General features: G+C 33.2%; 4 protein-coding genes across 4 annotated transcripts; 1 reads left to right on the top strand and 3 right to left on the bottom strand.

Moving 5' to 3' along the window:
• Nucleotides 1–17,817: 17,817 nt before the first annotated feature.
• LOC145642031 (uncharacterized) lies at nt 17,818–20,155 on the top strand. The gene is made up of 2 exons (XM_081693101.1): nt 17,818–18,308; nt 19,399–20,155. Exons 1-2 carry the CDS (start codon nt 17,998–18,000, stop codon nt 19,883–19,885), a joined length of 798 nt encoding a protein of 265 aa, XP_081549227.1. The 5' UTR covers nt 17,818–17,997; the 3' UTR covers nt 19,886–20,155.
• Nucleotides 20,156–21,589: 1,434 nt separating this feature from the next.
• On the bottom strand, nt 21,590–53,155 carry LOC145642032 (myosin-15-like). Its single transcript, XM_081693102.1, has 38 exons — nt 52,694–53,155; nt 51,051–51,194; nt 50,039–50,184; nt 49,720–49,876; nt 49,247–49,305; nt 46,577–46,733; nt 44,606–44,755; nt 44,392–44,528; nt 43,096–43,242; nt 42,912–43,013; nt 41,809–41,866; nt 41,613–41,714; nt 41,187–41,224; nt 40,965–41,091; nt 40,679–40,852; nt 39,939–40,070; nt 38,393–38,502; nt 36,710–36,770; nt 34,591–34,768; nt 33,857–34,062; nt 32,097–32,216; nt 30,174–30,272; nt 29,432–29,653; nt 28,339–28,478; nt 27,221–27,332; nt 26,856–26,906; nt 26,685–26,771; nt 26,391–26,561; nt 26,132–26,284; nt 25,544–25,720; nt 25,316–25,447; nt 24,687–24,757; nt 24,511–24,610; nt 24,358–24,414; nt 24,203–24,259; nt 23,976–24,056; nt 23,688–23,770; nt 21,590–22,490 (listed from the first exon to the last, which is right to left on the bottom strand). The coding sequence occupies exons 1-38, from the start codon at nt 52,814–52,816 to the stop codon at nt 22,337–22,339; spliced, it is 4,575 nt and encodes a 1,524-aa protein (XP_081549228.1). The 5' UTR covers nt 52,817–53,155; the 3' UTR covers nt 21,590–22,336.
• Nucleotides 53,156–56,826: 3,671 nt separating this feature from the next.
• On the bottom strand, nt 56,827–57,414 carry LOC145555354 (uncharacterized). The gene has a single exon (XM_081617100.1). It carries the CDS (start codon nt 57,412–57,414, stop codon nt 56,827–56,829), a length of 588 nt encoding a protein of 195 aa, XP_081473226.1.
• A 3,516-nt stretch (nt 57,415–60,930) lies between these two features.
• Nucleotides 60,931–69,658, bottom strand: LOC145642033 (LRR receptor-like serine/threonine-protein kinase ERECTA). The gene is made up of 27 exons (XM_081693103.1): nt 68,852–69,658; nt 68,129–68,267; nt 67,809–67,880; nt 67,650–67,721; nt 67,447–67,518; nt 67,291–67,362; nt 67,120–67,191; nt 66,911–66,982; nt 66,739–66,810; nt 66,581–66,649; nt 66,422–66,493; nt 66,238–66,309; nt 66,085–66,156; nt 65,895–65,966; nt 65,741–65,812; nt 65,582–65,653; nt 65,404–65,475; nt 65,247–65,318; nt 65,091–65,162; nt 64,932–65,003; nt 64,780–64,848; nt 64,562–64,633; nt 64,343–64,416; nt 63,644–63,772; nt 63,083–63,436; nt 62,264–62,634; nt 60,931–61,565 (listed from the first exon to the last, which is right to left on the bottom strand). The coding sequence occupies exons 1-27, from the start codon at nt 68,961–68,963 to the stop codon at nt 61,197–61,199; spliced, it is 2,982 nt and encodes a 993-aa protein (XP_081549229.1). The 5' UTR covers nt 68,964–69,658; the 3' UTR covers nt 60,931–61,196.
• Nucleotides 69,659–72,089: the final 2,431 nt, after the last annotated feature.

The following is a 72,089-nucleotide window of genomic DNA, read 5'->3' on the forward strand; positions in this document are numbered from 1 at the left end:
TAAGAATCCAAATACATAAATATAACAATTCGGCATATTCTCGATTCGTTGTCTCATACAACTTTTTGAGTGGATCCGTTGTCGCTTCGCAATTTTGTGGGAAAGTAAATTCTTGTGCTGAATCCGTAACCCGAATCCGAGCCACAATCAATAGTAGCCCCGCACAACCGGAGACCAAATTAAGCACAAATAAAAACTTGTCTTTTGAAGGAGTACGAAAAACCTTAGTCTTTCGAAGAACCTTGTCTTTCGAATGAGAGAAACTCTTTCTTTCGAGGGAGACATTATTGTAACCTAAAACAAAAGGCTTAAAAGTAAATAAAAATTGGGGCTTTCCACTAGTGGAATTCGATGGAAGCCCTTTTAAAATTGACAATGGAGACTAGATTTAGGAGAGAGAAGAGAGAAAAGGAGGCTAGGTTTTTTTTTTTGAGGAATTATAATATTATTATCTAATTTAACTTGATGCTTATATATTTTGTGTCACCTTTGTATAAAAATGACATTATGATTAGATTTCTAAATAGAGTAAATTTTAGGCATAGTATTCCTTTTTTGTTTAGTTCAATAAAAAGTTTATTTTCCAGAAAGTATGTTATTTTGTTGAATTTTATATTTAATTATAAAATACAATCGTAATTTTAAGGATAATTTGTCAATTACTACCGCAAGTTAATACCACTTTGTAAATTACTACCGCGAAATTTTTTAAGATGTTGCAATTACTACCAAACCCCCATTAAACCCAACTATGACGTCATTATATCCCTTTAACCCATGTTTGACCATGGTTAAGGGTTTTAACCGGCCCAAAAAAAAGAAAAATGGATTAGGGATATAATGACGTCATGATTAAGGGCTTTAACCCATATTTGACCATGGTTAAGAGCTTTAACCATGGGTTAAAGTGATATAATGACGTCATAGTTGGGTTTAATGGGGGTTTGGTAGTAATCGCAACATCTTAAAAATTTTTGCGGTAGTAAGTCACAACTTTTTTAACTTGCGGTAGTAATTTACAAAGTGGTATTAACTTGCGGTAGTAATTGACAAATTTTCCTAATTTTAATATTGAAACTATGTTATCCAACCTAAAATCGTATAGTTAGAAACAATAATTTGAAAGAGGATTCGAACAAAACTAATGAGGTGTGCCTGATCTAAGACAGTAGTTGGTTGGGAAAAACGACTCCTAAATAAATAAATTGAAGAAATGCCTTAGGCTGTAATGTCAACTACGTTCAAGTAACTATCAAACTTTTTATTATTGAGTGGAGTAGTTTTATTGGATGAATTCTGTTCAAGTAATTCCATAAAATATGTTAATGACCCATCATATAGTCATTTGTTTATATTTAAAAAGGTGACGATACGTGTGTTTGAAGTTAAGGGTTTGTTCACATTTACATAATTTCAGTTCAGTTCAGTTCAGCTTCAACCAGTTCAGTTTAGTTCAGCTCCTAATTTCCCTTTCTCATAAAATATTCAGTTCAGTTTAGTTCAGCTCCAATCAGTTCAGTTCAGTTCAGCTCAGTTTAGTAAATGTGAACAAACTCTAAGTTACAACTTCTAATATAAAAAAATATTAATATGTTCATGTCATCATGTGTAGAGCATGTGAGTAACGTAGTTAAATTTTTAAAAGTGAAATGTGAATACTGTAGCGCGAGAGAAAAATATTAAAAATTTAGGTGAATTTTCTAATCCCTTTATACGTTATGAAGTGTAAATTAAAAAAAATAAGATTAGTAAGATATATAAGTTTTGTGATTGTTGCCTATTTTATCTTAACTCATACTTGTATATGCTTATTCAGTTATTCTATTCATTTAGGTAATGGCTTATTTAACCTGTATAAGCAATGGCTTATAAGCAATGGCTTATAAGCAATGGCTTATTTACATTCAAAATAAACCAATATGAGTTAAGAAGTCCAATTGTTGTATGTAATTCAATTCAGATAATTGAAAATCAGATATATTAATAATGCCCCCTAAATTTAATAAACAATGATCCTTACTTTAATGGATGTAAAATCCGACATATGATGCTCTTGTATGTAATTCAACCTCTATAACGAAGTGGACAATAACTCTACTGAATTTAGAATTCATTATCACATTATTGTCTATTTATGGTCATGAACTCTTATAATTAATTATTAAATACTCCCTCTATCACTATTAAATCATTACATTTGAAAAAAAAAAAAAAAAATTGTGAGAAAAAAAATGATAAAACCTTAATTATTATAAAGTGATAATCTTTCCCTTGCATTCTTCATTTTACCAGAAGTTAAGTATATATCCTATAATAACCAGCTTTTTCTAAATAACACCCAAAAATCCATCCATCTCTCTAATAATTGTAAAAATGAAAACCATTTAAACTTAACAATTTATCAATTCCATTATATTTATCCAATCAAGTAGAGAATAAAAGCAATTATAGTTTATAAATGCAAGAGGAATAAGAAACATGAGAGATAGTGTGTAATCCCTTTGTTTTATCCCAAAATATTTTATCGAAGTTTTCAATGTACTCTATTAAAATATGAAATCTTTGTCAAAAAAAAAAAAAAAGAAAAAAACAAGTATGAACATTCAAAGCTTTTATGGTAAAAAACAATGTATACATTGATTGTATTCACTAACGTCTCATTTAAATTTAATGCTTAGTAATTTTTTTCTTGCCACCCCTATATACTAGCTCGATCACCTATCTATTTCAATGTTACACTTTGGACATATACACACAATAAAGTTATCAATATTTATTTCACTCTATATTGTACAACATCTAATTTCCATAATTCTTCGGATTTTTTTTTTTTTTTTATAAGCATAACATATTATTATACCTTGATACAGATACCCTTAGAGCAACTCCAATAGTTGTAACTAGGGACTAGGGACTATTTCATAGTCCCTACCTACTAGTTTGACCATTGGAGCAAAAAATATGTAATTAGTTTTGTCAAGCTAATTTGCTTGAAAAAAACTTGCTAAAAAGAAAATGTTAAAAGTCAATTAGTAATTAAGATCAAAATAATAAATTGATAATTTAAATAGTAAGCTAATAGCTAGTCATTGCCCATTGGGGATCAAATTAGGTACAAACATAATTAGCTTGAAGGTTTATGTGACATGACAAGCTAATTTGACAATTAGCTTGCCATTGGAGTTGCTCTTACGTAATATAAAGTAATCGGACAAAATAATTAAAACAATTTAATTAGCACCGATAACCAACATGACTCGCTTATCAATGTTTAAATTATACGGAATATAAGCTAATTTGTTCATTTACCTTTTTAAATCAACTTATTTTTCTTTGAACACAAGTCTTATACGAAGTATGTGGCTGGCCACATGATATGGTCATCCATCATAAGGGTTACTTTGTTAGTGTTATAGGGGTTATTACTCGTTCAGTTTTACAAGAGTTACTTCGTCAGTGTTATAGACTTATAGGGTTACTTTGTTAATTTACAAATGAACACATGGTGTGGCTAGCCGCACCGTACTGTTTTTTAAAACATTAATCACCTTATTTTACTCAATAAATAGTTGGAATTGGACAAATTCCATTAGCCAGTCAGCATAAGAATATATGCTAACACGGTTACAACACGAATAAGAACAACACCGCTTCCAAGTTTAATTTCAATCCTAATTTGTGCCTATCTTTGTGAATTGAGAATCTTCTAGACTCACCTTCAAACCTTCCAGATTATTTCTTCCCATTAACAAATACAACCTATTATACATATAGGAAAACTTTAATAAAACACTAGTCAAATTAACTCGTTACATAAATCAAACAAAACTTGACGATCAAATTCAAATATCATTATGTGTTTGGTGTTTATTGTAGACGAAGACGAGAAGGTGATCGGGCGGTACGCAGCAGGCGGCGCGTGCCCCTACTGCGGTGGTCAAGTCCAGGCTTTAGATGTTGAAAAAGCATGGCGTTTATGGTACGTCCCTTTGTACACCCGTACCAAACGCAAGTTTCTTTGCTCTTTTTGTAATCGTCCTTTGATCATTCAATATCCATAATTATTGTTTATGTTTGTATTAAATTATTGTAATTGTTCGAAATATTTATGTTACAAAGTACTCTGTATATGAATAATGATTATGTAATTATGTAAGGTTTTTTTTGTGTTTGTAAATTGATGAAGTGTTTTTAAATGTAGCCGATATTCATTTTATGGACGTTTTGGTAAGAAAAAGGTCTTATTAGACCGGAACCTCTAACAAGTCCCATTGACCTTTGGATTGTACTTTTTCTATTTTATTAATATTGTATTATGAAGTATTTTATGAGAAAGAATTTTTGCACTATTCCCGGATTCGAACTGAAGACCTTCAGTGTGTTAGACTGACGTGATAACCAACTAGACCACAACGGCACGACAACTTCAACGGCAAGTTTAGTGTTTTTCTTAAGCACTTTTTATTAATTCCTTTCTTAAAATTAGATCTTTTTAGTAATGAACTAATGATAAAAATCCCGAGGATTAAGCGTTTAATGAACAAGTTGATTGTTTGAACAGTCAATACTTTCCAAATGTAGAAGTTTCATTATATTACTAATGCGGAGTAGGTTATTGGGAAGATTAGACTTTATTATAGTTGAGTGTTAATTTGGTGTAAACTAACTTTGTGGTTGCCTCTAAAGTACGTTAATATCCAATGGTAAGTTGCATCAACATGTACTTCACTACTTAATTGGTAAGCTAATTTCAATATATTCTGTTGTTGTATACTTACACATATGCCAAATGTGAGAGTGAGGGATAGCTCAAGTGGTTAGAGCTCCCCTCCCGGTTCCAAGAGATCTTGGGATCGATTCTCATCACCCGCCCTTGTGGCTCTCTAAGCACCAAAAAAACACATATGTCAAATGTTAAGGTGAAAAGTATTGCGAAATATATGATGTAGGCGAGTTTTAAAATATGGTGATAATGCAAAATTGCAAACAATGAGACTACCATGTTTGAATAGCATTCAAAAACTAACTATAATTTGTTTTTGTTTCAAATCTTCAATACGTAATTTCCACATTTAAGTTATCATTATTAAATCCGATTTGGGGGTTTTCAAATGATGTGCGCTTTGATATGTACGTAACAAGGAGACATCTTGCATCAGCTTAAGTTCGCCTTAAACTTTTCTCTAATCTAACACTTGTTTAATTTGTTTTATAAATTAAACAAGACGATTATTTAATGTGAGTAATTCGGGACAAAATGAATAATATGCATGCATTTTTCAAGATCTTGTGTATAATCTTGGGCTCATACACATGCAATTAAAGAAATTTGGATAAAACAAAGCTTGTTTACACGAATATAGCTTACAATCTTACATTAGTTTGGTACCAATTGCAGATTTGCGGTATTGTGGTTTTGAAGCTCTCTAATTCTATGATATCTCATGATTCTCATTGTGATGGCATCTTTTCTGAATAATAATAAATAAGTAAATGTCACGAATTAAGCCTGCCACTTGCTTATTTGACCCATTGCCAAAACTCATGGCCCTTTATCATTCTAGTGTTGGCCCAAATACTTTTTGTGTAATAGCCAGCCCACAATTTGCTCGAAAAAAAAATGATGGTAATATTAAGAAACAAATTTATGCCTGAGGTGCATCTTATTTTTAGGGAACTCGTGCGCTAAGATTATACTTGTACTTCTAATGTACGGTTGGTATTCTTGCCTTCTTGGTAAATTCCCTTTTTTTTACTAAACTCGAAGATGTAAAAAATAATAAGAAAAATGCATGTTTTAAGGATTGAGCCAAAGATCAAAGGCAAGATAAGAGTATTACTGGTGAAGCAAAGCAAGTTTAATGTCCTTGAAATTGTAATTAAACTATTGAATTAATAAATAAAATAAACTGAATTTGGTGGGACCTAGGGCTTGTGCCACTCAGACCCCATTATAGATCTGTCTCTGCTTATAACTACTTGTAAAAGTGGTTGAATCACTTGTACGATGGTAATGCGGTTTTTATAAGAGTTAGTATTACAAATTTACAATATCATATCTCATTTGCGAATGATGGGTGTGATATTGCGATAATAATAGAAAAAACTTTACAGTTTATAATTTTATTTGAATTATATAAAGAAGAAAAATGACATTAGAAAATTAGGATCCATTGAAAACAATAAATAGTTGTCATATGATGTGACATTCATCCAATGGTGCCATATTAGCCTAATTCATCAATTTTATTCACCATAATATTCAATATATTTTCTACAAAATTGGTCAAACTTATTAAAATCATGATAATTTTGAAAACCAACAATTGAAAAGTGGAAGCACTTTTTTTTTTTTTTTTTATTTTTATTTCTTGTTTTTGGTTTTTTTATTTTCAAAGAATCAGAAAACTGAAAACCAAAAATGGTGTCAAACAAGACTTAGGCTAATTTCCTTCTCTTAAAATATTCAGTTCAGCTCAGCTCAGTTCAGTCCAGTTCAGCTCAGCTCAGTTCAGTTTAGTTCAGTTCAGTTCAGCTGAGTTCAATAAATGAGAACAGGCCCTAAGGCTTTTAGTTTTGTTGCATAGATTAGGAATCACTATAGAAAAAAGGTTCATTATAAAAACCTTATCCTACTTTATCAAATCAATTGGTATTCATATAATATAGTTGACGCAATATTTAGCAATAATCAACCTAATACAATCAGGATATCTTATCTAAGAGTGTATTTGTATACAACATGTTTAATTATCCCTCTCGATTATCATAGCTTCGATTCCAAACCACATAAAAACTACACCAATCCCTAAACACCAAAAAAGAAAAACAGCAATGTCTAATAACTTTCAAAAGAAGGGATAAGAAAATGAATGAAAGCCAAAAAGAAGAGGTAGGAAAGAGACCTAATAGTTTAGAAGCAAATAACGAATATGCGATAGTTAGTTGAATAGTTCCTTAGTCTTTGGGACAGGTGGCTGCTTCTTTTGTTCATGTCTTTCCAAAATGTTTACATCGACAATTACCATTTTATCAATTATCATCAATAATACAAAGGGACCACCTCAATCATGATTAATCCCATTTACTTTATCCTTTCAACCTTTTTCCTTTTTAAAAATAAATAAATAAATATTTTTATACTACATCTGTTTCATATTGTTTGCAACGATTTGACATAAAGTAGAGAGCAAAAATATCTAATCGTTGCAAATAATATGAAACGGAGGTAGTATTTTATTTATTGGTGTCTGTTTTAGTTTAGGATAACCAATAATAGGATTGTAAATTTTGTAAGAGAGAAAATATATATGAAGGGAAAAAAAAAAAAAGGGAAATGTATATTGGCATCCCATGCAAGAAGACAAGAAGAGCATTAAAAAAAAATATTACTATCTTAATGGGTGTACCAAAATCATTTTTTATTGTGCTGAAATTAATTTTTAAAAAGAATGATACTATGCGAGACCATTATTATGTTCACAAGTGTAATAAGTAAATACTTTGCGCATTCGTGTTATAGTGCAAACATTTCAAAAAAAAAACTATATATAAAGTGTAAATTGATGAACCGGATCAAGTGTCCATCTTAAAAGTCTTAAGGAGATTCACCAACTTCCATCTCAAAAACGATTTGACATAAAGTAGCTCCATAGCCTTATTAAGTGAATACAATTGTCTCTATTCTTCAATGTGGAAATTGGGATACATATGTTAATACTCACTCTTATTTTTATACGCATTTAATATGGGATAACATTTCCACACATGTATGGACATTTGCTCATGAATTCAACATAAATTCAACATAAATTTGTATGTTATGACTTACAAGTAACCATTTTTAATTCGTGGCAACGTGCCTAATCAAAGTGGGACATTTGAAAAATATATATATATATATACTACATACTAGTAGTATATATTCCTTTATAATGAAAAGTTTTTCATCTCGACTACAAAGACTAAAGCCACAATGAATTATTCTTTTTTGATAAAAATTAATGCATACCAATATAAAGGGATAGGTTTTTTTTTAGTTTTATAGTCTTATTTTATTTTAGAGAAAAATAGTTGAATATGTTATGAAATATTTGTGGATATCCATTATCCTCCTTTGTATCATTCCGGAATAATCTAGATCTAGGGTTTATATTCTTATCCAATCAAACCCTAATATATTGTATTATATATACACCTTATCATATGGAATACTATACACAGATTTATTCTCTTTCAATCTCTCATCTTTCCCTTTATTTTACAACACGTTATCAGCACCAAAGCTCTAATCAATATGTAAATTTTATTGATTGTTGATTTCTTAGGTTAATGATTAATTCATTGTATACTGAATGTGCTAAATTATACTCATTATTATCTTGTTGTGTCGCATCTTGGGGAGATTAATCTTGATAATGGGTTTTGATCTTTTAATAATGAAATCACACGTTTCAAGAATGTCATATCATACACAATCCTCATTAATTAATTTGGGACTAGTACAAGGAGTCTCACGGTATTAATAATTTGGTTACAAAGAACTACTCGTATTATTTTTCGATTACATTGGTTTGTTAATCTTGAATCATCTTTCTCATATATCCATAATATAATAGATTAGATTAGCCTTAATCAAGGGTTATACTTTATTTTCTTTTCATTGACGTTTTCATGAGTTACAGGCTAGCAGATGACGTTGATAACATGAAGTTGACGATAAGACTGATTTTTATAGTGGGAAATATTTTGATATCAGGAAAGTTCATTCTCAATTATTATCCTGTTATTGTTAATTTTAAACCTTTACATAATATGTTTATATTGTTTCCCAAATTTCGTATTTTTATTATTTCTGGAGTTTAATGAGCAATTTGGGAATAGTTGAATTTGATGCAGAATAACTAATTAGTAGTTTTGTTTTGACTATGAGTTTTGTTTAGTTTGAATCTAAAAGGGTATTTAGAATTATTATTGGGGTTAATTTTATGAAAGTATGGTTTTCATGAAATTGTATTACATATATTTGCTGGATTTTGGTATTACTTTTCCTATCCGTAAATGAGTTTGGTTATTTCTCTATGCTTGATAGCAAATATGAATGGTTTGATTTAGCAATTATTTACCCATATAATTTGTTTGTGAAATCCTATGTTTAATGCCTTGAATGTTTGTAAATTGTACGAAGTAAGCCTAAGATACATTGAATTATGTTTTTATATTTCAAGTATGATATGAAACATGTGGTTTTCCACTAATGTGAACGTGTTCATTTTGGTTGCTTATGTGCTTGTTTCTATTTTCTAATTAAGCTTTATCAGGCAATATATTGATATAATTGACCCAACAGTATAGTTGATTCAATCGATTCGGGTATGTTTTTATTAAAGCGTGAAGTAGTAGGTTTTCATATTTTTACCTTCTCATTCAATTATAGTATTATGTACCTACTTGAAGTTTGATTATTGGAATAAATGTAAATTGAATACGATGTGCGGACCTGAAGTTCCTTATATTTATAAAGAGTATTCACACTAGCTTGAACATATCCCTTAAGGATAATACAAAGAAATGTGCATGATCTACAAAGCTAAATAAAGCATATTACTTAGATATCCACTACATACTAACGTGATTCTATAAACACAATGTCATGTTTACTTATGTTTCCAAAGACTAATTTTAATTTGGCTAGTATAGTTGAGTGGATCGAATAAGGTATGTTTTGATTAAAGCTCGAACTGATTATGTCATGTCTTATTTTTACCTTCTCTTTCTGAAAAATGTAGATGGATTGGTATATATTCTCGTACATATGGACTTGAAGTTCCTTAATTAATTAAATATATAGCAAAAAGTGTGTTATGAGTTCAAGTAACTAAACATGACATTGTGAGAAACTATACGTAATCAACGTTTTATTATGCCCATAAATATAAGAGGTTTTGTTTTTTTTAAGATGAATGTAATTGGGCATGAGGAACATGATAAGTGTTCTATAAATATAATTTTATATAAGCATGTTTTTTGCTAAAAGGAACACGTTACTTGATACATGACATTGCCATTGCCAAAAGAATTGGCAAAAGAATTTATGGCTTAAAAGTTGCAAGGATTTTAAAGGTTGTTGGATTGATTCATTTCATACCCCCATATGTAAGGATTAGGGGGAGATTGTATGTAACCCATGCATATAAATAATAAAATATATTGATAGTCAGTTTGATACATACAATAACTTAAATATCAACGATTTATTTAATAGAAGTGACCACATGTTCATTAAATATTTTGAAATGATACCATCCTGAAGATGGATAATTTAAAATTGATGTCCTAAGAGTACAACATCAATTGTTGATGGACCTATAGCATGCCTGAAGCGTGATAAATTAATAGGTTCTAAAGATAATTAAGTATCTTTGAAAAGGAAAGGAGTTACTATTGACAATGACAAATTTGAGGAAGTGGTAAATATCATTACATTTCTAGAAGAAATCACTTTTAGTAAAGTTCATATGTTTTATGATTATATAAAAGACTCCAGAAGAGTATGAAATATCCAACAAGATTAACATGTATCAAGTTTATAAATATTAATTGATTGTCTTGCCAATTGTATAAAGAAACACATGTTGGTGTTCTAAAATCACATCACATTCATGGCCATGCATATAGTAAGTTTAATAAAGTGATCACTAGTGTTGAAAACTGACCAGAGTTCAAATTTAGAGAAGTGATTGGATGTGATAATTAAATTAGGCCATCCGGGTTTAATAATTACCCGTTATGGAAACCTGAAGTTTCATTTGATAATGTGCTGACGCTTTCTCAATGTTAAATATATAAAATGAATTGAATGGCAAGATGTAATATTGAGATTGAGTTATATTTGGACTGTGAGTTATAATAATTTGTATTGATGAAAATTTTAAGATTTAATATGTTTTGCTTTTTTTATTTTTATTTTTTTTATATAAAAGAGTAATGGCTGATAAAGGAGTAATGGCTGACCAGAAGTTCACCAAAATAACTTATATATTATTGTCAACTATCAAGTGATCAGAAGCTCACCAAATACACTATTTAAGTCTTTATCAATCCAGAAGATCATCACCCACTAGAATTACGAGCAAGTGATTTATGCTTGTATAACAATTCTTTTGATTGGGGCTATTATATGTCAGCACATATTAAATTGGAGAAGAAAGAAAAACGTACAACTGCACAACATATGTCTCCCCATTGACATTGATCTCCAAAAGAGAAAATATTATTGAAAATTTAATAATAAATACACATGAAATATAAAGTTAATGAATAAATGATTCTTCATCGAAATTGTTCTCCAGAAGAGATAGATTTTGATTGTGATCCTCCCAATGAAATGAATTTTAATGCAAATTTATATACTAAGTTGGTACAGAATTAGACGCCCCTATAAAAGAGATATATTACCAACTTAGGGGGAGAAGAAATAGCAAAGTTGGGAAAATCGAAATAAATAAATAAATAAAGAATATATATTATCCCTATAATGGTAGTTTGAAAAGTTATATATATGCCAACTTTTGTATATATATTATCAAGATATGTTGCACATTTATGATTTGATTTGTATTCAGTTATGACTCATGTTGCATAGCGTTGAAGATACATTTTGGTCATATTAATTATGTGTATACATTGTGATAAAATCTTGCCAATTGTACTTGAATCACTACACTTGAAGTGTAGGTTGTATATGATCGGTTCCAAAATAAAGATATGTTTAATAGATATGATATTTGGCAAGATAGTGCAGTTGACACTAATAGTGTAATAGTATATAAATACCATAGTGTATGAAATACCCTAAAAGTGGTATAGATGTATGAATTATTATAATAGATGGCCTATGATGTAAGAAAAATTATGATGGTACCAATGAGAAATGTATTCAGATATCATAGTAAAATAGCATGCGGAATGTAAGTTAAAGGAATTTTATGATACCGGTACATAATGGAACCGATGAATAATATGCATATGCATAATGGAATGGACTAATAAGTAAGGAATCTGAAATATATGTACATTTTGATGTCAACATAATGATAATGATCATAAGTTTATCATGGACTCGAAGTCCAAAGAAATATGGATTTTCAAAATCCACACTTTATAGTGTCTTGCATTATTTCGAGTCTTATGTATGTTCATATGCATGTGTGAGTCATAAGTTATTGGATTATTCATTGCATATGTTCGAAGTTGTGAGTGCATAACTCATTGTATAATTTGTTTATTATGTTATCATATTTTTATATCTCATATTGTATGCTTTAATTTCTATATAATAATTGTGGTGTATGTCAATGTTCATTCAAAGTATAGTAAGACATATTTACAACTGTGATGGAAAATTAAAAGAAACTACTTATGTTCCAATGGGCTTACACTTGTGATGAAATTATTGATGACGTCGATTGAATAACATATTATGAATCATATAAGAAGAGTTCCGGAAGAACTTATGTACGACGCATTTAAATATTCAGCCCTACAAAGTTTATATCTTGAATATTGCTATTCAATTATTATCAAACTCTTAATAAGTCAATGTGACTACTGACATCTCAACCTGAAGATTGAACATATGAAAGTTAGTGAGAATTACTATTTGCAAGAGAACTATCATGTCAATTATGAATATTCTAAAGAATATCAACGGAATGCTTGTGCGTGAAACTATTTTATTATGGTCTAGAAGAACCATGATAAAGGTATATAATTACATGTGTTATATTATAATTCATATGAAATTGAAGAATACATTAATGATATCAAGTTTTGTCATCATATTATTATTAATGAAGTTTGATCTATCAAATAATGATCATCAATTTCTATCATTAACGACTTCCAGAAGAAGTCATAATTGTATTAGTTTAATTTTTTTTTTTAAAATCAACTACAAAGCAGACCGAGATTCGAAAAATAGTATTAGAGATAAATACATGTATGGTGAAATGAAGGCACTTCACATGTTCACGTGAAGACTTAAAGAATTGAAGATGCAACTTCAGTTTTAGAGAATCGAAGATCAACTAATGATATTTTACTTACTACATATGAGAAGGTATCCAAACATATTGGATTCATCGTTGCGGCACTAGAAGATCTCAAGTTATGTATTCATCAGGGGAGAAAATATGCGCTGCACTCTTTTTCCCTTGACCATGGTTTTGTCCCAAATTGGGTTTTCCTGGTAAGGTTTTTAATGAGGCAGCATCTCGAGTGTATTACGAAGAATGATGTACTCTTTTTCCTTCACTATGTTTTTATCCCACAGGGTTTTTCATAGTAAGGTTTTAATGAGGCACAGTCTTCAATAATGGACATCCAAGGGGGAGTGTTATGAAATATTTGTGGATATCCAATCCATTATCCTTCTTTGTATCATTCCGGAACAATCTAGATCTAGGGTTTATATTCTTATCCAATCAAACCCTAATATATTGTATGTATATATACACCTTATCATATGGAATATTATACACAGATTTATTCTCTTTCAATCTCTCATCTTTCCCTTTATTTTACAACAGAATATAATTCTTAAATCTTAATCACGTTGTACCTTTATAAAACAATTATTTTATTTATACATTATTGAATTTATATAGGAAGTATTATTGGATGCATGACTGCATAGTGCATACCGATGGGCGGAAGCCATTGGTTTCAGTGATTTGTAAAAAGTTGATTGATCCTAAAAAAAAATAAAAAAAATCACATACAATATAATCTTTTACAAAACCGAAAAAAAGGGACAACAAATTATGGATCCCCTTTAGCACTTGCATTTAACAAACCTTAAAAGAACATTAGTAATAGAAAGGCCACAAAATTAAAAAATGAAATTAGCTTGAATTATATGTACAATAATCTGTTAAAATTTAAATGACTCTCTCCACTCTCTTAACGTGTAGCCTCTAATGTTGTACTCCGTAATTTGGAGGGGTTTCAATTGAATTTTATTGGTGAAAAGTCCCAATTATTATTATTATTATATACGTATTTTCTCTCCTTTTTTTTTAAATTTTAATTCTAATTACGGAGGATAAAATAAAATCATTACTCCTCAACTTGAATTTCATTAGATGCAAATTAAATCCAAAATTTAAGAGATCGAGTTGGAATTGAAAGGCTAAGGAAGATAGATGAACTAAGAATTGAAGGAAGACAACAAGAATCACATAATTAAGACACAATCCACAAAAATAAATAAATAAAATGGCATGTGGTAGGGTGACATAAGAAATTCATTGTACAAAATACTTTGTATTACTCTCTTCATCCTATAAATTTCTATAATACTCGTATAATGCTAATTTTTTTTTTTTTTTTTTTTTTTTTGAGGAAAATAATGGTAATTTCTTTGACTATAAATCTAATTAAAACATATATCTAACAAATCTCATATATTATTATTATTATTATTATTATTATTATTATTATTATTATTATTATTATTATTATTATTATTATTATTATTATTATTATTATTATTTTGTAATGTATTAAAGAGAATTCATTATTAAGAATTTTACAAATTTTTGTATGTAGCTGGCCACATGGTGCGGCAAGGGTTACTTGTAGGGTGTTACTGGTTTTGTCAGGGGTTACTTGTAGGGTGTTACTGGTTTTGTCAGGGGTTACTTGTATTCTGGAGTTACTTGTATGGGTGTTACTGGTTTTGGCCGGGGTTACTTGTAGGGTGTTACTGGTTTTGTCAGGGGTTACTTGTAGGTGTTACTTGTATTCTGGGGTTACTTGTATGGGTGTTACTGGTTTTGTCAGGGGTTACTTGTATTCTGGGGTTACTTGTATGGGTGTTACTGGTTTTGGTCAGGATTACTTGTAGGGTGTTACTGGTTTTGTTAGGAGCTACTTATATGTGTTATTTGTATTCTAGGGTTACTTGTATAGGTGTTACTGATTTTGATCAGGGGTTATTTGTAAGGTATTATTGGTTTGGTATGGGATTTTGGTCTGGAGTTACTTATAGGAGTTACTCAGAATACAAGTAACCCCATGATACAAGTAACACATATAAGTAACCTCATAATACAAGTAACCCATACAAGTAACCCCAGAATACAAGTAACACCCTACAAGTAACCCCAGAATACAAGTAACACCCTACAAGTAACTCCAGAATACAAGTAAAACCCTAAAATACAAGCAACCCCAGAATACAAGTAACCCTAAAATACAAGTAACCCGTGCCGCACCATGTGGCTTGCCGCACTGAAAAACCTCTGTATTTTTACTTACTTCAAATCTGATTAGAAATAATAAGTTTAAATTATAACAGAAAAAATGAGTTCAGGTCAATCACAAAGTCTTATATGTGGTTGGCCACACCGTGTGGTCAGCCACTATATAGGTTAATTCGCTAGTGTAATGGGGGTTACTTGATCAGTGTTAAGGGGTTACTTCGTCATTGTTATACAATTACTCGGTCAGTGTTATAGGGGTTACTCGATCGGTATTACAATGTTACTAGCTTAATTTATGTTATAGGGGTTACTATAGTGGCCACACAATGTGGCCGGCCGCATACGAGACGAGCTGGTAAAAATAAGGTGAACTACTTATTATATTTAGGCCCCATTCACTTCACCTTGTTTTTGCTGAACTAAGGGCCTGTTCACATTTACTGAACTGAGCTGAACTAAACTGAACTGATTGGAACTGAACTGAACTGACTGAAATGAATATTTTATGTGAGAAGAAAATTAAGAGCTGAACTGATTGGAGCTGAACTGAACTGAATTGAGCTGAAATGAATATTTTATGAGAGAGGAAAATTAAGAGCTGAACTGATTGGAGCTGAACTGAACTGATTAGAGCTGAACTGAACTGAAATTAAGTAAATATGAACAGGCCCTAAAATTATTTTTACTTAACTGAAATTATTTTTTCTAAACTTAAATTATTTTACTGAAATGAAATTAATTTTATTAAACTTAAATTATTTTTACTGACTGAAAAATTATTTAAACCGATTATTTGTTATAATGTCTTCTCAAAGGTAATGATTTTTACTGAACTGAAATTATGTTTATTGAACTGAAATTATTTTTGCTGAATTGAAATTATTCTACTGATTTTTTTTTTTTTTTAAGGTGAAGTAAACAGGACTTAAAGTGATTTTTTCTTAATTTATTTTTATTGAACTTAATTAGCCAAAGTTAGGCCCTATTCACTTCACCTTATTTTTGTTGACTGAAATTATTTTTTTTTAAGGTTCCATTTGGCAAAAGTAGCGGTACCGGGTAGCTTTTAGAGGTCGAGTAGCGGATAGCTGCTAAGGTAGCGAGTAACTGTCAATTAGTAGTGGTTAGAGGTTAGTTGTCAAAGTAACGGTTCATAGCATGAGTGTTTGATAAAAAGTAGTGGTTGCAATACTAAAATATATCAAAATTCATATAATATTATTTAAAAAGTAATAAAAATTTGTCAAACGCTACCTGCTATTTCTAAATGCTACTATTCTTAACGTTTGAAAAAAACTACCTAAACGCTACCTCTATCGCTATTTGCTACTGGAATCGCTACCTTGTCAAACACTCTCAAATTTTCTCATGTAGTGTTTTGAGTAGTCATAACGCTAACCGCTACCTCAAACGCTACCACCAAATAGGACCTAAATTGAAATTTAATTTGCTACACGTAAATAATTTTTACTAAATTGATTTTTTTTTCTAAACTGAAATTATTTTATTGATTCTCTATTATATACTTCTTCAAAGTTACTGATTTTTACTAAATTGAAATTTTTACTGAATTGAAATTATTTTTGCTAAACTAAAATTATTAATAATGAATCTTGTTTTTAAAAGTGAAATAAACAAGCCCTTGTCCGTGTTAATTTTTTTTTATATACTTTGGATTAAACAAGATAAATAAGGGCCTGTTCTCATACGTTTATTTTCAGCTCAGCTCAGTTCAGTTCAATTCAACTCCTAATTTCCTTCTCTTATAAAATATTCAGTTCAGCTCAGCTGATTTCAGTCTATTAGAACAGACCCTAAGTTAAAATATGATGAAAAAAGACCCTAGTAAAAAATTATCAATAACTTTGGTTATATGTGAACCATCATATTTTTCCATAAATTTTTGATATTTTTGGAATCAAATCAATAATCTATATTAACTTTCAAATCCAAAATAATTTCCATATTTCACAAGAAAATATATTTTTTATTAGGATGTAATTTTTAAATTTATCCTAGGATTATCAGTTAATTATGTACTCCATAGTCAATACTCCTACAATATGAACAAGTCAATCCAAAAATGTAACTTCCCATTATATACGGATATAATAATCGTGTCGATAATATAATTTCAATAAGATATGTTAAGAAATAATCCTAAATTCCTAATTGCTTAAGACAATTTCCAAAAATAAATTTAAAAACGACTCGATGTGTCTAATGACTCATCAATCAATCATCCTAAACCTAACATTTAATCCACCAAATCAACAATTCTCTAAAAAAAAAAAAACAAATCCACCAAATTAAACCTCAAAAAATAAAAATAAAAAACAATAAAAATCATCATTAATTTATTCCCGTCTAACATGGGGCAAGCAAGTGGATAAGTCTAATGGATAAGAACACCACATCGTGTCCTTTTTCTTTTTTTAATTTATTGCAATTAATATTTATTTCTACCATTTTTATTTTCTTTTACATAAATCTTTTGGATTTTTATCTCACACCCTATATTTATCCTCAAATTATCCCACTTTTCTCCTCTCTTTCTCTTTCTCTCTCTTAAAAATAAAATTATGTTAGTAAACTTTTCTTCTTTACTCTTCTTCTTCTTCTTCTTCTTCAACATTTCCTCCAAAATATAATAAAAATCCCAACTTTATTATATTTTCCAAAATTATTTTTATTATTATTTCATTATTATCTATAAATTATCCAAAAAATCATGTCAATTGCTTTGGGTAATAATCGGGTTGAACAGATTTCAAGTGGGTATTTACGGCGGAATAATAAAATGTCTCCGCCGTATAATCTGCCGTCGATTTTAGATTCCGGCGATCGGACGGCGATAAGGGTGGTTGTGAAAGAGGAGGAGAGAGAAAATGGATATTCAGATCCATGCAGTTCTTCATCTTCTTCGATTGGAATGAATAGTGATGATGAAGAAATTGATGAAGAAAATGAAGTTGAAAGTAAATTAAATAATACTTCGTTTGATTCTGCTGTTGATGCTTTAGAACAAGCTTTACCCATCAGGTTTTTTTCTTAAATTTTGATTTTTTTGGTTGATTTTGATTTTATTGATTTGGGGTTTTGTTAAAAATTTGATCTTGCTTGTTTATTACAGTACTTTTTTCATTTTTTAATTAATTTATTGTATTGAATGAAGTTTATCCTGTAAAATTGAAGTGATTTTTTTTTTTCCCTGGGTATTTTGGAATTAAAGATAATTTTTTGTGATTTGCTTTGATTTGATTTTGTTAGATTTGTTTGGCTTGATTGATTGTCTCATTGAGTTTTATTGTATGATTAGAGTTGATTAAGCTGTCCTTTTATATTTTCCAATTAGTTCTTAATTTGGTTGCTGGTCTGAATCTGAAATGGGGCTGAATTGTTTAAATTGTCGTGTTAATTTTTTTTTCCTTTTCTTTCAATTGGGTAGGTTTAATTAGAAAATTTGAGTGTTAATTTTGTGAAATTTGAGTTAAATTTTGATAGAATTGAAGGGTTACTTGAAGTTAGAATTTTGCTGGTTTAGAACAAGATGAACTGATAGTTAATTTTGTGGTTGAAATTTTACCTATTTGATAACAATAGTCAAAATAAAGGTGACAACTTTACTACATAATCAATTAATTGATGTTTAGTAAGGTACTAAGGTGTTCAATCTATACCCCAGAATTTGGACTGGGAATTCACAATCAAATTGAGATCTTTGAAGTGATAATGTCCTTGATTTTGATTCTTCTTTGTGAATTTGAAAATGAAAATTACTAGGAATCCTTTTAAATGATTCTGATTCGACGCGGCGAAAAGATTTAGTAAAATTTCATATTGGGTATTGTTTAATCCATTGATTCTGACCATTTATGGTCTAAATGGTCACTACTAATTTGAAGAGCATCCATCAAAATGCTTCAAGGAATGATGCCTTCTTAAGAAAAGGTCTTCAAAGAATATTATTTTTGAGGAAAAGAACTTTCAATGCCTCATTTTAGCCTCTATTATTGCTCAAATTTGATGTGTTTTGTTCTTTTTTGTTTTAAATAACGTTGCCTGTTGTTGAATGGTATATATTCTTTGAATATTCTCTAACATGTTTGAAATTATTTTTCCAATTTTGCAGGAGAGGAATATCCAATTTCTACAATGGTAAATCAAAGTCATTTGCGAGTTTAGGTGATGCAGCTTGTTCGTCTATCAAAGAGATTACGAAACCAGAGAATGCTTACTCAAGGAAACGTAAAAACCTTCTTGCATATAATCTTCTCTGTGACAATGGCAGGACATCGTTGTTGAAAGGAGGTTCCGGGATTGGAGGTGGCATAGCGAAAAGACCAACCAACTCTAGTCGGAGCACACTAGCACTAGCTGTTGCTATGAAAAATTGTGAATCTTATGCCACTGAAGAGGGTTCGGTTACTGAAACGAATGGGAGGAGCGAGGTGAGGAACACTTCCCCCTCCTCACCGTTATCTCCTCTGCCTCCTGCGCCTTGGCGGTCGTTTTCCCTTGCTGATTTGCAGCATTGTGCTGTTAGTGCTAGTGTTGTGAACTCTAACTTATCTTCCCCTTTAATTGGTAAAAGAAATAAACATGATGAAGTATCTTGACAGATAAATGTAGGCTTTTGTTAATGACAATTAACAATCATATATAGTAGGCAGTGTTCAACCTGCATGTTGACTTTTATGCACAATAGTATTAGTATTCGAGGCAAAAATCATCTGTTGAAAGTGCTTATTTAGCTTGATAAAAGGGTTAAATATTTGACAAATTATCTAATTCTAGGATTACTACTTGTAGAACTAGTTCAAGTTCTATCAACCTGATTAACCGTTCAAAATTTGAAATCATATTATATAGTGCTTGAGTTTCTTGTATTTTCATGCTTGATAATAATGCATATTTCAACTATCAATACTTTGAAGTTTCGATAAGCTCTTTAATTATAAATCACCATATTATATAATATATAATGAAAAAAGTGTGAAGATTGTGAATAGTCTAAAACTCAAATTGTTACAACTTTTAAGGCATGAAGCAAGTACTACAAGACATCTTTATGGGCATATCTTACCAAAATAATGTCGGGGGCAACTAATTGTTTTTTTTTTTTTTTTTTTTTTTTTTTTTTTTTTTTTTTTTAATAAGGGCAAATAATTGTTTCAATCGGATGATAAGGGAATTGGTCTAATTCTATTTACAATGGATTAGTTCAGGAAAATAAAATTTTGATGAACAATTTCCAAGTTCAAATTACTATAAAAGTCTAATAAGTTTTGATTAAATAAGTTTAGATAAGTGAAAATAGAGTGAATAAAACACACTTTAAGTAGAGATTTCAAATTCAGACCTACAATAGTTGTTGGGAGAACTTTTACTTTATTTAGGCTTGGCTTGACTTAGATCTTATTCAATCAAAGTTCATATATTCTAAATTACCAATAAAATAAGCAATTAAATCACGAACGGGAAACGTTAGATTTTAGTTACTTTGCTACTTGTTCCTTTCTTAATCCCAACTCATATCAAACCGCGAAGAACGTTTAACCATATCATCCTTCTCTCTTACAATAATTTCTTATCCTTATCTCACCATTATCTCCTTAATCCATATTTTTCATACCAAGCTTCACATCATGACAATCTTTTTGCATGTTACTAGAACAAAACATATGCCATGTTACATGCATACATCCAGGTGTATATGGACTTTTTACCTTACAATCAAAGACTTAGGTGAAGATCACAAAGTTCATCAAGTTAACTATTCTTGCTATGCATAGGTAAACTAAATTGATGGACTCATACTAGAATAGTTCTATAACAAGTTGCCTCAAGGATTGAAATGTGAACCTAACACAACATCAGACAAGTAAAGTGCTTTTTAGACTGCTTTCCTATTTAGTGGCTTATCTAGTATCAAATCTCTTCTTATCTTGTATATTTATCCTACAAATTAACTATTTTAGTAATTTATAAAGGTTACTTGATAAAAGAAGAAACTAAATGTATTCTTTTTCACTTTTTTTGGTAGCCAAATCGAAATAAGAAATAGGTTGTTCATGTTTAAACTGACAATCTCGTGTTCCACTCATCTTTTAGTTAAACTAAACTCAACCTATTCACGTTAAATCGAATCAAACGTAATCGTATTCAATTGTACTGGTAATAAGGCTAAATTAGATGAAAAGCATAAGCTAAATGTTAGATAAAACGCTAACAGAAAATTCCCCTCAGCTGGAGAAACCAGATTTTTTTTTTTTTATCAAATGCATTAATGCATTACTGCATATAGTTGGGACTTATTTCAAACAAGCTAATGAATGAAGAACCAATAACGGATATATTTCTAGTACAAACAACTTCAAATAATGCTAACAAAGCATCATCAACCTCAGTCGTCGCTTCTAGGATTTTTATTACAGTAGATTATGTGCACAAATAGGTTTTACTGAACAAGTTACAAGTTCAGAGACCAAAAAATGGTATAAATGAAAGAATGCGAGTAAGATCCTATTTTCATACAAGCTAGTGAGGTTTAATGATGTCTTATTTTTCATCAGGAGCTGAAATGAAGCTTCATTAGCACCAAGCATATCCGAATTTCCCTGATATTGAATGTGCCAATATTTACATTAGAATCATACACCTATTCTTCTACAAAGTAATGCCACTGAAATACCTACGTATATGTACAGACAAATGACAAGTAAATTACAGATCTGATGTATGAACACTAGATATTACATCATTTATAAGGCCGGCCATGATAAAAACTACGGTCAACCTTGATTTTCACTATGTGGAACCGAAATAAACCTCACAATATTGACAATTCCCAACACAAATTTACTTCGCCCAAACCTGCAAAACCTTTCCCCCTTTACCAAATAGGACTTTGCTATGGGAGACCACGGAAGAAAGGATTTGCCAATGATGTACCATTATCTTGTTATGATTTATCCCTGTTGTCTTCCATGTACAAAGTTGTACAAGAATAGGTGTCGTGAGCTCTGCATACAGAGCTAGATCATACCTCTGAAAGTAACGCTGTTGACTCAAGCAGCAGCAAGAGGTGTCAAACAAGTTTCTGCAGTATCATCGAGTAAGAACTTAGCAGCAGGAACATTTGCTAGGCAGGCTGGGATTTTGACATCCATTGGATCTGTAGCAGGGATGGCTTTTGATATATCTTCGGTAGAAAAGGGTATGCTGCAGAAGAAATCAGAAATAAACACAAGGTCAATGGGCAGCAATACATAATTTCACATCAGATCAGCAAGGAAGTTCACAAGAAGTTAATCATAATGCCAGAAAGAATTCGGTTAATTCAATATGGTATGCGACTTATGGTTTACTGTAAGGTTGATTTACTGTTAATTTCAATACTATGATGCCAGAAAGTTTACAGTTTACTGGGGGTTTACCAGATTACCAGAAAGTTTAAACATTTGGATTAACATAGGTATAATAGGGCCGACCTAAGATTATGAAATTCATCAAGAGTTTGATGATCAGAAAGAGAGTGCTTTAGTAAACTCTGAATTTGCAGTCGACGCTTCCAGAGTTAGTCAAGGACTTGGTACAGGAATCGCCTATAGGTGGTAGCCTACAGAACAACTCAAGGCACTTTGGCCTTCACCCTTGAAGGCCAAAAGCCAAAATGACGTCTAACAATATAGTGACTCGATTCAAAATGAGAAGATTATTTAAGATTGGGGAGTAGTGCCTCAGTTATCCCAAGCTCTACTCACTTTCCGTTTTCACAATTTTAATTGAGTTTTGCTATATCCCATTATCCCCTTAATGATAAAATATTTATTTGGATCATCTTCTACAGGGCCATACATGTGGGACCCTACAATGTAAAAAAGTTCCTCCTCTCACAAGAGTGGTGCATTAATCCATCTTAAAGGTTCTCATCCCAAAGGTTAAAGTAGCCACATAAGTGGTGCATTGTTCCTGTTACTACAATTTGTCCCAATTAAATTGGCATACTATTCACATACGTTTATCTCACTATTATTTTCATACTTTTATGAACTGAATCCCCTTACAATTTATCATTTCTCTTTTCCCTGTATGAAAGTCAGGATATTAATTGATTTGGAATGGTAGTATAAGAGAATTGTATTTTCGGTGAGAGACATTGGCATTGTGATGTGTTACTGTTCAACATATGTAGCTAGCCAATTGAAGAAGCTTAGAGTGGATAAAGTTTTTGGTGATCATATTGAAGTCACGGAAGGAAGGACCAGGCTTCAATGAATGACATAAAAAGATATGACAGTTTAATTTGTTAGATCAAGGAGGGGGGGGGGGGTCAACTGGGACATAATATACCCAGCACTCCAGCAGCTCAACTATAACAACGTTCAGAGTGAATTAAACTGCAAAAGGCACATATACCTTAAATCATCATCCAGCAAGAATGAGTTTGTGGCTAGATTCTGGTTATCTTTATTCAACATCTCCCTCATTTGAGCCACCACCTGAAAGCCAAAGCCAATTTAATAAGCCCACAATACTTTAGTTTTACATATTCGGCACAAAACTATTGCCAAGCTCATGTGCATTTTCAAAAGAAAATCTTTAGACAACAAGTCAGATGAATAACATTTACAATATTAATCCATTTGTTGTAGCCAAAACATGGGCAGTATCATTCAAAAAGAAAAAACCAGGAATGCAGCTAACCTCATTGGAAACACTTTGGGTGCCATATTTATCATCCCAGTACATAGTGCTTATTCTATAGATTTGTCTTACAGTTAAGGCCTGAAAAAGGGTAAACAAATATTTTTCCACCAAAATCCAATGTCAATGAATAGTAAAGCAAGACCCGGTTAAAACGAGAAAATATCAAAATAAAACTGTAAGAGGAAAAGATCTGAATATCAGTCTAGAAGGGTAAAGGATCATACTGGGCATAAATCCTGCTTAATCTCTTCCAAAGACTTCTTCCTCTTTTGATGTATTACCTATAAATTATTATTGAGTAATCCACAAGTCAATACATTAGAAATCTTAATAGACCCAGATGTAAAACAAAAACATACTACTACTACACAAAACATACCAGGAAACCAACAGCTTGTCTGATATAGTTCAGCTCATGCCAGGCAGTCCCAGCAAACTTTAATACCATCAGTAAAGAAGTTTCAGTATGACATAGTCACTCTATTAAGTAAGGATCAAAAACTGAAAGGAAGAGCCAAAAGGGGGCCTTTACCTCATCTGTCACACTTGCAATCCATTTCTCTAGTTCAGCCAAGCCAGATTTTACATATTCACCATTCGAAAAAGTGCAGCATTCACGTCGCAGCAGTAGACTGCAAAACATTTCTTTAGCATAAAAGGCAGAACTACGTCTGTAACAGCCAAAGACAAACCTATAAAAGTACATACCTATTGAAGAGATTAATGTTGATAAAAGAGAAAACCTGGGTAATGAGCTTGCGGATAAAAAAGGAGGGTACCTAAAACAAGTTCCAATATCAGCATAAAAATTTAGTAGACAATTGCATCCACACATACACGCACGCACACACAGACACACGCATGCACACAGACACACGCACGCACGCGCACACACACACACACATGCATGCGCGCGCACTCTTCCTCCATTTCATTTTAGTTGACACACTTCTTTTAGACATGGTAGCCAACGCACAACTTCATGTATTATCTTAATTATGTATAAGCAAAAAATATAATAGTTTTATAATTGGAAAATAGACATTAAAATGAAACTATGAATCTAACAAGACCCCACGCGACTTTTGTTTTTAAAAGAATAAACCGCCAATAGAAGTCAAAGTAACTAATGTGAAAAGTGCCAAAAGTAAAAAATGTGTCAACTAAAAAGATATAGAGGGACATGCATCATCTCTCTTCAATTGTCAATTATGCATTGGGAATGTCATTGATGTCAGTCATATTCCATTTTAAACAGCATAAAGTTGACATTCGTTATCAAAGAAAACTACGCCGGAATATTAGCAATAAGGATAAGGACAACAATCGCCACATACATGATTTTTATGTAAATGACTCATGAGGGAATCCAAGAATTGGATGATGCTATCCCATTGATTATTCGTCAGCTGCTGTGGTACACCACCAGGTGATCTGGATGTCTTTCCACCTCGTGCAGTTTTTGGAGCCTACAAAAAATACTTCAGTAAATTACCAATTAACAATCAACAAAGAAGACTTATATGCTGTCTTAGGACCACAACTACAGAGGGGAATATACACACATGTATGCAAACTCCTAACAAAGGAGATATTTCTTTCTTCAAATTATCACGAATCAAGCCAAATATCTTCTCAACAGACGCAGTCAACTGTTGCTTAAACAGGATCGCTGGATATCTTGCTTCAATGTGCGATGCACCATCATCAAACCCAATAAACTTCAGGGGAGTCTTCATACCCTATCATATAAAAATTAAGCATAAGTACAAGAAACTTGAATGTAGATAACTATTACTTTGTATTATTCATAATTCTAATTATCCTCTTCGTAGTCAAATAATGTGCCAATTCAAATTCTATATAGGCTAAATCATAGTTTCCCTCCTAATATGATCATAAGGTTTTCATGAACAGGCCCAAATAATGGAAGGGATCAGCAACTCCCATTCTAAATAAACATCCCACAAACTTGAAAACAATAATTCTTTCCAGATAGATGACTCAAATGTGAAAAGTACAGAAAGTAAATTCCCTTTGTAGCATCTTTTTTCCCACATACCTATCTGGGAACAACATTGAATAGGAAAAGTTGAGTCACAAATGATTCATACAAAAGTCATTTAAAAACTAGTTACCAACAATGCACTTACTTGTGCAAACCTTCCACTTATACCAGCAGATCCAGCAGCTCGATTGGAAGCTGAATTCAAGAAACTATTTGACCTTAAACACCTCTGAAGGATGCATAATAGTGCGGATACATTAGATAGCCAGTAGGGTAATGTGTCATTCTCATCCCCAACCTGAAAGCATTATGTGAAAGAGGAATCAATCAACAACATGCAGAGAAAACCAATTTCAGTATCATCTAGAATTAGGTAAAGATGAGACAAATCCCAGAAATCTTACCTTCAAGGCATTATTGATGCCCTCAATAATATGGTCAAATATGGTTGTCCTCTCTGATTCAAAGGCATGCCAGTGAAGAAGACATTTATAGATGACACATGCAGCCACAGGTTTATTATCTTGGAATCCCATATTTTCTTTGATGCATTTAGAGAGGAATTCATAATTTTCCTGCAAAATAAGACAGCAGTTTAAAGCACTAACATGATTAGAAAAATATGTTCTGCTTTACCACATTGGTAATGAAATGTTCACTCGTGGAAAACAAAAACTTTAATCATGACTAACATCAACCTGGTGCTTTTCAACAGTTTGTTTTGACCAACGTGATTCTGATAGTCCTTGAGTAATTGAAATATGTTTTGTTGGTGTGGGTGTCTCCTGTACAAATCAACCCTTAAGCATAAACACATGTACCTATATCAGAAAGCTTCAAATTGAAAAGGCAGCTACAGTAGAACTTACATAGATGGGTTTCTTTTCCTGATATGGAAGACTCAATGCACTTGAGTACATCTGGGGAAACAACAAAGTGGTGAAAACATCGCAATACAAAGCATGTAAAATCTACAAGACAGTATATGAAAGCAGCATGAAGGGGAAAAACAGCTGAAAAATGGTAAGGTCGCAACAATACAATTTTACATAAATTCAATAATTTAGTGCAAACTTTCAAAATATTATTGAGTATACTGTGCAAACGATAGTAGTAGATCTGAAACAAAAGTTCCATAATTCGGTTTCCTTACACAACACAACTAGACTTATGATTTACCCAAATACAATGTTAAACATTTTAAAATGCATAAGGGCTGAGAGCCTATACTTACATCAGAAAATGATTTCACAAAACCTGGTCGATTTCTCTTCGGGGACATATTCAGTGCTTTTTGCCGCAACACAAGATTTTCATTCTCCAAATTTGACACCTTGTCCTCCATACTACAGCAGAGAAATTCATTGCATTTGTCAGCACTAATTAAATCAATATAGAGTACATGATACCAAACCGAAAGAAGCCTGAATTAAGTGGGTGAGAGAGTAATAAATCAATACAGCAGTCGACAAGGTACCACCACTACCCACCAAAGGAGAATTGGGAACCTTGAATAAAAGACTAGAGGAAAATCAACTTCATATAAGAATGTATTTGTCATTTAGAGGCGGCTAGGCATCATTACCAAAATTCCAAAGATACTAAACAAACTTAATCATATGGTCTTTCTTCAATCTCGTCAACTAAAAATAATTGATGCGCAAAATAAATAAGCATCCAGATCTTTAACACTTTGTTTAAATAGAAGAAAATGGAAGGAAAAGAAGGGAAGAGAAAGGGAGGAGGCCAAACTCTCTTGTTTGGGTAAAGGATTGAAGGAAGGAAGGGAAAGGAGAGGGAGCATTTTCCCTCTCCTTTTAATAAACATAATCCCTCCAAAATTGGAGAGATTTGGAGGGAAACTGGGATTCACCTCCCCCCTCCCTTTCTTTCCCCTTCCCTTCCTCCTATTTCCCTCCCCTTCCTTTCCTTTAAAATTTGTTATCCAAACAAAGTGTAAATAATCAATAGCAAATAACATAAATATATAAAATGCTAACAAGATGATTTAGTGTGCCAGATAATTTTCATATTGTAACCGATACTATTTCTTTAACAAAACATACAAACTACCTCTGATTTATAATTTTCGTAACATGTTCCGTTTTTCCCAGTTTCATAATGTCATTTAAAAGAAGGCGGGGGGAGGGGGGGGGGTGCATTTGATGTTGAGACCAACAAACACATTGTCTGATTTAATAGCTTTCTGCCTACAGTTTTAATGTATGGTGTAATTAAATATAGCAAGAAGGATTAAAACAAAACTGAATTTGTAAACGATATGCTATGCAACCAAGATATGTAAACGCATCTCAATAGTATACTTTCAAATAGCAAAGTCACGATATGGACCTTCGCAAGTTTTGTTGCAGTTGTTCACACTTTTGTTCAACATCACGCAACTTTTGCATGGTATGACTATTCTCTTTCTGAGCACTAGCCAGCTGAGTCTCCAATAATAAATTTTTCTTTTCCAAATTTTCTAAAGAGCTCTGCAAAATGTTTAAATCATAATATTTAACCACAGGTACTTTAAAGTTAAGATGATATTATTAAAAATCAAAGGTAATGAAAAGCAAACATGTAACGTTTAGAATTACGGAGGCATGCCAGTGTAAAAAAAGGTAAAACACATTATTCACAACTATTAAGTTTTTCTAACATAAGTTCCAAAAGAAATAAACATGGAATATTTTAAGAAAGTAATGAAATTCTTTTTTCTTTTTTTTTTTTTTTTAAAAAAAAAAAAAAAAAAAAAAAAAAAAACCATGTGCAATGTCTCTGGTCTATTCACTTCTTCCCTCATCCAAGAACCTACTGTTTTACTCACCTCTTGCTCACAAAAATAAAATGGGACCTCTTATCACATTATACATACTAGAGAAAATTATACTCGGTTTTTTTTAGCTCCTATACTATCAGGAACGTCAAATAAAAAATTTTAGATATTACCAGAAAGTTTGAAACAATAGTTTGGGTATAGTAAGGAAATACTTGATCAATTCTCAATTCGTGATATATACGAGTATTACGCTTGGAATGTTTTACAATACATGCATCATTTCTATAAAGTGAACTTGATTTACTACAGTACTACCCATTATTAGAGAGGTCTTAAGGTGAGCCTGGTGGTATTTATATATAAAAAAAATAAAAAATAAAAAATAAAAACAAAAAACAATTTTAAGCGCAGCTATTGTATACAGCTACTTTAAATAGATGACCCAGATGTTGGAGAGGCATTTATGGGCCACGTCCTCCACAACTGTGTACTACTATACCCCCACATAATGTGTTGAAAGTGCTTTGCTCTTTTCAAGGATGCAAAAAGTGCTAGATAAATAATAGGCAATTCAATGAACATTTGCATCCAAGATAGCTTTATTTACATTTCACTATCATAGTCCTGTATTATTCATCAGATATATGCAACAAAGATACTGACCCGCAAAATTGCATTTTCCTTCTTGAAATCTTCCATGTCCTGAAGTTGCTTTTGCAGCTCATATTTTTCTTTCATTGAAAATTCCAAGTCACTTTGACGCTGCGCGTTTTTACTACCCTGTTTAACGGTCTGTGACTTAGCTTCCTCTAACTCGAGATTTAAAGCTTCTATAACCCTCTGCTGTTTTGTTATTTCAGCCACCTTTGCCTCTTCAACTGAAACCTGTATTTTGGGCAATTTGATTTGGTTACAGATGGCCATTTTGAACAAACATTCCTCTGACACACACGGCTACAAACAAGCAATATATACAAACTACAAATATTCCTCCAACATTGACACTATTTACTATCAACGGACACCATTGATTAAAAAGGATATAATAATCATTTTGGTATGTAATAGCCACCTAAGAACTCTGCAAATTCAACACCAATGCTATGAAATTATTTTCCTAGATTGCTACAGATACCTTTAAATTAAAAAGCAAAATGACTTAACATAAATAAACAAATAAAAACAGGCATGTGATCCTGAGAAGCAAAAATAGGCACTGAAAAGAGAAAAACAGAAAAGGCCAACAAAACTAGGCCCAAATCAAGCCACACAATGAAACCCTCACCATTTCCCCATTGGCCCATAAATGAAATTTATTTCCAAGAATCATACTCAACTGTATGAGAATTTGAAGGTGCCAGTGTTTGATAAAAAGAGAAGCAGCATATAGTTGAGAATACAATACCCGTAGTCTCTTCTCCAAATGCAACCTCAGGGTAAGATCTTCAAGTTGCTTTTCAAGTTTAGTCTTTGCCTTGCGCAAGGCACCAGCTTCATTGGCCTCCTGAAAAATTAACAGTTAGATTTTACTTGTTTTATACAGGTAAAACGGATATCTAAATGCCAATCAAAGAAATTATTTCTCGCCTGCAATAGAAATTGACCAATAGTAACATCATTTACACCCTCTATCCCACAATATCTAACCTTTTGACTTTTTGTACTAATTAAATACGAAATTTGACAATTTTTATTTCTTAAATTATTTTTATATAAACTGTTACTATAAAGATATCGTCAAATTAATCAAAGTCTCCTTTGCCCCTTCCCCCACCAACCCAACTGTCCAAATTATTTTCTTAAGATAAGAAAACGTAGTTAGACAGGGAAGAAAAGAAAAAAGAAAAGTAAGACACAAGAAAATGAAACCAGAAGTACACCAGACTAAAGCAATACAACATATAAGATCTCCAATGTCCAATCAAGCATTAAACCTACATCCAAAAGAGCCACTCAGCCACCCCAACAGGGCCGACACTGTAAGCCTATCAATGAAGACACTTAACCCCAGCAGATTTTACTGTTTCACAGAATAAAACATACCCTACAACTTCCAATCCTCCAATACTGCATCCAACAATTAAAAAAAAAAAATAATAATAAAAAAAAAAAAAAAAAAAAGACGACGCTGTACCACAGCACAACAATGTGGTTTCCCATATCTCCATTAGCTAAAATAGAAAAGAATTACAGTATCAAGTTTTTTGCTAATAGCAAGTTAGCAACCATGTGAGGCTTTGACCCAATTCAAAACCCACTTTGAAACAATAGTCTTTCTTATTAAGGTGGCCATAAAAGAATGATGCGAGTTAGGAATATCATAGGTATCTCTAACAAAACAACTGAAAAAGAAGCTCGACGAATACTAAGTTGACAAAGCAACAACACAAAATACTAAACTATGTCAAACAAGTTTATACTCTGTCCCTACTCCCACACTAGAGGGTTTCCTTTGTATTAAAAAGAATCAAGGCAATTGTCTCACTCCCCACCAAGCAATAGTAAGAGTACAATGAACTCCTTTAAAAAAAAAAAGTATAATAAACAGTAGACAAGCTATTACAGCGAGGGAGAAATACTTTGAGGTTACTACTTCAACAAAGAATCCACTAAAAGAGCAATGTGCTCTCAGTTACAATACTTGTAAAAATTTCTACAGGGAGAAGGAGTCAGGCTACCGCATCTCATTCATTTATTTATGACTGTACCAACTACTGATCACCCTCAAAGCCATTTCCTTCTTGAGAGGACCATCACAACCATACCAATATCCATTCTTCCTCAGAATCATCTTCCCTTTTCACCAAAGTCAATTCTACTCAGAAAATTCTCCCCTAATTTATGTAGGTAGAGATCATACAATCCACCATAGAATGTTTAATAATACACATTTACATAACCTGAAACCTAAACGCTTATAGAATAGAGATTCCCATGGAGCTTTAAAGACCCTAAGGGCTTCAACCATCAACAGAAAACCAGCCCCCTCATATCACTCAACTTCAAACTTTAGTATGAAAATGAAAAAAAAAAAAAAAATGTTCCCCAATTATGCTGAGAATCCTTCACCCACTAATTCACCATCATCAGCAAACCTAGTTCATACATGATCAAGGTAAAAAGGAAAATGTAACCACGTGAGATCAAAACCAAATAAATAAAATAAAGGCACTGTCCAATACACCTTTCTGGCTGTTAATGATTATGAGGTTATTTTTATGTAAAATTCTAGTAACGTTGATTGGGTTGCAGTGCAGAAGACACTGAAGAGAAAATGAACGATAAAATGCTAAATGTCAAACAACACTTGAAAAACAGTTAGACATACTTGCTTGAGCCTTCTAAGCATATGCCTTGCCATTTTACGCCTCCAAAGACTCTGTACTACAACAATTGATTTCTGATGTTGACAGAAAGCTGATCGGACCTTGAACATTCTCCATCGCGCCTAAAGAAAAGATATATAGACACACACAAGAATGCTGTTTCAGTAACACAATCGAATTTACAGACAAAACAAAAATTAAATCCATAACAAATTTGAAAAATGAAGCTTTTACACTGCTCATTCAACTTTAAGCATCACCTCTTTGTCCAAGGTAAAAGAAACATATAGAAAAATATATCCCCCAACTCCAGAACATATTAAGCATTGACCACATGTTCCATATAAGTTAGAAGAATACTACTCCCTCTGTTCCACAACATTCACAATACCAGCTATTTAAAACCATATCTACCGCTAAGCCCGCTATACATTCACAATGCAAATAAATTACCAATTTGTCACTAAGAAGCACGAATAAAATATAACAAGTCAATTATGTAGCTACCAGATTTGTAATTAATTTACATATAGTAAACAATAAGACTATGAAAGGGAAGGAATAATATTCAAGAGTTACTATGACTACTATAATTCCAATGTATGACAAACCCATTACAGGAAATTCGCACAAAAATCTGCCAGCAATGCCTTTTAGATAGCAAAGCATGTTGTCGATTAAAACATCGATAATCAGAATAATTTCACCCACAAGGTGAGGCCATGACAGAAAGAAAAATCCACCACTCGATAGATCATCAAGGGGCCATTCATATGGAGTGAAGGAAAAGGTAAGAATTGAACATGATATCAAATATGGATCATCTAAGGGGCCATTCGTTTGGAGTTGGGAAGTAAAAATGACAATTACTTCCATTCTCTATGTTTACATGTTTAGTTTGTAGTTGGTAGATTAACAAAACCTTATGATCCTGGAATCACCCAAGCTTTCCCAACTCATCTATCACAGTGCTCCTCCACAATAGCCTTTCTTCTTTCATCGTCGTCGCCATTAATCACAAGGACATCAGCATCCATCTCATTCAGGTGCTGTCTTTAAAAGGGCTAAATCTAGGCTTATGGTGCTCAGTAATCCGACCACCCAAAAACAACATCTAGGTCAACCAACACTAAAGGAGACAAAAACTCTTGCAGATGATTTTATTTTCAGGTATCCTTTTTTCTCGTTATTTGACAATTGGAATCAATGCTTGATCATAAGCATCATATGCCTATTCCCGAACTCACAGAAAATTACCAAATCAGTACCTTGCGTAAAAGCTAAGTAGTCCCTATCATAGTTTGTATACTTGACATAGCATTTATTAATCATGCAACTTAGCGCAGTAACAATAATAAATTCACAAATATGAATAATCACAGATTCGGAGGAATTGCACGGATAATCAGATATGTGAACACGGATGAGTTAGGTAGCAATTTAAAATTAAGGCCTCATTTTGTGCAGGAGCAAGGGAATTCGAGTTCTGTATATAAACAGATATTAACAAAGAAAATTGGTTACACTAGCCACACAGGTTCAGTAAGACTTTGTTTAAGATTTAAGATAGTAGCCTATTAGCATATACTGCTCTGAATTATTGATCTAATACCCCAAAAAAAAAATGGCAAGGAAGTTGGTCTAGCAAACAAATGCAAATTATTAAACATCTTTTACAGGCATATAATTAAACAAATAGAGTTCTTGATGCAGAGAGAACAACAATTTATAACAGACAGACCATTATTTGAAAGATGCTGACCTGAATGAGGATTGCAGCTCTATGTTCCTTCCCTAACATAAATCTTTGTCGAGCTGAGAGCCCACGTATGCAAGATTGAAGCACGATAGCCGAGCTGTACAGCTGTAAGTAGGCGATTCTTGATAGCCATCCACGCACATATTTCTGCAAATAGATAGCAGCAAGTGTCTCCCGTTTTTCAGCATACATTCTTCTCACAAGACAGCCTATCGATACATCAAAAGGTGAGTACAAAAGCCAAGTGAGACGTTATCAAAAGATGCATTACATACAATCCCCAATTAAGCTTGAGTTGAACAACGAAGGGTAATGTAAATGTACAAATTAGTTAAAAAATAAAAACAGATGAGTAAATGACCATATGCCACAGTGAAACAATAAAGCACGTGATTGATACAAAACATTAAACAGAGATTACATTTTAAAGCTAAGAAACCTAAGAAAGTTCAGTGCACACTAATATGATTTCAATGGTTATCAATACTTCAGGAGTAGACATTAATTTAATCACAAAACAATTAAAATTCTTTTAATATTTCAGGAGTCAACATTAATTTAGTCATAAATAATCATATAAGGTGTCTTGTAAGAGGCACAGATTGTTAAAACTATTCATTTCCATAAACCAACCAACAACAGTTATTTAAGTCCAGAACTTTCATCATCAAAAGTAATGTGGTCAATTATATTTAAAGCATCATGCTCACGGAGCACAAGTAAAGATATTATATAACCTCTGCAATATGCTTGGACAGATAATGCGGCAGCTCGAGTGGAAATGAAATCTTTGTGTGCTATGTAAGTTTTAAAACGACCCTGTACAAGCCTGGCAGCAGAATCTAAGACCTCAGTCCTTCGAGCATCTAGTACACCAATCTGACCTGCTCGAAGAAAAACTTTTGACTTCCCCAGCTGTCAAGAAAACAGACAGAGATCATGGGGTAAATACAGAATACCATGCATCCTAAGCAAACAGAAAAGAAAATAAATCATTTAACGAAACCAGTGAGAACAAGATAGAAAAAGGATAGAGAAATGGAGATCAACGATGTTTCATAATACTTTTAACAAAACCAAAAAATATTAAAGTTTTTGAGTCTGATATTCAGAAAAGTAGAAGATATTCGGTTCCAAAATTTAAAATTGATTTTCCATAAATATTAATAATTATTAACAATATACTACCTCCGTTTTTTACCAACTCACTTTTGTGGAAGTCAGCCTTTTCTACTCAATACTCCTTTATTCCATTTTTGGCAACTCCTATCCCCTTTACATCTTACCCCATAAAATTTACACCTTTCACACTTTCTTTGCTACTTTATTGTTATGGATCAGGTCTATAGCCCAAGTCAACTCTTGTTGGCGTACACGAGGCGCGAAAAAGGGAGCAACAAGGGTCAACAACAAAGAGTGGCAGCAGCAAGCATTTCTATGCAACAAAACAAATTCAATTATGAGGAAATAAAGGGAGAAAAGCAACCAGCTTCAGCAATGTCTACTTGGGGTTTTCTAAATTAGTAAAGAAGTCACATGTATTCTCCCTAAGGTCAGCCTTGACTATTAGAGTCTTGAGTATAAGTATTGTAGTATCTATAACAAGACATCTAGAAAATTGAGTGAACTCTTGTGAGATTAGTAGCCTCAAGCTACCTTGAGATTTATAGCCTAAAGCTATGTTACATGGACTCGGGTACGTGTGTCGGACACAGACACGTGTCCGATTCGCTAATTTCCAAAATTTTAGGACACGGGGACTCTGTCCAATATGTTGACATGGGTGCGGGGACACGGCATTTTCATTTTTTTGCAAAAAATTATAAATTACAAAATATTTAAATATTTCATTAATATTCAATAACACTTATTATTTGGGGGTTTTTTTTTTAAAAAAAAAAAAGATAAAGATGAAGTACTTAAGTAACTCACTGCAAGAAATTAAATAAAGGGGTAAAAAAGTGATGGACACTACTCTCACAACAGTAAAAAGGGATTTTAAAAATAAATAAAAAAAAACCAATAAAAGGGGGGAATACAGCTGTAAAGCACTGACTCTTTGACTTTCTATTTTTTTTGTACTGTCTTTCTTCTTCAACCTCCCGCTCCCTCAAATGTTTTACTTATCCATAGCTATATTTCTCCTTTGCTTGAAAAATTAGGCAATTTTTTAAAAAAAATTCAGCTCTATTTCTTCCCTTCCCCTCTCTCTGAAGTGTCCGAGTGCACACTGCCGAATCTGACACGAATTTTGTGTCCGAATCCGCATCGTGTCGTGTCGACACGGACACTCCGGCATTTCAGCCGAGTCCGGTGAACATAGGCCTAAAGCATACTTATCCCTCTTAGTTTGTAATCCAATTCCTAATCAATTATTACTCAACCTTTTACCTTTAAAATTATATGCAATTAGCTTAATTAGAATTGAGTGAAATCTGATACATAACATTTATCTACCTCTTTCTAAGGTCCACCTGTTCAACATTTATTTACTCAACGTATGAAGTTGCAATATATGCCAACCATTCTTATAACGTGATATAGTTATAAGAAGTGTAAACTTAAAGAAAAGAGCACGGCAAAACTATGAATTCGTGTTTTGTAAGTGCATTTAACAGTTTTCGACAAACACAAGTCCTATGCACCAACATGATACAATGGCAAAACATCCTGCAAATGCATTAACATATATGCTAGAACATATTACAAAGCTAGATGCTGATTTAACAGCATACAATTTACCTGTAAGTATAAAATATAACACAAATAAACAAACTTCGAATGTTATTGGATATGTAATATGTGAAATAAATTGCCAAGTTACATATCTATAACTATAGACACACAAGAACTTACTTGAAAATTTTCAAGCTTCAATTTCTGAAGGATTTTGAGGGATATGGTCTTTTCATCATAGCTGCAGCACATTAAAGGAGAAACATCAACAGAGTAACAGCATAAATTTCATCACTAAATTGCGAATACCAGGTATTATAAAATAAAATGGGAAAAGTGAAACAAAATAGAATACTTACTACATATCCAAAAATCAAGTTACAGTAATTTTTTAATGATATCTATGAACCATCATACTAAAACTATTTCTAGTTTCTCATTCTACATGTTTATAGTAGTGTTTAAGAAAAACAACAGCAGTTCAGAACTCCTATATGCAGAGCCAAAGCACACTATAACCATGAATATTATAATTGTAAACAAAGCCCTGCTATGTTTCATAATTTATTAAACTTCCTCCATTTCAATCAAATCACACCACATTACTTCATTAGTGAATAGTTGCACCATTACTTATTAGTATAATTTTAATGATAAGAGTCATGAGACCAAATTGCACTTCCTAGTTTAATTACCTAACCTTCTACTCCCCTCTTTACATTTAACTCTCTTCACCTCTCCATTCCCCTTTTCCATGGCTGCCACCGACGCCACCACCAGCCCCCCTCACCCCAGTCCCCAGATAAACTACCACCAGCCCCTTTTCACCCCAGAAAGCATCGCCACCACCTCCAGCACTGTAAAAAAAACTGCCTCTACCGCCATCCCCCTTCACGCCAAAAGCAATGTCACTACTTCCAACCACCACCTTCAGCCCTGCCATTGCGCCCCCTGGTCATGCCAAAAGCAACGTCAGTAACACCAACTCCCCTTCACCTCAAAGCACCAACAAGCCGCCACCATGAACTTCAAGCTTCCTCGAATTCCTTCATAATTCAATTCCTTTGATTTCGAATTCCGCACATTTCCGTTTCAATATCAGATCTGAGCCATTCGATTAAGGGGGAGAAGTAGTCAAAAAGATTAATGGACAAGAAATCGTCTCAGTTGCTACATGAAAATTCCCACCTTTTAACCCAAAAAAGAAAGGTCACAGCAGCAGTTTAAAGGTAATAGTGGCTGGATTGAGTTGATGAGTGTAGTAGAGCAGATTGCAGTGGAATTGTAATACTGGTTAGATTTTGTATAAGATGGTGGTGGATCACTATTTACGAAGGGCTGGCAGCCTCTTTTGTGGTGAGTTGGTTGGTCAAGGATGGAGTTGTCATCTAACATCCCCTGTCCTCCTTATAAAATGTGCCATGAAAAAGATGCAATTATTTTGTGATGGATGAAGTATATCCCAATGTAGAAATACAAATTAGTCAATGACACAAATTGACACGTGTTTTTGTCATAAATTCCCTTTTTAATATACGACATAAAACAAGTATACTCAAAAACTACAGAAAAATGTGCATAAGATATAAAGACCTTCAAGAAAGAAAATCGTCAACAGACAGAAAAAAAAAATGCCAAATTAGAGAATCAAAGGAAAAAGCTTTATTAGCTCATCTTACAAAAATATACATACAAAATAAAATGAAAAGGTAATGAGACAATACTTATCAAGTGAAGAAACAGCTGATTTCATACTCTTGCTACTAGCCTACTAGTATTATGAAAAAATATGGAAAGCATGATTTCATCACATTCAGTTTGAGAAAGAAATAGAATGGAAACAAAATAAAGTGATAGTCAAACCTTCCATCCATAACTTCAGGCACTAGAAGACCAAAGCGATCAACAAACTCAGCATAAGTCCTTCGAGTTGGATAACCAGCAAGACTTATCCGCACTGCTTCCAAGACACCCTGCATATAATTAATGCATTAAGCCACTTCAAACAAGATATACAAGCGGAATGTGAAGTTAAACCTAATATGGAACCCAAGGGGTCCCACAGTTTTTGAGGCAACACTAAGCTTTCTCTAATTTCTAATTTAAAACATAGATGTCAAAATGTAAGTTACCACTAAGCTTTCCCTAATTAAAAACATATACATCAAAAAGTAAGTGACAGAAATATTGACCATGGGAGAAAAGGAAAAAAAAAAAACTGTCACCATTCTAGGACATTGAGGAGCCTGAGTTAAAGCCAAATATGGTAAAAACAGATATTTTGCAGAATATCGGATGCCATGAAAAAACAACTACAAGCGAAGTAAGCATGCTACTTTTTTCGACAATTGTAACATTTGGTGAAATATGAGCTGCAACATAATTTCGAAACAGAATAAACAAAGATATTCCGTTATATTGCTCCTACGACAGCTCTTTCCCATCCAAACAACATTCTGACAGGAACAGTTCCTCCTCACTCATAAAAGAAGGGGGTGTTCTAGCATGATCTGAGTTCTGTCACGATGCAAATAAATTCACTTTAAGCAGTAGTTCGATATCACTAGCAACATTCCCTAAGACAATTTCAGGAGCTTTTCTTTGACTATCTTACAGTTAGATTAGCATATTCAATTTAGCTAATCCAACTCTTTAAATATGCTTTAAGGGAGAGGTTCTCAGTGAATTTAAAGGCTTTTCTTATGCTTTAAAGCTCTTAAAGCAGTTAAAGAAACAGTGCGACAGCATAAGAATATCAATTGGATATGGAGTTCGCGATCATTTAAAACAAAGCAAAAAGACAAGGCGACAACGAAAATCTACTCCCTCCGTCCCACATTTGACTCCTACAACAGCTTTTACAGAGCTTTAAAAGATAAATTGTGGTTAGCATACTTATCGTTATTTTAATAGAGTACTATGATAGTTATAAAAAAGTATTTTATATCGTAGGAATAGCATGTGGACCACTTTTGTAGATAGATAGTGTGTTTCAGAAGGAAGGTGGGTATCAAAATATTACGGTGTGCCAAAGTCAATAAAAAAAAATTAAAAAAAAAAACAAAAAACAGTTAATATTAGTGGGCCAACAAGAGATTTGGAAAATAAGTTGGGATGTGCGTGTAAAAGAAAGGGTAGCGTTCATATTGGGATAGAGGAAGTAATATACAAAGAGTGAAAAAAATATGGAGCAGTTGTCTTAACTCCCCAAAAGCTTAAGGCAGATCAATATAGTTGTAAAAGCTAGAAACTTAGTAGTATATATTTCATTTAATAAAAAAATAATAGTTAAAAAAAAAAAAGTTTATTGCAGTATAACAGCAAGAATTTTATGTCTCATTTATACACATTAGGTATGCATTACATCGAAAATATCATTCAAAGCTGTAAGTTGCTTCTTGAGACTCACCCCACAGCGCAATTGGTGTAATATACTCCGATTCTCAAATATACTGGGTCGATTAAACGAGTTGGGCTTGATACAACGAACATAGTGAGGTTCCGTACAGTTTAAAGTCTCCATCAGCGCTTGAAGTTGTTGCTACACAGAAAAGAGAAATAAGACATGATTGCCAAAAAAAATGATTGGGATAGTCATAGAGGTAAATCGTGCAAATGTGTCAATGATAAAAGAAAATGTCATAACCCTCTTATCTATAATCAGAGGCAATCAGATAAAAAGCTCAATTTAATTAACATATTAATTAATTGCATTAGAGGACAACATTCCTGCACCAACCAAGGTTGCAAATTTCAGTCAGACATAGCACAACTATACATTAGAATTTAGAGACCTCTTCTTTCACCCTCTGGATCCATCAGAAATACTCTTAAAAGCTAATTCCCCACCCTGATCCCTTAACCTAAAATTAAGTTTATTGATTTCCCAGACATTTAAAAATATAAATCAACCACCACATCTAAAGTTTGTTTTCTTTTATGCAACAGGTAATTTAAAAAATCATATAGATAGCAACCAATAAAAATTGTTTAGTCTGATTGATTCAATACCAACTCAATAAAATGACCATTAAGCCTTCTAGCAATTATAGATGAAGTATTTCTTTAAAAAAAAAAATCCTGTAGACAACATGGACATAATTATCAAATTCACAATCAACATTTGAGAAGTGATCTAATAGGTCATACCTTAAATCTCGAGGATACAGAAGAAAACTTGTATGATGAACGTGTTGTCTCCTCGGATATAGAAGGAAAAAGACCAGCAATCAATTGACACTTTGAGGAGGATAAAACATGACAGTGCTCCACAACCACATAGTCACGATTTTTGTCAATAAATTTTTCAGTTTGATACGTAACCTACAAAGAGCCATATATATATAATTAAAGCAAAGTTTATACAAACAAGACTGAAAAGATCAAAAAAAACTTGAGAACAAAAAATTAATAAACAATAGAATCACGGCCACACCTTGCCAGCATAATGAGAGACGGTAAAATCCGTACGTGAGAACTTTGCCTTCTCCAACCTTGGGTGTGACTGGAAATTTTGGAATAGCTTGGTAGTAAATGTATCATGTGTTGATTTAGGAAACATGCTGCAAATTGAGAATCAGGAAAATGACAAAAAAAAAACGAGCAAAGCTCCTTCAAGAAATGTGTAACCATAATCAAACAGAAAACAAAATTGTACCAAGCTTCATCCAGAAGAGCAATTATCCCAATTGGTTTCTGCAAATTAGATACATACAATAATTCATAAGCAAATGAAGCAACACTATATGCACTACGCAGATCAGTACTATGCAGAAAATTATTTATCACCAAAAATGGTACGCAAAACCTTCAGTGTCAAGCCTGGTCAAAGCATACGCCCTTATATAATAAATTTATAACTAGTGATGTTTCAAATTACATATCAGGTTATAGACAAGTTCATAAGTCATAACATCAGAGTATGAATTACATAACTTTATGAGGAAATTACGTAAAGGATAAATTGGGATAACAAAAGAATATGGAACAATGTAACAGCCAAAAAAACCCACACCTTCCTAAAAAAGAAAAATTTATTAAAAACAGGCAAACAGAAAGGAGAAAACAGTGTGGGAAGATAAACCTTCTCAACTAAATCAAGAACATCCTGATTATCAACAAACTCAATGTAGCTCCAATTAATCTCTTCTCTATTATACTCTTCCTGCTCCATCTTAAATACATGCTGGAAAAGAGAAAAGCAGTTACAAAATTAAATGGAAAGAAGTATATCATTAACAGATGGGACATAGAGAATTCAAGTTAACATCACCACAGACCTCATTGAAATGTTGTTGGAGCTTTTCGTTTGCAAAATTGATACAGAACTGCTCAAAACTGCAGAATTAAAGCATTGGTGATCTAAGATTGTGCAAAAACAGATTAAGCCACAGAAATTTAAAAAAAGAAAATTAAAAAAACTAATCAGAATGCAGAATACCAAGGACAAATTAGATAAAATAATATGAAAAGCATATAATCAGATAAAATAATATGAAAAGCATATAATCAGAATGCATATAATCAGAATAATATGAAAAGCATATAATCAGAATGCAGAATTGCAGACACTCACAAAATACAAACATGGCACAAAATTCTAATTGAAAAACAAAAACAAGATTGTACAATAAAATTTCTAGCATATCAAAACCGAAATATTCAAGGTTGTTTAAGAGAATAAAAGTCCAATAAAACAAGTCACAAGCATGAAAGCAGAGGATGTTCTCTCATTTTCTGTAACTAGCTCCCGGCTTTGTCATTCATGGGGTTGGGGGGAAGGTTGGCAGTCCTAATTTCAGCCCTGAAAGGACACGCTTACATTCTCACCTTATAAAGGCCTTAAAACATGTTAAATGTAAACTAGGTGCTGGAAGTGCAAATTTTCATTTTTGTTGAATTATATCATAAATACGAAGTAATCAATAAGATTATGTGTTCCATACATTCTGCAAAAATAGTAAATACCTTTATTTTCTTAACAAAATCAATGCATGATTGATTGTTATAATCATTATTGCTCTTCTTCTCACTTTCTTAAAACCACATAGTAAAGTTTAGCTCATACAAAAGTACGGAGTATTATATATAATTAGCCTTGTTTTTTCCAAAATTTATGAGCTTTTTAAGTCCAAAAGCTACAATCTAAGGTTTTAATGGCGATAGTATGTCGTGAAATAGAAGGTACATGTACATAGGTATTTGTGGATCAAAATAGAAACTGCCTTCATCTAAAATACACAACAGAAGATTACTCCTCCGCCAATCATACATGCCTATGGGCAATAACACAAAAACTAAAAAGTATGACAGCACATCTAGGAAAATTACCATAATAACCTCTGCTATATCAGTTACAAAATATTAAAACAAAATCAGCTACCTGTTATGCTTAAAACATTCAAAGCCATAAATATCCAAGAGTCCAATTTGTATACGAGAACTCGAATCTTGCCCAATAGAACTATTAATCTTCTCAACAAGCCTGAACAAGTCCCACAAAACATAAGTTTCAATCTCCATTTCTCCAATCACATCTTTCCACTACTTCAAAATGGAAAACATACCAATCAAACAAACGAGAATAAACAGTCTTAGCCAAAGCATCACGACTAGCCAAAGCAGCATTACAATCCAAGGCTTTGATAATGGTTCCCTCACGAGTTTGAATCGATCGTGTACAAAGTGATGACAGCAAAAGATTAACATCACACCTGTAAGAGCCATAGCAATTCACTACAATCAACGGAAAAACATTGCACTGCAATCAAAACAAGACAGGAAACCTATTTCTTAAAACGGGTACATAAAGGTCGTGTTTGGGGAAAAGCTGATTATGTAAGCTGATTTTAACTAGCTGATTATATTCACTAATTTGACTAACTTATTTTAATAGCTTATTGTAGAAAAGTGTTTGGTATATAGCTGATTGTTTAAAGTTGATTGATTATGTAAAATGACCAATAAGCTAATTGTAGGGTAGGTAGTTCATATAGGATTTTTAATTAAATGGGGGTTTAAGTGTCATTTCACCATAAGAATTGAATAAGCTAATTGAAAAAGCTCCTAAAATGAGCTTTTTGAAAAAAGAGCTTATTCAGTGGAATAAGCTCTTTAAATAAGCTTCCAACCAAACACCTTGAATTAGCTTACTTAGTAGTCAATAAGCTAATGTTAGTCAAATAAGCAAATTTTGCTCAAATAAACTAGTTATCTTTTTTAACTAAAGGTTTTTTACAGCAGGCTTAATTTTTGAAAACTAACTGCAGATGCAAAAATAATTTTTTTTAACAGAATCTCAGTTTTCAGGTTCATCTGGTTTGCACAAAAGGTTCATATTTTTTGTTACTTGATATTTAGCTATAAAAGATTCTAACATCTTTTTTATTTAGGATGTATTTGGAGGAAAGTGTTTACCACTCTTTTCCAACTTTCCTATTTTGGTTTTAACCGGATGAAAAAAAGGAAACCAATTAGGAGGAATGCCACTTTTTTGTCAAGATTGCTGCTTCTTGATTACCAACTCAACAAGATGGAGTTGAGATGGCTGTACAACCAAACAAAGGGAAAACAATCTTCAATTCCACAATCTTTTAGAAAACGTTTTTCTTTGAAAATTGTTTTCAGTTGCAAATATTTTCCGTCCAAACAAACAGAGTCATAAAGACTGACTCCATTCTTTTTAACTAGAGACCAATTTTCTGCTCAATCATGTTTTCAGACAGATCAGGATTTAAAATTAACCAAGTTCGGTTCTTTAAACCTAAAGGAACTTTTAAAAGCTGAATGTTCATGTACAAATAATAAATCTTATACTTGTTTTAAGAGATGTACTCACACATAGCTCAGCAAAAAGAACTTACTGAAAGAGGTCAGCAGCCATCTGAAGATGGAAGCTAGATGTCTGGTCCTTTATTATTGAAGAGTCGTGCTCTTTTCCAGGAGAAAATTCTACATTACCCAAATGCAGAATAGCAGCCAATGCACGAAATATTGCTTCCTGTACAAATAACAGTTTATCAAGCAAACTGAAGAGCAAATAATGCAAAAATTGCAAACTAACAGAACCATCATAACCTGTTCATCCTCGCTTATGCCAACAATGGTCATTGCCCTTCGAGTTTTCATGTATTCATCTCTATTGCTAACCCCCTCCAGTTCATATATTTTACTTTGATTTAAATAGTGAAATTGCCTTGGATCTTCCAGCTTGTACTTCTCAGAATCCTGCTTACAGATCACATTAAATGCTTCAACTAAAGATGGAAAGAGAATTCACCCACATAGAAATGACTTGAGGCACATAAAAATGCAATGTCATAGTGATATTAAGGGAATCAAATGTCTTCCTCAATCCTTAACGAACAATTACTTTCAATCAATACATGTGAGCTAAAATAAAAGACAGCATACATAGGTCGTAATGTCGTATCACTTAAATGATCACTCAATTAGACATAGATAACAAGGCATATTGGTGAACAACAGGCCAACCACAAGCAACCCACGCCAAATGAATGATCTAAAAGGCTTGTGAATTTGAGGGATTCTAGTTCTACCAACCAAAGATAGCAAACTTGAGAAAGTATGTCATGCAGCATCCTACTACACTTGGCACTAACACATTAAACAGCTACTAAAGTATGGAGAAGATATGAGCACTAGCTCCATAAGGTTTTAACTTGGTCAGAAGGAAATAAGCTCCATCCTGCCATCTTGACAAATATAGGCAGGCATACATTTAGTCCCGGTCATACTGACTCAATTGTTTGCTTCTCTGAAGCTCTTTGCTTCAGGATATTTCCGGAATGTTCTTTATACAGTATGCAGTGCAATCACTATCCAACTTTTTTCCTTTTTTTGAGTCAGCTTTCATGCCTACAACTCCAGTCCCTAAATTTGTCGTCCATTCAGCAAGTCATTAACAAATCTAACAGTGGAGAAAGAGCAACAGGAGTAGATGAAAGCAGAATAGTAAAGAAATCAACAATCTGTCACAGAGAAGATAACCGCAAAATTAATCACCCCCACTCAGATGAATAGAGCAATAAATATAGACTTGTTGATCCAACAATAATATATATGCTACATTAAGACAACAGGATATTGGCACTTAAAATCGTGAACATACCATTTTAGAAAATCTTCTATTTCATATACAATTCTTTCTCCTTCACACAAGTACAACAAATTGTACTCACAAGCAATGGAGTGTAATGCTTTATCACCACTTCCACTTCACTACTCCTATAAGTATTCCAACAAACCAAAAAGCAATTCACTAGCAATGACAAATGAACAGAGCAATTAGACCTTCTAACATAAAGCTCATGGAATCATCATCTCTGTACAGAAAATTGTAGATGTTAGCTATCTCATCTGCAACACCATGACCTCTTGTCTACCCAACGCACCCAAGAGATGAAGAATAGCTACCTAAATAACCTTCCACCTTGCAAAATCAGCAGTTCCAAGGAAGAATTGAAGGAAGAGGTATCAAGGCCTTAAACTAGCAACTTTTTTCCCCATAAAAAGCCAAGTCTTGATCAGAACAAAGCATTATAACAGAAGGGGAAAAAAATCCAATATTATTCTAAGCATGGGACAAACAACATTCAGATGAAAAATGATATGACAACCATTTGTATCAAACAATTCAAACAAGAGAAGGAGACAATAAGAATATAAGTAAAAAAGATAACAGGGAAAAGAGAGGGAAGCAGAAAAGATGGAAAGCTCACAGAACTACTAGTATATTACAAACAAATAAATAATAATATTAATCAAACACAATCTAGCTATCTACTTTTCCTTTTTTTTATTGGCATAGGAAGGGTTCTCTAGCAACAATAAATCTAGCTATCTACACAAGGCATGTGACAAACATAATCACAACTCAGAAGATAATACATCACAGTGTGACAAACAGAACCAAAACTCAGAAGGTAGTACATCACAGCATGACAAACCTACTAGATTCAAGAAACCTTCAGCAATTGCTAATAGACCTTCACAGTCATCAACGTCAATGAAAAGTCTCAAAATTACCTCTTTTGATGCGCAAAGTTGGTAAAAGCAGTGATAATTCCTTTCAGGATCTGTAATTTGAACAACACGAGACCGCTCTAAAAGATAGGTTCTAATTGCAGCACCAGATATTCTACCATTACCGTCAAATTGTATCTCAACAAATTTGCCAAAACGACTGCAAAAACCAATGGAGAAGAATAACCAACTTCCGGTAAGATAAAGGAAAACAAGATAATCAAACCGGTAATAGAAACACAATTAGAGGGGAAAAAAAAAAAAAAAAAAACACCCCCACACACACACACTTAAAAAAAAAAAGGAAAAAATACTAAATCACTGTTGCTATTTAGATGACCATAAGTTCTATTACTAAAATTCTCAACAGATTTGTTTCGGTCACATGGCACGGCCAACAATAGGTCTATAATTACCCAATCAGCTTAGGTTAAACGTAAGAAATTTTCACTGCTGCACAACTAATTACTGTGTGGTGGCATGTTCAAAAACAACCCCTTACATAACCATGATATACCTAACAAAAGTTTACTGCTTTCAAAGAAAGGCCAATCATAAAAACCCTCCATTCACTGAAAAGTTCATAATGATGGTTAAGTATACAAGAAAACAATGGGAAAAGACTCATATTCCAAGATACAAATTAATTACAATCAGCATGATGTCTGTTAGTAACATGAAAAACCTAGCAAAATGATAAGAAAAAAAATATATATTCAATTTCATATGAGATAAAATCAAGTAAAGTTGAATCCTGAAATTAAATCTGCAGAGTGAGCAGCTAGCTCAAGTACAAAGCATTAAGTCCAAACAACATTTCTTAGAAGAGCCATAAATTAAACAACCACATGTAAATACCAAGAATAAGGTGTTGCCTGTCTTATCAGTTAGTGGCCTGTCTACAAGCAAAAAAATCAAATAATCGAAGATTTAGTAAGCTCCCAAAACTTGACAAAGTTGTTTAAATAATGAGGAATAACACAACCCTGATTCCAGGTAAGATTAGAAAAGCACAATCAACAAAGGGGGAGAATTTAAGTATGTGGCTTCAGTCATATTTTGATCAGTAATCAAAACTATAACAGCATAAAGCTCCACTGATGGCACAAATCCATTTTTTCAGGAAAAAGAACCAACATTAAAAGTTCCTATTTCTTAGATATTAGGATGCTAAAGAAAAGGCCGAGTTACTGTCAATTGTCAATTGCTAGTAGGCATTCAGTATCATCTAGTTCAACCAAATAACATCAATTATTTTTTCACTTATGTATATGTGGATACCAAGTATAATACAGCCAAAAGCCTAACAATTACTATAGTGAAAATCTAATCATCAGGTATTTCAGGTTTACACTCTATATGACAATTTGCATTTAAAGTCATAGCTAAAAATCATTACCAAGGTCAAGCAGCCAAGTAAACACCCATCAATGTTTTAAGCATAAACCCAATTTTTTTGCTTTCTATGCAAAATCAATATTAAATATTGAACATCAACCAACTATCAAAAATTGCAATAAATATCTCTGCAGCAAAGGGATAGATCCATTCATGAACACATATATAGCCAAACCCATTTAGCCTACTCCCTTCAACAATTTAAACCAACTGCCGAATTAGTACAAGGTTGAATATTGAAGGAACAGTAACAAATAACAAGTATATGTGGGAAGTTGCATACAATGTCCTAGAGGACAGAGATTCTAAACCAGGATCATCCACAAAAGAGATTAAATACTCCCTCTGTCCCTAACTTTTTGCTGCATTTGAGGTCCCTAAGATATGCTTGAAACATATATTCTGATTTTACATGCGCAAAAATTGTACAAATTTGATATTCTTAAAAAGGACGTTGTAACGAATCTAACAAGACCCCACTTGACAATATTTTTTATAGATTAGTGACTGAATATTTGTGGTCAAAGTTTTCAGACTTTTTGACGTCAAAAAAACACAACAGGGGCAAAACAATACGGACGGAAGGAATGCTCATTATCACTAACTATATTTGCAACTCCCTATCATTACTCACTCTGTCCGTATTTTTTGTCCCCATTACAAATTATTGGGTCAAACTTCAAATACTTTGACCGTAAATTCTCATTATTTTATAAGAGATAATATAGGGTCTTGTTGAATTTGTCTCATTGTATATTTTTATTAAAATCAAGTTTTTATAATTTTTAAGTATATTGAAAAGGAGTTATATATGTTTTAAAATGCATCTTGGAGACTGTGAAAAGCCAAATGGGGCAAAGAGATGGGAACAGAGGGAGTAGGTTATAAAGGTGCTCACATAATTACCATAATATCCTTTCTAAAAATATAAAATTAATGATAGTAAGGAAAGATTCCAATTTTAACTGCTCACCTTATCATGATGAAAAATAGGGAGAATAAGTTCCAAGACTTCCAACTCAAATAAACAATGTTTAAATACAGGAAAGTCCAAAACGACAAGTTCCGTTAAAGTTAATGATGTGCAATGCATGGATATTGGATATAGAGATAATTGGTGTACAGGAACTAAGTTGAATTCACATTTATTTATTTATTTATTTATTTATTAAAAAAAACCAAAAAAAAAAATGTAGGAAAACCACATATACAACACAAAATATAATCGAAATGTCCAGCAAAAAAAAGTTACCAAAGCACAATGTGCACACAGACCTTGAGTTATCATTTCTCACAGTCCTTGCATTACCAAATGCCTCCAAGAGTGGATTTGACTAAACACACACACCCAAAAAAACATAAGTTAGCAATTTGAACATATTAAGTGAGACATGCAATACATCAAGCAAACCTCCAGCTATCGAAGGAATACCACTTGAAAAGCTGACTTAATGGCTAGAAGTGCGTGGGAGTAGCTACAAGAGCTCCTACAAGGCTACAAGTCCCAGTATCTCAACTACTTTACACGAATGCAAAAGGAATACAAAAATGAACATCATTGAATTCATATTTCATATTTTCTGAGTCCTCCCTAAGTGAAACAGAGGATCAAATAAACATAAATACTGCTAAGAGGGTTGAGTGCTTTTATTTCCTTTCAAAACAGGAATCATACAGAAAATATTAACAATTAACACCCTAAAAGATGGAAATTCATAACATTAAAAGAAGACTAGTTGAAGACATACTTCTAGAACTTGCTGCTCAACTGATCTTTCACCATTAGAAGCACGGCCACCCATATAAGCAAGATACTGCATGATTAGTTTTGTCGTCTCCGTTTTCCCAGCCCCGCTTTCTCCACTGACCAATATAGACTGGCTCCTATGCTCATTAATCATTGCTCTGCATCATGAAGGCCATTCCAAAATCCAAGTACATCATTCTCTGAAGTAATTTACATGTTAATCTGTCTATGAGGGCCAATCCAAGCGCCAATCGTCTCATTCTTATAGGTAAAATTCCACAAATGAGAATGTCTAATATCTATGTTTTATTAGAGGATACCTATATGCTGCATCAGCCACTGCAAAGACATGGGGATCCAGCTCACCAAACGGCGCTCCCTTATATTGTTCCATCATGTGCACATTATAAAGATGTGGAAGTTTAGTGAAAGGATTCACGGCAATCAAAATGCTTCCGGTGTAAGTCTGAGACAAACAAACAAGAAATTGTAAACAACAGGACAAAATTGCATGGGAGGTTATCCCAAAAACACTGAATTTATCCATAAACCCATAACCCCCCCCCCCCCCCGCCGGCAGATACATGTTTCTTTATCCTCGATAATAAAGAAATCAATCATATATTGTAATGTTGCACATAAATCTACTTTTACACGACAATAAGAACATTTCAGATATTAAAAATAGTTGGAGACAAATTTAATACATTAAAAAAAATATATATATAAAGATATAGAGGAATTGATATAGAGGATCTTTCTGATGCGCTAAGCCAATAATGTCACTAAAGGTCTGAATTATTATATTCAAGCAACCAGCTAAGAAGCAAAGTAAAATAGACCCACAAGCAATCCGTCAAATTATTTATGCTGTGGTCACCATGTTGTGACATTTCAGATTTCAAAATAGCTATATTATCCTTCTAAATGTCCACTGATTTTATCATTTCAAATTCAGCCTCCTCAAACCTCCCATCACAATCAAATTATTAATATTATGCTACATACTTCAAGAACACAGATAAGGTTTGTAACTATGGCAAAAGAATTTACAATCTTATATAATCTCCAAATGGCCCTTATTTAATGAGTTGCCCCCTTGAATATATTATTATTTTAGTCACATTTCAGGAAATAGGAGTAAAAGTAAGCAAATAAAACAATTTAATACAATTTGATGACATAATAATTAATGTCTCCTTAATTACAAGAAATCTTTAAAAGGAAAAAGAGTATATAATAGGAACTACAAGAGTATGTCATTCAGATAATATTTATTTCAGATACCATTACAGAAGTATAAGAAAAGACCAAGAAATGCAATTAACTTACATATATGGTGTCTAATGCATATCTTCTCTCTAGATTATATAGAACTCCGGGCTCATTCAAGTACGTCAGTTTGGTCATGTCATCAACTCCACCAAGATCGGCATCTGGATCCCTTAAAAGTAACTTTTCTGGAGAAGATAGAACCTGACAAACAAAACCAAACTCACTAAAATTTGGAGGGAAATTACAGATAAATGCCCACGGTAGAAGTGTAAAGACAAATATATCAAGATTTGTAATTAAAGACAGACAGTAAATTGTTAGTCGACTTATTAATTTTCAAATTTCCAGTTAGCACTTAGGAATCTTTCTTATTTAAGGCACTTATGATTTTTCTTATTAATAATATAAACTTGTCAATTTGTCTTTGTCATTGAATGATAGAACCGCTTACATAAAGGGAAGGGTCTACAAACAATTCAAAAAATTTATAATATATGCAACTTAAGTTCCACATCAAACAAGGGCATTCCAGGAAAACTGCATGAGCATGGGACCGAAGCATATTTAGACACACCACTTAACATAGAAAATTTGGGTAGAAAACAAACCATATCATTCCTCTTCAACTATATTACCAAATGACAGCCAAAGTAAACTGCCACGTAACTTTCAACCATTCAAGATTTTTAGAACTGACATTAAGGCTATAAGTAATCCAAAGATACTAGGACAAGCCCACTCCATTGGTACCATGAGTTCATAGACAGCTTACAATACGACAACAAATGGCTGACTATCTCACTGTTAAGAAGACATGTGATGCACTTCAATTACATTAAATCCCTACTGGCTTAGTACTAATACTGAAATGGCAATTTAACTACCATGTTGGTTCATCTCGATTGCATCAATGACTTACGTAGCTATAGGAACCTCACAGCCCTACTAATAAGCACTGTTTAAGTAACTCTTGTAAATCTAAATTCTTTGTAGGCAACCACAAGAGCACCTCCTCGCTTCATACAACACATGCAGGTAGCACCAATACCATCGATAAATCAAATCCAAACCTTACACCGTAAACCGTACTTTTTAATCTTAGGATTCACAACAATACGAAATATTAAGGCCACACCACTCATTTGATTGATCGATAAAATAAGTCAACAAAAGCCAATCAACATGATTGGCATTCTACATACGTGCATCAAAGGACAGAATAATTAGTTTCCAATTACACGATATTCTTTCCCGCACAAATTTAAAACACTGCATTATCCCACATTAACTAGTCCAAGGCATAAAGTCGAAAAACTGATTCCAATAATACGAAGTTTGTTGCCTATTGTGTTTTAACAACAATGTCCATTGTACTTTTCATTGATTGCACTCGAAATGTAGTCCACTAAATTCATCATAATCTATATTCTCCGAATTCAATAACGACTAAACCACGAACCACTAACTATATCTCACCAAATGCGTCACAATTCGCAAAATTAACCAGTTCAACTTAAAATCACCAACCACCAGAAGTCAATTTCAGCTCTCCAACTAATTTTCACTTTTGACATAATCATTGATCACACGATTCACACCACAAAACATAATTATATTAACTTTTTATACATAAATTATACCAGAAATCAACTTTAACTTTTATAGAAAATCAGAAAATTCAAATACAAAAAGTAATTCACCTTCTTTCCAGAAGAAGTAAGAACTTGAACATCCTTTCCAATAAAATCAATGACTTCAGCTGGAATCCAAGCCAAATCCTTATCTTCAACCCAGACATTTGCGCCTTTTCGAATACTACTCATTTGTAATCCTTAAATTTCAACAAAATACTTCACAATTAACTCCACAATTTCCTCAAAACATCAAAAACCCTAGAATTCGACAGTTTTCCAGTGGAATTGCAAGTTAAATTGGGGGAAATTGGAAGTTGAATAAACCCTAGAGGAGAGAGAAAGGGGGTTAAATTAGGGGCAAAGTTGTGTGAAGTTCCCGCCCTCAAACACAAAACAAATGGGCAAAGACATACGAAACGGAAGACAAAGAGATAGAAAATTAAAAAAGAAATAAAATTAGAGAATTGTTCGTGTGAGACACGTCAACATTTTTGAAATTTGATTGAAATATTCTGCAAATCTTGCTGCCCGTTTTGTTTAGACTTTGATTAAAGGATGATGTGGTCGGTAGCACGGTATTAAAATACGGAGTTATTACACACGATATCGTACTCCAATAAATGTCGACTCGTGAGGGGTTTCGATCCAATAAGACCCTTCATCTTACCTATCAAATAAATAAGTAAGACCTTGTTCTCTTTACCTTAAAAAAATAATATTAAGTAAAAATAATTTCAGTTCAGTAAAAATAAGTTCAGTTTAGTAAAATTAATTTCAGTTCAGTAAAAATAATTTCAGTTCAATAAAAAATAAGTTCAGTTCAATAAAATTCAGTTTTCTTAAAGAAAAATTATAATAGAAAATCAGTAAAAATAATTTCAGTTCAGTAAAATTAAGTTCAGTTCAGTAAAAATAAGTTCAGTTCAGTAAAAATAATTTCAGTTCAGCAAAATTAAGGTGAATCAAACAGGGCCTAAATGTCGATGAGGTACTAACAAGACATGACATATTTGATTAATAATATATTTGATTAATCCATAATTGCCCTAAAGAATTGGACATTTGCCTCATTCGCCCAAAATAATCCCACATTTCGATTACTTTTTAATAATTTGACCTTTATACCCTATTTGCTTAAAATGGTCTAGAGTGACTTGTAACCGGTTGAGTAGGTAATTATTTTTTTCATTAAATTTAATTTACACGACCACGCGTGATTGGTCAAAAAATAAGTTTGAATTTAAATTTTGTTTTGAGAAATGATTATTAGTAATTAAGAGTAATGGACTATTTTATTTTTTAATCAAAGAATAATACTAGTAATAATAATAATAATTAAAATCAGACCCAGCCTCACCGCAACCCCAACCACCTCCACGCCCCTACCATTGGCCTAGCTTATCGTAACCAAACCCTAGCTCCCCGATCGATCGGCCGTTTGCCAACCTTCTTCTACCCCCTTCTATTACCACTAAAGCATCACCGAAGTCAAGGTGTAGAGGGAGAAGGACCAAAATTAAGGGCATGGGAAGGGGATTGGAGCTGAAATCGGGGTGTGGGGACAGGAAAGTGGCCAGACAAGGGAAGGGGAGGGGAGTTGGGATTAGGAGTAGGGATGGCAGTGGGTCGGGTTAAATGGGAGACCCGCCCCATCCCCACCCAAGTGGAGCAGGTATGGAGGGAGGTTTGGCGAGTGATGGGGGGGGGATGGGTATAAAATGTGTACCCGCCATGGGTGATGGGACGAGTATGGATTTTAGAGTAGACCCACCCCATATCCGCCCTGCCCCGTACCCATCTTATACCCGCACCATATTTCTTGTAGAAGAGTTTAGAATTTATGAAATTTGATACCCTCTAAGACCCAATAAGCTTGAATGATGAAAGTCCAAATTTTCTTAACCTAATTTGATATAATTGTCATTAATGTGATATAATAGAGCATCATGGCAATGGGTTTGGGATGATTTTGGGGCGGGTATGAGGTGGGTATGAAAATCTAAGTGGGTGATGGGGCGGGGATGGATCCTATCTTGTACCCGGTGGGGCGGGTATGGATGTGGATATTGTACCCGCCACGGGTGGTGGGGCGGGGATGGGTATAAGACTTTTAGGCGGTATGGGTATAGAGGTACCATCATTTGCATTCGACCCGCCCCATTGTCATCCCTAATCAGGATAGAGAAGGGGTTTTCAAGGGTTAGGGGATGGTTTTATGGTCGTCGGTGCTTTTTCAAAACACTACCTACTAGGTTCCCGTGGGGGGAGGGGAGGCGCTGCAACAACTTCGGCACTAGGGTTGGGTGTCTGGTGGCCGGATATGCAGGATAGGGGACTCAGGCGACAAGGATGGTGGATGGCGCAGCTGATGTGATGGTTTTTTAAAACATTATTTTTTTTTTCTTCTTTTCAAAAATTAACTCTTTGTTTACATACCCGATTGGTACCATTTTGAGCGGATTGGGTATAAAAATTGGATAATTAAAAATAATTTAAAGATGGGATTATTTTTTGCGGATGAGGCAAAAGTCGGATTTCACTACTACAAAAATTAGCGAAGAGACCCGTTCAAATATGCTTAAGAGACCGCCTCTGAACGGGTCTCTATCTCAAGGGTCTGTTTGCTAAACAGACCCCCTCACATGAGGGGGTCTGTTTTAGAAGGCGAAGAGACCCGTTGTTAAAGATAGGAGGTATGTTATGTGAGGTATAAAGTTAAAATTTATTAAGGGTAAGAGACCTGTTATTAGAAATATTAGGTATGTTTAGTCGTATCTAACAGACCTCTTATGTTTTACAACGGGTCTCTTTGTTCTTTTTTTTTAAAAAAAAAAATATCAAATTTAATACTCTTTTGGGTCTTATTTAAATTTTGAAATTTGAATTTATTATCTTTATTTCAATGGCAGAAAATGGTAACTTTGAGATTAATAAAATACAAGTACTAACATAATTGATGTTATATATGAACAAAATCAGCTCTTTGAAATTCTAACAAACAAATGTATAAACTTATCGTATATTTACAAATATAATTACAATCAATAGAATGGCTTGAGTACTCCATATTTGCTCTCCTTCATTTGAAATGTTCTTGAATCAGATCTGGTATTATAAAAACAAAAGATTTAGTTTCAGATCTGGTATTATAAAAACAAAAGATTTAGTTTCAGATCTGGTATTATAAAAACAAAAGATTTAGTTACAACTACACTATAAAAAAAAGGGGTTTATACAAAGTACATAATTATAATTCACAAGAAAAACAAGTTATTAAAGAAAAGGAAATGTATCAATCGAGTAAGATTGAATGAAGAAAATCAGGAAAATTTTTAGAGAAAAACTCACCTCCTCCCTTGCTTGAACCCCGTAATGTACATAGAAAGTTCATCAATACAGTGTTCAAACTAAAAATAATTCAAACAAAATTAATTTAGCACACCAATTTAACCCCTCAAAAAATATATTACTAGATCCCGGCCACGATAATTAATCATCCACCCCCACTAAACCAAACCCACAATCTCAAAGCAACCCAGAAAAACAAGATAGGAAAAAATAATTTTAAGAATCCCATACAAAATACCCAATCAAACTTACAAATACCCAATCAAACTTACAAATACCCAATCAAGTTGGTTCGATCTGCCTAACCGGTTGATTATCTAGTTGTTCATTATAGTGGTCAAATACTTGTAAGAAATCCTTACAATATACCCAATCAAGACGCATGCAAGTCGAAAAACGAATTTATAAAACTTTAAACAATTTCAAAATTAACAGTTCAAATTACCTTATAAATCAAAATAAATTTAACAAAATAAAATTAAAATGTATACTGTGAACGATATGTCGTTGTAGAAGTGTTTTTGAATCATGCAATAAATAACTGTCTTATACGAAGAAAAAAAATAACACAAACAAATCAATTTAAGCTCCAAACCAACACATACTATGTTTGAATAAAAATTAAATTATTCGACTCTAACCACAAAAATCTAATTAAAATACTTCATGGCTTTCAATTTCTACCTACTTCGTCCATTTGTTGGGCATTAATAAAAGTCCATGAATTGTAGCACTGCAATGTAAAAATAGATTACAAAAAAAGTTAGAGAGTTTAACAATGTAGATTTAAAACAACGTTAGCAAATAATGAATATTAATTTATTTATTAATTAGTGTTGAGTAATACCTTCTCATGGCAAATTTTGAAATACTTCTTTGTATACTACATTGTTTGTAGTGTTAGCAATATTTTCGTCCTTATCGCATATTAGAACCTTCAAACCTTTCTTATTTGTAACTCTGGAGATTGCAACATAAAGTTGACCATGACTAAAAACCGGTCTTGGAAGATATAAACCAACATGTGAGAGTGATTGACCTAGACTTTTATTTATTGTCATAGCAAAACAAACTACCAACGGAAATTGTCTACGTTGAAGCTTGATTGGCAAAGTGTTAGTATCCGATGGGCTTAGGACCATTCTAGGAATGAACACTTTATGCCCAATGTTACTACTTGAAATTATTTTGGCTTCAACAACATACTTTCCTAGCTGAGTTATCATCAATCGGGTACCATTACATAAGCAAGAAGACTGATCAATATTTCTGAGAAGCATAACAGGGACACCAACCTTCAATCTTAGCCGGTGATTTGGCAAACTGGAGCATCTAATGGTGTTTAGGAACTCGGGTGGATAAAAGTCTTCAATTCCCATGGTTGTATCCGCTTGACATATGCTGTCAGAACTCAAGTACTCTATTTCTTCACCTAGCATTAAAGATAGCAAGTAATAGTCAATAAAAATCTTATATATTAAATTAAGAAGTAATCATTTATAAGCAAGTAATAATTAAAACTTTATCTTCATCTGGCATTAAAGACAACATATAATCATTTATAGCTTCAACATTTTCGTGAGTTGGTGCTCACATCTAATTTATCCCTTGATGAATGTTTGTATAAACGGGAGTGCCCTCTTTCACAAGACCTTCAAATCGTCGAATGAGTGATTCTTTGATAGTTGCTTGTATTTTGGATCCCTGCGTTTATCATATCAAATCAATTTTGCACTATAATTTATGAGTAAACATATTACAAAAATTAAACACATCTAAAAGACGAAAACTTTATGAACCTATAATAGTATACCTTCTCATAAACTAAAATTAACTCAAGTGAGTTAATTTTTTTTGGATTGGAATAGTCAGGTTAGTACCATAGCCTCACAATACGAACTTTTATTCTTCAAGATTCTTTGAAAGGGGTAAGGTCAGATATCATAGTGAACGCCATTAACAATATATTAACCTCGATAATATGACCTTGATATAAAAATTGTTACGACTTATATGATATGACTAATATTTATATAGCTCATAATACAAATAAAATATTGCATCCGATTTTATTATTTGAATATATATGATTTGATTTTAATATGTTAACTATATTTTATTTTTGCCGTTTTTCGATCCAATTATGTAACATAATATATTGATAAGTATCAATATGTTTTTTTTGTAAAGATAGTAATCATACGTAGTGTATATTTGCCTACTTTATACCTTACCATTAAGTTATAGTTATTTATGCTTAGTGTATATTTGTCTTCCATTAATTGTAGGAAATTAGGCCTACTTTATATCTTACCATGTGTAGCTTACAATGTATATAATGCATTTGATAGGCTTGTTAATATTTGAGGAATTATCTTCTTTCATTATAAAGATAATAATCTAAAATATCTTACAGATTAAGATAATATATTCTTAACAAAAAAAAAAAAAAAAAGGATATTCAAAGTATACTATTCTAATATTATATATAGGAAATTTACTTATGGTAATTTGCATTTGATTATATATATAATACCCTTAGAAATAAGAAATCTTCTATACATAAAATTGGGAAATAAATTAAGAAATTTAAAAAAAAAATCTAGTGTATCTTAGCTTAAAAAAAAATGTAAGGGATCCATTAGTTTAATGACGGGTCTTTTAGCTATCTTATTTTTTTAATTGAAAAAAGGTGAGCCCGTGAAAAAAAAAATGTAAGGGATCCGTTAGTTTAATGACGGGTCTCTTATCTTTTTTTTTTTTTTTAATTGAAAAAGGGTAAGAGACCCGTCATATGTAATAAAGGATATCTTTCATGAAACAGACCTGTTGGCTAAAGCAACGACTCTTTAATTAGGGGTCTCTTTTTTAAGTTTTGTAATAGTGTTATTCTAAGCAATTTTTCCAAAATTATAAAATCATATCCTGTCATTTAAGAGTTGACATAAAATAAATGATATTTATAACACTTTCAGTTCAAAATCCTATCCCGACCCTTTTTGGCGTAGGCGCCTAACAAGCTTGATAATATATTGTGAGTTTGGACACGGGACTTCATTCAAAGCCTGAAACCCGATTTTATATCACCTCTAGTTAATACCCTTGATAAAACAAACGTGTCAACTAAAAAAAGGGAAGTAATATTTTGTGAAAAAAATGGGTGAGTGACTCACGTTGAGTTCAATATATTTGACATTAATAATTTAAAATACTCATGTCATATTAGATTACTATTGTCAGATATTAGATTGCCACGTTAGATTATTATTGTCATATATTAAATTATTAATGTCAAAAATTAGATTATTAATGTCAAATATTAGATTATTACTGTTAGATATTATATTATTAATATCAGGACTTATGGTGAGTTCAGTCTCATGCAAAACCTTTCCATATTTTGTCTGAATTTAGAATAAATTATTCGAAATTGTTATTTTATACTTTGTATGAACTAACTTTTTTCTGATATAAAATCTAAATGAGCTAAATATAAGATGAAATAAATTGCCGTCTAATTTTAATCCTCTCTTCTTTGGAAGCTCATGTACCAAATTGAGAACACTAAATTAATTATAGTGATCTCATAAGTCATAATTCCTAATTTTCACTCTGCTTCGACATCTTTTGACGCTGTGAGAATTGAGAACATGGTTTTATTTGGTTTTCACTGCCCAAAATCAATCAAACTTGTGCATTTTTTTTTTTTTTTTGTAAGATTATAAATTTTAATTACCCATTTGAGTGTATCAAAACTTTTAAATTTTATAATGTTTTGTTTCCTTGATTCCCAAAAAAAAAAAATGCAAAAACGAAAACAAGAAAAAAAAAAAAAAAATCAGTAAATCCATGCAAGGGGCAGCCGACAATGAACATAAAACAGTCCATAATTAATTATCTCCTTAAACAAATAATTAAGAGACTTCTTCATATAATCATCTCCTTAAACATCCAAATATGGTATTGGGTTTTGCTCCTCACATGGGATCAAAAAGGTTACTTTAGAAACTCCAAATCATTAGCCACTTGATTATCATTCAACTTGATTATCATAATTCATAATAACAAATTCCATTTTTTTTTTGTACTTTTATTTATTTTGGGCTCTTACTGAACCTTAGAGCCCACTATACGCAGTAGACTGTAGACTAGTAGTAGAGTCCTAGCCCAAACCTTCTCAACTACCCAAAAAGCTATCAAAAATAAGGATAAAGGGGTATTTCGGGCAATTACAATTTATTACTAATTAGAATCGTTTCAAATCTTTTAATGAATAGTTTATTACTTATTCAATTGTTATAAATTATACTTATCAACAATAAAAAATATTAATGTTCAAAATTCTATGTCAGCATATGTACCTAGTCAAATGAACACTTAAATAAAAACGAAGGGAGTGTCAACGCAAATACAAATAAAGCAAGCACATCTATTGATAAAAAATGAGGGAGTATGTTGGCTTCTATAATCTATATCAGCACATAAGAGTATTGGCATATATCAACATCTACTCATCCATTTGAAAGGCTAAGGCTCATCTAAAACTCATCGTTTTATACCGAAAACCTACCATTTTACACAATTTACAGCCTGCAATCCAAACCTTTAAAATATTACGGAGTACATTCAACATTCATATATGGTCAAAATGATGAAAGCATTTAAGATACCAGATCATTAGTAAAAATGGCATTTTCTCTGAAATAACATGACTATCTACTGTTTACTGCCAGAAAATAACAAACAACTCATGACTCATACTAAGGTGGTATCTTGGAGGTAACAAGATGGCAGTTTGCATTTTATTTTCATGTAACATAACAAAATTTACCAGTGAAGTACTTACAGATTGGGGCTCCACAGTGCATTATTGCTGCACTGCACTTCATAATGTACAATAATATACTGAATCAAATGTCAGAAAATACTTTATATGATCACAAGAAAAGCTTGAATTTAGCAGAATAGAGACCCCACATATATTCAATTTCAAACTAGGGAGTACTACAAAAACTACCATCAGTTGGTATGGTATCTCTAAAATGTTTCCTTTTTTTACAGCCTTTTACACCACATGGTGAAAATTTAAGATATCTGATGTTTCTCCTACAAAGTACTACTAAATCTCTTGATGATTCCTAGCTTGCAATAATTGGTACCAAAATATACACATTTCATTGTTTTTTTATGGTCTAGTTTTGATATTAGTACTAAGATATATTTAATCACTGTTCTGGGATATTACTTCGCCGAATTTGAGGAAAAGTTGGGCATCTGAGGTGCTCATTGTAGGGCAGTTGACCATGTGCGGAGCTTTGAGGTTAGCATACTCGTTCATGTACAAGGGCATCTGCGATGGTGGGAGAGGAGGTAATGGGTTAAGTGCTGCTTGTTTGACTGGCGTTTCTGGAACGAAGCTTGTGAGCACACGGGTTACTTCATGCATTGTGGGGCGATCACCGGGCTGTTTCTTGGTGCAGAGGAGCGCGAGTTGGAAAACCTTCTTAACAACTCCAACATCTTTGCATGTGGCTGTGATCTCTGGATCAACAGTTTCCATGACTGCATTATTTGCTGCCTTGGATAAGATCTACAAATTTTTGGTGTAAAATTGTTAGAGGTTATGCAACAATAGATGAAGCAGAAAGAAATTAACTTAAAGACACTTGGGAGTACTACCATGAAACAACAAGCCAAGAAACATCTTCACATCAATAAACTTTTAGTTTGAAACAAAATTTTACAATCTAACAAGCATCACATTCAAATAGACGAGGAAGGAGTCGAAGAAAGTGGGTGTATAGAATTTTTATTCAAGGTGATTAAAGCTATCTACCCCTACGCAAACTTCTTTGTTGGACAATGCAACTTTACAAGTATATTAAAGTACAAAATTAAGAGCATATAAAAGATACTCGTAGTCTTTTTTATCTAATTGTGAGATGACAGTTGACAATTGGTCAATCCCAAAGATTGCTTGAACTAAAATTCTTTGATATATGACTCATATTCCCCTAGGTCACTTTAGTTACTAATCACGGGAACTAGCAGATGCATGACCAAAAGCAGTGTGGGTTAATTTAAAAGATGAGGCTGATATGGTAATGAAATTGTTCTTAAGGCCGGGAGGATACTAATGTGAGCAAAGGAAAGAGTAAGGCAAGATGTGAATTGTGATTCAAGGAATAGAAGTCCTTTTCATCTCATTCAATATGCATACACGCGTAATTATAAAGGACAATGGAACATTAAACATAGAGGAGATTAAAGATAGACCGCTAAACTGACCAGGTGATGCAGATTTGATTCATTGTCCACAGCTTTTCTTCCAGTCAGCAACTCAAGCAGAACAATCCCATAGCTGTAAACATCAGACTTCTCCGTGAGCCGTGAAGTGCGAGCATACTCAGGGTCTATGTATCCAATCGTGCCCATCACATAGGTTGATGTGTGGGACTTTGAGGCGCATACACTCTTGGCAATACCAAAGTCGGTGAGATGTGGTTCAAAGTCCTTGTCAAGTAAGATGTTAGATGACTTCACATCCCTATGGATTATACGTGGGCTGCAGTCATGATGAAGGTATGCAAGCCCCTGAGCAGCTCCCAATGCTATTCTAAGACGAGTATCCCAGTCCAGCTTTTTCTTCTTTGCGTGCCCTAGGTAAAAGGTAAACCAAAGAATAGAAAAATCAAAACCTAGTCCAACAATATTAAGTGCAACATGGTCGATCAAATCACTCCATAATTCAAGTAGCAACAGGAATTACAATGAAAATGAAAGGAAGAAACTAGCCGCACAATGACTGATGAAAGTGCCATCATTTTTCTTAAAATTCTAATGTCACCCTTTAGTCACGTAGTAGTATTAGTACTAATAACACACTTTAAGTGAAAGTACTATAATTTTTTTTTGAGGCGGCCAGACATCAAGTTAATGCTAGTCCTCATAAGCTTAAATTTGAGCGACATTATTTGAAACTAATAAAAGCAAATGTGACAAGGAAACTAGGGGGTCTAACTGACCAAGTGAGGGGAGGATCCTAGACATGAATAAGCCTTAACAGATACAAAGACTTGCACAGGAGGAAAAATGACAAAAAGTTACCATGAAGAAGGTCCCAGAGACTCCCATTATCCATGTAATCGTAGAAAAGTAGGTTTCCAGATGGGGAAAGGGAGTATCCCTGCAAGCTAACCAGGTTCCGATGCTTTATACTCCCAACTGTCTCAAGCTCTGTCTCAAATTCTTTTAAAGATTGAGGGTAGTGGGAGTAAAGCTTTTTGATAGCCACGGGTTTGCAGTTCTTCAGCACACACTTGTACACAGTACTGGAGGCTCCATAGCCAATGATGTATTTTTCACTCAGGTTCTCTGTCATCCTCATGATGTCATCATATACATGAAGTGCCATGTTCATGTGAAGGATCACTAGCTTTGGTGAAGAATAACTGACCACAGCTGAAATTAGGCAGTAATCTTGCGTTAAACAGCTTAAGTATGAGAGAACAAGCAACATGGCAATCGAATATTGAACCTAAATTAATCAATGCTACAGTGCACCCCTTTTTAAAGAATTCCCTCTGAACCCAAACCCAGAAAACAAGAATTGAGCTGTAGTTAAGGAATATGGATACGTTAAACTCGTGGAGCAGTATTGAAAGTAACCTGGTTTCTCCATCGAACCATCAAAAAATGGAGCCGGTTTTTGAGGACGGCAAGCTGCAACTAGAATCATTAAAAGAATCACAAGTGCGCCCAAAGCAATCCCCAATATGGCTGCCTTTGGTATAGAAACTGCAAAAACACCAAAAGAATAGAATAAACAACACAACTCAAAGTACCCTTCAGGGTAAACACAACAGCAACTCATTCAAAGAAAAAACAAATGCTCACGAGAAATAGTACACGGGTTACTATGAGAATAAGAAATCAACCATAGGTAAAATGAAATATGGAATGATATACAGATTACAATAACACTTGGAACCGCACAGTTTCAATAAGTGGATCATATAGAAAATTCCTTTTGTTCACAGATATCGCCCTTTGCAAGTGTACCACATAAATGGAGTTTTATTTTTCTTGTCACGTATTCAACTTAGAGAAGGCAATACGGAGAAGAGAAGGTAAGGGTTGAATTGGAAACTCGTCAAATTCTACATTGAATTACACCCTGACACAGACTTTAATATGAAAGGATTTATAAAAGCTTTAAATATTGCTAAACAAGAGGGTTTCCATACAGATCTTATGGTGAAGAGCTACAAAAATATTTAAATAACACAATATACAATATGCAAACCATGAGTAGTGACTACCTAATACATCTCTCCAGCTCACACACTTTGAAGTTGAAGCATTTACCTTTGCTAGCAGTAGGGGGATCATGACAACCTGAACCACGCCAGTATCCACATAGATTAGGGTTTCCGATGAAGCTGTGTAACAATGGCAAGAAAGTTAAAAGATAGAACATGAAAAGAGCAGAAGAAATTTTGTAAAATTCAAAAGAAAACCCCAGCACAAAAAAATTGATTTACATAAACTGATACATATACAAGCCTACAGGGCAAAAGCTTTTACCTATTTGGTGAGAATCTTGAAAAATTGTTACTTGTAGGAATGTCACCGACTAAGTCATTGTACGACACATTTCTGCAATAAAACACATAAATTGATTAGCTGACACAACAAGTCAACAAATAAGGCAAATTTGAATAGAGATGCCAATAATTATCGAGGAAGATGGAGAGGGGCATAATAACAAGACTTAAAAGTAAAAATCTTGGTAAAGAACATACAAAGTGGCAAGGCTGAGACAATTCATCAGTGACATCACATCTCCAGACAAATTGTTATATTCCAAACTCCTGCCATTATTTTGTCATAAAATAATATGTCAGGAGAAAATAGCAAGAGCATAGAATTAGAGTTATCATCAGCCAAAACTTACAGTGAGAACAAATTCTGCAGCTGACCCAACTCTTGTGGGATGGTACCAGCAATATGGTTACTAGAAAGATCTCTGAAACGCACGGGAACATTTCATGTCAGGGGAAACAACTAATCTAAAAAGAGTAAAACAGACTGCAGATAGGAGGTATGAACTCACATGTCCACAATACTCCTGAGATTTCCAAACTCAGCTGGTATAAATCCACCTATATGGTTTCTGCTCAAGTTCCTACAATACAAAGAACAAAATGAGCAACATTAATGAACTTTTTAGACATTGAAAGGATTAGTATCACCACATGGCGAAACATACAACTTAAGAAGATGCTCCAAGTCCCCAAGAGGTGACGGAATGGATCCGCTGATTATGTTGTCAGAAAGGTCCCTGAACATGATCAAAGTGTACATAAGTATCATCATCTACAGAAAACAAGATATTTCAAAAGGTGAGACTGCACATAAAAACTCACAGCGTATCAAGATTCCCCATTTTAGAGATCTCAAGTGGAATGGGTCCTTTTAACTTGTTGGATGAAAGGTTCCTAAAGATTGTCTCCGCCAAGTTAGGGTTAGAACTTGAAAACTATTACTAGATTAAATAATTCTACTCACTAAATTCTCACGGAATCAAATAGATTAAACACTCACAAGTATGTCATACTCTCCAGCCTTTGGAAGGCAGCTGGGATTGTTCCATTTAGCTTGTTGCCATGCAGATTACTGTCACATAAAAAAAGATAAAAGTTACCTATAGATATTCCAAGACATTAAATAGTTGCAGGGACCAACATATTGAATGTAACTCACAGGCTATTGAGATTAGCACAAGAACTAAGGTTGCCAGGAATGGGTCCTTCGAGTTTGTTGTTGGCAATATTCCTATAAATAAACACTGTGTAAGACACTTGAAAGTGATGTGAGCAACCTTCCCTCAGCAGAAATTAGTATGATTACTACTTACAGGTCAAACAAGTCCGTAAGCTTCCCCAACTCTGGAGGAATATGTCCAGAGAGCTTGTTATCATTTAGTTCTCTATCAGGTTCAAGGAGAAATGACAATATTAGTAATGAGTTGGAACATATAAATACAGCTATAATCCAGGAAATTGTGACATAGAAATCTGGCAATTGTTGAGTTCATGAACACATACAAGTAATGAAGTTTAGTCATATTTCCTAGCTCCGCAGGTATTGAACCAGTTAACTTGTTACTATGCAAATATCTGCAAAATACAAATTTACTCAAACAGCCCATAATGCAGATTGACAAACATTTAATAGCCAGGAATTGAGTGTGTACTAACAGTTTCTCAGTATAGCTCAAATTTCCCAATATTGGAGGGATTGTCCCAGTCAAATGATTGAAGCTTAAATCTCTGGGGGAAAAAAATCAGCAAATTAGAATGATAAGAGTGAATAGTAACAACCATGTAAAAGGTACTCCATATATCCATATAGAGCGCTGGATTCACTTAAAGGAAGACTTACAACACTGCAAGTGCCTGCATCAAGCCAATAACAGAAGGAATTTCCCCCGAAAGTTGATTTCCTTGCAAAGACCTATCCAAAAAGTGCGATTTGGTTAGAACTTATGTTAATAAAAACCTCAATTTAATCAATTAAAGAGCTGAGATTGCATCTTCATACAAAGTTGCAACTTGCAAAAACCCTATGTTGAATGGAATCTCCCCAGTAAGCTGATTGTATGACAGGTCCCTACAGTATAATTAAGATAAACTCCTTTCAGTGATTGAGCCGCAGAGCAAGTAAACATAAGATATCTTAAGTGAAGGTTAGTGACATACAATACTTGGAAGGCAGTACAATTGCCTATACTCTGGGGGATAGTTCCTGTCAAACTGTTGTTTCTAACATCACTGCAAGATTTAGAAGAAATCATGATATTAAAACACAAATAGGTGACAAAAGTGCTTAAACTCCATATAAAGCCAACATTATACGAAGTAGATGACTTACAAGTACCACAACCCAGTTAGCTGGCACATATCAGGTGAGAGTGATCCGCCCAGATTGTTGCCTCGAAGCCCACTAAATATCATTGAATAAATATTCCATTAAGTAGAAATAATTTGTTGATAATCAAATCTTTAAAATAGACAATACAGCCATACAAGTAGCCATAAACTTGCTCTAAAGTAGCTTTGACAAAAAGCTGGTATACTTACAGATATTGCAAAACCTCATTCCAATATATAAGCCTAGGAATTTCCCCTGTCAAAGAGTTCTGGGCCAGGTCTCTGTAAAAAACCGGTGAATCAAAAGCTTAGTCATATTATGAACAACTATGTGCAGATAAGCACACAATTGCAACTCAAAAGACAAGTTAAGAGCTTTACAAGAGTTTCAAATTTGGAATCTGCGAGAGGGTGGATGGGATTGGGCCTGTCAATTGATTATTCTTCAAAATCCTGGAAGACAATAGACATGTAAAATAAGAGAAGTTTATTCATCAAAAAAATAACAAAGCACCAATTCTTCAGAAAATCCCTTACAATTCTTCCAATTGCTTCAACTTTGATAATGAAAATGGTATATCTCCATAAAGCTCATTGAATGACAAGTCCCTAAGATCAGATTTTCATCAAATTAGTCATGATAACCTTAGCACATAAGACAGTTGGAAGAGCTAGCCTCCTAGGGTCCAAATAATGAAATCAGCGCGCAATATCTATTTAATATAATAAATCAAACATACAAGTATGTCAATGAAGAGCAATCACCGATCTCATCGGGTATTTGTCCTGATAGCCTGTTTCGACTAAGATCACTGTTCAAAATCCATCACATATATCAGCACTCAATCATACAAGGTAAGGAAAAGTGGAAAAGTATAGCAAAAGGTGGTACAATGTACATTGATAGCAAGCTTTTAAGATCTCCAATAGCCGGTGAAATCTCTCCATCAAGATTTAGCCCTGAAATATTCCTAGATAGATACCACCACCCAAAAGGCAGACAAACATTATAAACTTTACACAACAAACAAACCCAGCATGCAAAACAACCAAATATAATGATAATGACTTGGCATGACTAACTTAATAAGATAAGAACAAGAAGCATAAATATCATGTCTCCATTAGTCGTCACATTACTAGCTCAAATTACACTATCGATGTGACTACTAATTCCGGCCGAGCCCAACGGGGAAGAAGATACAGTTAGAAGACTCACAAGGCGACGATGTTGAAGGTGGCATTGTCACAGGTGACCCCTCTCCATACACAGTAATCTGATGATGGTGAATCTGACCAGTCATATAAAACATTATCTACATCCCTAATTGACTTCTTAATCTCCAACAGTGTTGCACCTTTATTAATCCCAAAAGCAAAAACAAGTTAACAACTTAATTAAAGAAATAAATTCATTGCACTAAAATAAAATGATTAGACAGAAAAAGGCATCTCACCTACCCAAATAAAAAGGGAAACAAATAGCAAAAATAACATAAAACTTTGACATATCTAAAAAGCAAAGATAGAGTTAAAAATCACTCTCAAATGATAAGACTAAACATAAGTACATCCTTCTCTTAAAAAATTAAAATAACGGCTCAAATTGTTGTTACCTATATCAACGACAATTATACCCCTCTTATAAAATATAAATTCATCAAAAGCCAATTTATTTAAAAAAAAAAAAAGTAAGCGGATAGAGCCGCAAAGGTAGTATCATAGACGGGATTCGATCCTAGGTCTTGGGTACGAGTCGTACGATTAATTAAAAAGATGATTAAGGACAAACCAAGAAGATGATTAAAGACAAAAAAAATGACATTATTATATTAATCACACATAAAGTAGGTAAATTAACTATGTTTAGACAAAAGACAAAAACCATTAAAAAATGATTTCAGAGAAGAGAGAGAAGAAGATGAAGATTAATAGAACATACCATCGTCAGAATTCACAGAACCCAAACTACAGAGTAGAAGAGAAGCTAGAAAAACCCAAGCTGGAAGACAATGCCGCCATTGTTGGAACCCACAGAAAAATCCCACCTCCATTTTTCACTTTTTTTTTCGCAAAATTACTTAAAAAAAACCCACTAAAAATTCCACAATTTTCTGGGTTTTGTCAAGCTCAATCAACCATTTCTACCCAGAAAAAATCCCACCATTTTTTGAACTTTTTTAAAATACCCTCTAAAAAAAACAACAGAATTCTGGGAAAAATGAAGTTGAATCAACAATTTATCAACTGGGTTTTCTACTTTAAGAGAGAGAAAGAGTAAAAACAGAGTTAAGAAGAAGAAGAATCACGAAGAAGTTGCCAATATAATCAATTGGGAAATTCTCTCTCATAAGACAACAAACAAAAATCCCCATTTAAACACAATGTACATTGCATTTCCTCCTCTTCAAATCTACCCAGTTCCCAATTAAATTTTGTAGAGATAGAAAGAGAAAATTATGATAAAAGGAAGTAGTCACTGTACAATTAAAAAGAAGAAAAAGACTAGTTTTTCAGCTCTGCAAAATTTCTGGGTTATTATCACACAACACAGCTAGCTAGTACTCTGCTTTTTACAAATTTTCTCTCTCCTCTAAAACTCAGACAATTGTATTAAATTTGTAGTATATAGGGGAGCTCAGCTAGTAAAAATAGCAATAAATAAATTTATTTTTTCTGGGTAATTTTTTATAATCAATTTTTTATTGAATTTTGAGAGGAGAGAGAAAGAGAGAGAAGTCGCTTTCTTGCTCTGTTTTTTTTGGGAGGAGAGAGAGAGGAGTCTGAGCATCTGCAGACGCCACCCTTATTACTACTTTTTCGACTTGACAGCGATCCTACTTCTTTTTTTTTTACTAAACAATTAAAAATTTATACCACCCCTCTCTCTCTACAATTTTCTCGCTCCTCCATATCATTTGTACCATAATACAATATACTTTCTCAAAAAATCACCCTCACACATGGTATAAAAAAAGTTTACCAACACACTTTCTCTCTTCTATTTGTATGAATTATACACTTAGGGCATGTTCTCATTGACTCTCTCTACAATTTTCTCGCTCCTCCATATCATTTATACCATAATACAATATACTTTCTCCAAAAATCACCCTCACCCATGGTATAAAAAAAGTTTACCAACACACTTTCTCTCTTCTATTTGTATGAATTATACACTTATGGCATGTTCTCAATGACTGAAATGAACTGAACTGAGCTGAACTGAACTGGACTGAACTGAGTTGAGATGAACTGAACTGAACTGAGCTGAACTGAATTTCAACGTAAGAGAACAGACCCTTAATTAAATTATAATTATATTTTATTTTATGTTGAAAATAACTAGTTACTATTTATAAAGTTAATTAAATAAAAATAAGTCATTCAGGTAGAAAAAAGTGAATTTCAAAAATATATAAAACTATATCAATATTGGTGTCTATGTGTATGTCTTGAAAAATTATGAACAATGGTAATTTTTTCATAATTTTTTACTTTATAATTTTTTTTTAAAATGCAATTGAAAAAAAATAGGGATATTCTCATTGGTAAACCTATACTTTTTAACTTTCTCACTAGTGAATTGTGAAAAAACTTATTATCTTTGGTAAACCTAAATTATTGATTACCATTAATAAATGTTATTTTAATAAAAAATCATTAACTATGGTTAGTTTTTTGTTTTTTTAATAATTAATTTATTATAAAACTATATTGAAAAAAAAAAAAACCCTTCCCCACCCAACCTAGCGACCACCCACCAGCAGCCCCGCCCTCTGCCGGCGTTTAAGCCCTGGCCGGTGAGGCCTGACCTCCCCCACCCTCAGAAGGCGACGCCCGACGACCTCCCCATGCATCCTCGGCCGGCGACGCCCTGCCTCCCCCGTTCCACCTTCTCTCTTTCCCCTATCTCGACACCTCTCATTTCCCCCACCTAACACCTAACCGCCGCCCACTAATCACCCTTAAAATTGACCCCTTTTCCCGACGACTCCCCTCCCCTTTTCGCGCATCCCGGAAACCTTGAAACCCACCCAAAACGACCTGAAAATCTAAACTCGTTTTCTGAGTTTAATTTCAAATCCCTAAACGGGTTTGGTTTTTTTTGGTGTTTTTGGATGAAATTTAGGGTATTTGGGCCAGCGACCCCGCATCGGGAAAAAGGGGGCAATTTTGTGGTGGTTAACGGGTCGGCGGTAGGGCGTTGGGTGGAGGAAATGGGAGGGGTCGGGATGGGAAAAGAGAGGAGGTGGGGCGGGGGAGACTGTCGCCGACTGGGGTTGGGGGAGATCGGGTAAGGTGGGTGGCGCCATGGGTTGGGGGAGGACGCCGCACCCAAAAAGATAGGGTTGGTCGCCGGCGTCGACGGGGGTGGGGGTGGCGGTGATGTGAGGTGGCTGGGCTATTGGTTTTTTTTTTCTTAAAAAAAAAAATTAACTATAGTTAAATATCTAGTTAAATTCATCATTAATGTTATATTTGGCTTAATATAAAAAATTAAGGTTTACCAAAGATAATAAGTTTTTTTCTCAATTCACCACTGAGAAAGTTAAAAAGTATAGTGTTACCAATGAGAATTTCCCTTTTAAATAAATAAAAGATGTATGACAACCAGGCCACATGGCGTGACCTAGTTGGTTCATGTTTCACGTGGAACGAAGCAAAAGTTTACCATGGGATGGTATATACCATTTGATGGTAGGGGTGAGCATGGGACGGGTACCCGTACTGTTAGTACTAACGGTTCGGGTGCCCGATAACCAAAATCTCTAAAAGTGATATCCATAACCCGAACCGATAAGTTCGGGTACCCGGATTTTCGGATCGGTTATCGGGTACCCAATAAGATATTTAATAATAATAATAATGAAACTTAATTATGTAGTTTTTATGATATAATTTATCACTAATTAACAACAATATCATGTGATTTTGACCAAATTATTAATAATATTACTAATCATTGATATTATAAAGTAATTATGAAGTAAAGTAAGAGTTAAGATTATAAAAAAAATAGATTTAAGTAGGGAAAAAAAGCAAAAAAAATGTTTATCGGAACGGATCGGGTAACCGTTAATTTTAAAATGATACCCAATAACCATATCCGATAACAAATTATCGGAACGGGTACCCGAATCGTTATGATTATCGGATCGGGTACCCTAATTTTCGGA

This window comes from Chenopodium album, chromosome 8 (genome assembly GCF_948465745.1).
Source record: "Chenopodium album chromosome 8, dcCheAlbu1.1, whole genome shotgun sequence".
Lineage (NCBI taxonomy): Eukaryota > Viridiplantae > Streptophyta > Magnoliopsida > Caryophyllales > Amaranthaceae > Chenopodium > Chenopodium album.

Bases quoted from the DNA above. Each gene is read 5' to 3' on its own strand.
- LOC145642031 (XM_081693101.1), top strand. From the start codon at position 17,998: ATGTCAATTGCTTTGGGTAATAATCGGGTTGAACAGATTTCAAGTGGG. The intron at 18,309-19,398 runs GTTTTTTTCTTA...CCAATTTTGCAG, and splicing joins GAACAAGCTTTACCCATCAG to GAGAGGAATATCCAATTTCT.
- LOC145642032 (XM_081693102.1), bottom strand. From the start codon at position 52,816: ATGAGTAGTATTCGAAAAGGCGCAAATGTCTGGGTTGAAGATAAGGAT. The intron at 27,333-28,338 runs GTCCATATCGTG...TCTCTGCTGTAG, and splicing joins CTGCAACAAAACTTGCGAAG to TATGGAGGACAAGGTGTCAA. The intron at 24,611-24,686 runs GTATGTACTTTT...AATGTTTTGCAG, and splicing joins AACATTAATCTCTTCAATAG to TCTACTGCTGCGACGTGAAT.
- LOC145555354 (XM_081617100.1), bottom strand. From the start codon at position 57,414: ATGCTAGGTGAAGAAATAGAGTACTTGAGTTCTGACAGCATATGTCAA.
- LOC145642033 (XM_081693103.1), bottom strand. From the start codon at position 68,963: ATGGAGGTGGGATTTTTCTGTGGGTTCCAACAATGGCGGCATTGTCTT. The intron at 67,363-67,446 runs GTAAGGGATTTT...ATTGTCTTCCAG, and splicing joins TTGAAGCAATTGGAAGAATT to GATTTTGAAGAATAATCAAT. The intron at 65,654-65,740 runs GTGAGTTACATT...TTTATGTGACAG, and splicing joins TGTGCTAATCTCAATAGCCT to TAATCTGCATGGCAACAAGC.